General features: G+C 41.3%; 1 long non-coding RNA gene across 2 annotated transcripts; it reads left to right on the top strand.

The window, feature by feature from the left end:
• The first annotated feature begins 31,004 nt into the window (after nt 1–31,004).
• Nucleotides 31,005–68,885, top strand: LOC136358173 (uncharacterized). Of its 2 annotated transcripts, none has more exons than XR_010743023.1 (3): nt 31,005–31,095; nt 33,042–33,147; nt 68,313–68,885. It is a non-coding gene; the product is annotated as an uncharacterized lncRNA (long non-coding RNA). The 2 variants fall into 2 exon arrangements; XR_010743022.1 differs by lacking the exon at nt 31,005–31,095 and adding an exon at nt 31,454–31,529.
• Nucleotides 68,886–72,089: the final 3,204 nt, after the last annotated feature.

The following is a 72,089-nucleotide window of genomic DNA, read 5'->3' as shown; positions in this document are numbered from 1 at the left end:
AGAGTTCACCAGAGAGGAAAAATTTGGCTGGAAAATCCTAAACCCATTTCTAAAAGAGCTCATCTATGGGATTTCTGTGCTGTGAAAAGCATCACTCTGCTTTTATTCCAAACACAGTTTGGAGCGCTCCTTTATTTTTTTTTTTTTTTCAGAACTGACTCATAAAGACTACAGGAGGGCAATTAGTGAAATAAACCTCTAATCCTCGGTGCAGTGCCTGCTAGAGGACTGCTGTTTAACAGCCTCCTTGCTAATCAATTCTCTTCAGTCGGCTAAATGCCATAGATGCTATGTAAATAAATGCAAGTTTAAGAGTGTTCTACAGCGAGCAGTTACAGCTATGTTCCTTCTCCTTCACCATAAAATCAGCAGGCATGTTAACAGATATCTGCTCCACCTTGGAGAAACGACTTTCCTTGTTTGGTTGATTGCTGCAGCTTGGGGCGGGGGGGGAAAAAAAAAAAAAAAAAAAAAAAAAAAAAAAAAAAAAAAAAAAGCAAGGAGCAGCAATAAACCTGCCTATTTTTCTTGGGCAGCACCTCAAACATCTGATACCTCCATGGCAGCCGAGGCGTGGAACAAAGGTGCATATTTGAGAGTCAAAACAATGCCCGCAGTTTAGGTGGCTATTTTATTTGTTCTGTGATAAATTTAAAGCCAGACTCTCATAGTTAAATACTTCTGGATGAAATGGCTTCTCCTTGTCACATTCTTTATGCATAACATTACTCCAGAGCAGAGGTTTTCCTTCACAAGTTGAGATGTTTTTCCTTACGAATTGAAGGGAAACATGTAACAAGCATAGTTAGAAACGAGGCAGTGTGCAAAATCCCACCAAAGGCAAATGAAAACCAACCCTGTAGAGAATAGTGGCAAACTCACATCTTCAATGGAACTAAAATTTCCCCCCTAATATGTCAGTGAGCAACACCTTTTAACTAATTTTTTGTCTTCTAAGGGGAGGGTCAAAGAAACCTGAAAAACTGTGTGTATTTGTAATTTCTCTTCTGTGCTATTCTGAGATAAGAGCAATGATGCTCAGGAGATATCAAACTCTTACTATTTCCAGTATTACATCCCAGTATCCTCCAGTACAGAGAAGAATGTAAAAAAAAGGAAGATACAGGGAGATGAAATTACTTGCCCTGAATTATCCATCAGAACTTTAAACAAAGCACAGGCCTTGTATGCTCATGTCATTGAGCAGACATTTAAAACCAAGTAAATAAGATGATGCTGTGTCCTGTTTCACTGAGTTACTTACATAACATTCTTGCCGGTCTTCATACTTATGTTGAATAACAAATCTTAAATAAACAAAGCATTTTATTTGAGTTGAATAACAAATCTTGAATAAACAGAACATTTTAGATGAGTGTCTAGCATTTAAGAATTTCCAGAAGCTCCAAAGTTTCATTGCCTTTGCAGAGAACCCTTCCTGTTTTTTCAGTGTGGATTTTTTAATAATTTCTGATGATGTTGTGATACATATCATTGGCAACTTCAAACACTCACTTTTTTACAGATAAATGATCTTAATTATACAAATTCATTCTGCCTAGTGGGAACTTTTTAATAGAGCAGCATCTTATACATTAATAGTAACTAATTTCCACATATATTATTTATCAATATTTTAGCATCTAGCACAGGTGGTGAGCTTTTCACTGGCAAAAATGGTGAATGAACTCAGGTAAATTATACTGACAGACCATATGCACCATGTGCATGACTGCTGGAACCTAAGAATTTCACAAAGCAGAAAAAAAGATGCCATATTTCTTTCCTCTCCAAATGTTACCAGTTTTGGAGATAATTTCCTTCTATGCACACAGAGACACGAATTTTTCAGCAACTTTATTAGGTGTATTTATTATGGATAGAAAAGTGGATCTGTTGACATACTGCACATGCGAAGCCATCCTGAAGTTATTAGTATAACTAATAGGCAGTTAAATGATTTCAAAATGTGCTTAGAACAGGTAAGATTACCTAAAGAGGAATCTTCCTGAATTCAGTAACTGAAAAAGGTAGCAGCAAACCCTGTAAATTCAGATCAGTGCAAACTAGAGGACAAAGAGCTGGTTATGCAAAAAATGAGAATTGAAAAGAACACAGAGAGTCCTGGTGAAATTCCACAATAACAAAATAGAATCATTTCTTTGGAGAAAGTTTGAGAAGGTTTGTTTCTTTAACTTCATTTAAATTTTAATTTTAGTATGGGAGTTTCAGAAATTTTATCTTTGGTTTTTTTAAATTAGCAAGATTCTATCCATTTAGGAAAAATGGTGGGGGCTTTTCCTCTACCTTGCTCTAGACTGAAAATAAACACACTTAGTGTAAAATAGCTTTAAATTACATAGCATAATCTCCTGCCAAAAATTTGGATCTTACCAGGGCTAGTGGTTTGTCAGGATAAACCACGCATATTTAATGGAGAAAATGCAAGGTGAGCATCATGAACATGTAGTATAAATCATGGGTAATTTCATTTAAATACAAATATTCTTTATTTTTAAATACGCATAGATATTCTTTATTTTTAAATACACATATTGAAAAATAAATAAATAAACCCCAACAATTTTGTTAACTATTTGTCTTTGCTTCAGTGGTAGCAATAGCAGAGTGGTATTTTTGCCCCCTCTTCATTTCTGCTGCTGTGGCTGTGCAGAGGAAATTGAGTTCCTAGTTCTGTGGGGTCATGAGATTCTGAGTGCACAGATGACTTTTCTAGAGGTGCCAGGAGGTGAGGCAGCCAGCCCAGATCCTGGGCAGTGGGTCACCCTTCAGCCCTCTAACAGAGAACTCCAGGGATTTGTGATGGACAAGATGAAAATCATCACTGTTACAGATTTCCACAGAGCAGCCTTGTCCCTACAGGGTCTAATTACAGAATCATCAAGGTTGGAAGAGACCTGCAAGATCATCCAGTCCCACTGCCAACCCAGCACCACCATAATCACCCCTAAACCATGTCCCCAGGCGACACATCCAGATGGTTCTTGAACACTTCCAGAGACTCCACCCACTCTTTGAGCAATTTATTCCAATGCCTGAACACTGTGTCAATGAATTTCTTTACTAGCATCTAATCTGAACCTCCCCTGGTGCAACTCCAGGCCATCTCCTCTTGTCCTTTCTATCGGGACATGGCAGAGGAGACAGACCCCAGCTCACTACAGCCTCCTCTCAGGTAGTTGTAGATGTCTCTGGGCTCCTTCCGTGATCACAACTGAGATAAAGTAATCTGATATAACTGAGACAAGGTTATCTCCCAACTGAGAGAATTTAACCACCTGCCCAGAGAAGTCTATTTCTGTCCGCTAATTAATCAATCAACCTTCATGAATGAATCTACAGGAACTAAATTTTTTCTCTATGAATTTTATCACCCGTTAAGCCTCCTTCCATTCTAAGCACAGGTGCCACAGGACCAGAAGGGGTGGGTTTTTATTGACAGCAACCTTGACAACACCAGTCTTCCACTGCAAAGAAAGGTCCTGCTCCATCTCCCCTGCTCTTTCTCCCCAGCTGCAGGCATCCTTCTCCCTCCTCATATTGGCTTTGGAAATTGTGTGGCCTCAGGGCGAGCCCGCTCACTTGACAGGTTGACATATCTGGCAGTAAATTGTTCTTTTACTTGCATATTTATTTATGTGCGGTGTTGGATTTCCACCAGGTCAATTCCCAGAATTGATTTGCCCCAGGGCTACCTGATCACTAGAACCATCCCGAGGGAATGGGGCAGGAGAGAGGGTGAGGGGCAGGGTCTCCTCTCTCTTCCTTGCAGGACTCAGACAGATGTGAAACCATAAGCAGAAGATGAAGCTCACTGGCAGCTTGATGTCCTGCCTACTCCTGTCACACGCTGCTGCCCTGTCCTTACACCAGCCCCAGCAGCTGCAGGAGCTGTCTTTGACAAAAACCTGGCCCTTCCTCACATCCCCTGTTTCAGCTGCACTGCCAGAAAGGATTTCATTACAGGGCAGGCAGGCGAGAGCCCACCCACCCTGGTGAGAAGGAGCAGGCAGGGCAGGGGCACGGAACCACAGCAGATGGATAGGACACAGATGGCTTGAGATACTTTGCAAGGGTCTCTGAGATATCCAGAAGAAATAATGAGATCTGGCTGTGGGATTGGCATTCTTGAGAGCCCCTCTGGATGTGTTCATGGTGTCCCTCTTCCCACATCACTCAGCACATGTTTCTCCTCTTAAGGAACAAATGTGTCCTGATGGCAGGAGCTGTGGATTGATTTAAAAACACGCGAAGCCAGCTGAAAACAAAATTCATGTGACAGCTATGACAAAACTGCAGCTCTAACAGTGATGGCTGCCTGGGTGTCAAAGCAGTGCTGAAAGAGAGTCCGACTCAGTGCAGTGGCACTCGTCAAACCCTGACATGATGGGAGGTATCCTCACTCTTCTCACAGGCGTCCCAGAAGCCAGAACTGTCTTTCTGCATCTGCCTTATAAAAACTTGCTTCTTGAGCTACAAGGATCAATTCAGGGTTTTTTTTTTCCTTCTGGATGAAGAACAAATGCGAGCATTTGAGTTTATCAAGCCACAGCTGTGAGAAACCTTTGACAGGGGATCTGCAAACCCAAATCCCCCAGTCTGATGAATATTCTCAAAATTAAGCACATTCAGGCTTCTGTGCACTGGATATCACACGAGCTTCCACAAGATGTGAGGGACTGACAAAACACAGCAGTGAGCTTAATTATGAAACAAAAAGAAACTCTGAGAGCAACTGTTCAGTAACTAAGGGTACCCAAACCCCAGAGATTAACTCTGTCTTCCTGAGATATGAAGGACTGGCTGTTACAGGCCTGGTTTATCACTGCGTTAAACCAATTTTATGTTGGTGTAAAGCCAGGATGATAGAGCTGTGCTGAACAGACCTAAGTATGCATCCCCTCTGTTCTGTCATACGCTCTCACAGATATAAAACCAGCTAATGATTGAGAAAACCAAAGGAAAAACCTCTAAAAATGAAATGGTAGAAATGTCAGGTGCGGGGGAAGCGAATCATTACGCTCCCTGATCAATGCACTTCTACTGAAATGATTTGGCCTGAGGGGCAAGAGAAATTTATTGGGAAGATAATATGCAGCAAGATACAGACCTCTTGCAAAGCAGCATTAAAATATCTTCCATGAGTAATTAAACTAGGCTGAAAGTTTCTAAAAAGACTAGAATTAAACACACACCTTGTGTGTTTGACCGCCTCCATCTCATCACGTTATTTAGTGCTTGCAACCCTTTGATCCCTGTTCTGTTGTTACTGAGCTTGTTGTACACTGCTTTATTGGTTTAGGAGACACTTTGATTCACAATGACTTATTCACAGCATAATTCTATTCAAGAGAAACAAGCACGTGACTCTCCCTACAAAACCAGCGCATTCCGAGTGGATAGCATGGCACACATTGCAAAATCTATATTCATCACAGAGCATGTGTTCGTGCCATGAGAATTCATATTTCTTCTTTAAAACCACACAAGTCGTTCTCAAGCGCAAAAGGGATTAGGAAGTGCACTTGAAAACACTCTGAAGTTCAGGAAATGCCAAGGACCCTCATTTCTAAGCGTGTCTATTTGCACAGGAACGTCAATATGCAGAATGACTGCTGGGCTAGAACAATGCAGGAAAATAATTTGCAGAAACGGGGCCAGCGTGGCTGGGATGAGCCTATTGTGAGAAAAGTACACCTTGCATGCTAGCAGGGCTTTCAAATAATGGCTCAGTTTAATTCCATCTATGATCATTAACTTTAGCTGTTTAAAATATTGCAAATGTATTCCTTATGAGACTGTTTCAAAGAAGCACTTGGCTTGCAATAAGTCAGTAGTAATCAGTGGGAATGATTTTTTTACAGTAAATGTACATGAAGATTATGACTACAGAGTAGGACATAAAAATACCTATTTGGAATTTTCAAGTTTTATGGGTTTTCTCAAGAAAAAAACTTTCTGAGGAGCCTATTAACCCAAGTAGATATCTATATACACTCATTTACTCAAAGAGAAAGCCAACTTGTGTCCTCTGTAATGTTTACTTTGATTGACTATAGATGGTTTGCCCTTTGATTGCTGCTAATGTTCTGTGGAACCATTTGTTTTCCTGCAGAGTTAAGGGTGTTAAAGGAGGAGGTATTGCCTTCTTTTTTGTCATGAATTAATTTAAAAATATTTTTTTTAAAAAAAGGGATTTAAAAAGTCCTGAAGAAACAGAGATTTCCCCGTCTCTCACCAGTCAACTTTAGGAGTGCACATGAGCAGACAACTAGGACATGGACCTTACTAAGGAAGAAGGGAGAATACTTTTGTAAGGAGCTCTCTATTAAGTTATTGGCAACAAATCACTTGTCCCTCAGGACACACAGCACTTTCATTTCTACTGGCAAAACCTGGAGGGAGCCTGTTCTATGTTTACCTGCTATTTATTCTGAAAGGTTTTAATAAAGACTTAATTGTAGAAGGGTTTCCAAGGAATGACTTAAAAGTGAATGTATCCCTGTCCAGGGAAAATAATGGTTCTGCTCATAGTTCACAATCTTTGGGATTAAGGATGAGGCTGGTGGAATTTATGAGAAGCAGTGTAAATAAATACACCAAGATGTGATCATTTTGGAGGTTGTTTCTCATAACTGCTCTTTACCCTCCTTTTGTGTTATTTGTTCTTCTCTGTTGTGCAGCCCTGAGCAGTTTCCTTTGGGAAACCTGGGGTCTGGCTGCTGAGTCCCCACAGCTGGGATGGGCTGGTCCCACCTCGATGTGCTTAGAGGGCTTCAGCCTCCAAAAACAGTTTCCTCAGGAGAAAGCAAACAAGGGAAGGCTCAGATTTCCTTGTGGGTGTTCAGAGAGATACTGGACCTGCTGTGGGTAGGGGCTTCATCACCCTACAGTGGTCTGATGATCTTTCCTTTGCTTTCTCTGGAGGAGATTGTTGACAATGGACTATTTTCCATGTGAAAAATGGAAGCAGTTCTGCTGTTCATCTTCCCTGCTGGAGGTTTTCAATGGCAGGTGTGCTGCAGCAGCCCTGGAGGGCTTGAGGAGCCTGCTGCTCTCACACCATGCAGTCAGAGAAAGGCACATGGGCTTGAAGGGCCTTTTGAGAGACTCTTGAACCTGAACTTGGCTGCTTCTGTGCCTGTCGTGAATGAAAGCAAAGAGCCAATCGCCCTAACCAAGCTCATGTTGCAGAAAAGGGAGTTTAAATCCTGACCATTTTGCTTCAAGGCCATACAGACATCTCCATTTGGTCATGTCTTTTTATTCCAGCACCCTTGTAGGAATGTAAATTAGGACCAATAAGGAACAAAATGGTTTCTGTTCCTAAGTAGATGCTTCAGTTAAGGCCATCAGATGCTAGTTTTAATTATTGTTGAGGTAATTGAATGCTAACATTTTTTGCCTTTGTTTCAGGCTGTAATTATCTCATTTTACACCTTCATGGTCACTGCTTGTTTTCATGGGGAGATTTTTTGCAGTCCCTCACACTGACTTAAATAAAATCTGAAATTACTGGTACCATAATTAGGACTGAACCTACGAACAGCTCTCCCTAATAACTGCAGATACGATGAGTAACTGTAATTTATGATGGCTTTTTATCACCACGAGTTTTGCAAAAAGCAAACAAACAGAAACAGGTCAGCATCCCCACACTTGCTTTTTGTCCAACCTGTCCCCTCCCCTCCTGGTTTCTCTGAGCTGTGACCACAGAATGGGAAAGGTGAGGTCTGAGCATGTCTATCTGCCCATTGCTGCATCTCTCCAGTGTAACATGGGGATGAGCTACACTGGATCTCATCCACCTCATCCCCTCCTCCCCTGTGCCACATCCTCAAGCACTGTCCTGACAGCAGCTCACAAGGGTGTGAAAACTGAGCTGACAAAGCCAGAGGACCCAGTGGATGGGAACCCACAACACTGAGCGTGTTGTGAAGCTACAATGAGCCAACACTGAAAAGTTTGGCCCCAAATCTTCCTCCCGAGTGTGTCTGCTGGGCAAAGGTCCATATCAACCTCTCTCATTTCAAGAAGATGCAGAAGTACTTTAAGAATTAAAATCTATTATTCTTTTTTAAAATAACTATATTTGGGGGAGTTGCAGCTTTTTTTTTTTAGATACAATTATCTAAAACCCCAAGTGTTTCATGTTTAAATCACTTACCATGAACTTAGAGGTCAGATGCTGCACTCAGGCCAGTCCCAAGGTTTAGAGGCTTGGGACCATCTAATTAGACCATCCACGTGTTGTCATCCTGTCCTTTCAGTGATGATTCAGACATTCAAACTCTCATTTTCATGATTTGTCTTTCAGTGTGCTTTTCATTAATATTAACATAAAAATAAACCCCAGAGAGTTATTAGGTGTATGAATGTATCACTAATACAAGTGTTGAATGATTAGGTAAGAGAAGAGTGTTTTTTCTCTTCCCTTGCATTTCCATGGAATAAGAAACTGTAATATGCCTGAAAACCCTCCTTTAAAATGTTTTTTTCACAATCACTGACGAGAAAGACCAGAACATTTCCTGAAATGATGTGGTTTGCATAAGGTCACAATTGAGATCAGAGAGAAGAATTGCACCATGTCCCAGTTAAAATATGCTTTTTAACTACTGAATTTGTTCTTTTGTAATGTTGAATATTCCCCCCAAAGGAGCATAATCAAGATACCTCCACATACATCACTGTGCCGATATCTGTATTTATATACATACCCATATATATAGGAGATGCAAAGAGTTTGGTTGTACCACATGCAAAAGCAAAGTTACTTCAGAAAATTAACCAGTAATAAAATGCTGTCATTTTTCTTAGAAAGGTGAGAAAATATGGATAAAGATCAGATTTATAAAACCAAAAAAATTCATCTGGAAAACTCTTTTACAGTCAGCAGAACTGTTGTTCTTTATCACAGTGTGGTCGTACAGTCACCTGCAGTGTGGCAGCTGAGCACCATTGAGTTCTGCATGCCCGTGGCTCTATACTCCTCTCATAATTTCTAACTGAGAGTTACAGGAAGGTAAATTAAATAAAATCCAGAAAATATCCAAGAATCAGTCATAAGAGAGCACTGGAAACCATAGAGCCACAATGTGTTGTCTGGCTGATGGTGTATCCAAAGTTCATCTGGAAGTTGAAAGGGGCCGCAGGAAGACATCAAATACACCTGAGAGATAACAATGTAAATCAGGCTTTGTGGTAATTAAGGTATGTGTGGTGAAAACAGAGGCAGATGCATGTTTAGATTAGTGAGTTGTGCCAGACATGATTGGTGCTGAAACTTCAAGAATTGATTGCCAAATTTGTTGTTATTCCCGTTCTGGGCAGAGAGTTTGGAGTAGGGGAAGAGTCATTAGCAGCATGTCTCTCAACAAGTACCAATGTAAAACTTGATTAGTAAAACACCTGAAAACACGCTGTGCAGCCCTTTGGCTGCTTTACATGGCCCTATAATTTTCTCTTACATTTTGTCTTTTACCTCCAGATGTCCTAAAATGATATTTTTTCCACCTACTTTTGTCCTAACCCCTGATTTTGGAGTCTGAAATGAAACATATGACACAGCCTTCAGCTCTCAGGGTCAAGTAGGAATATTCACTTGCTGAGAGTTAATCACACAGCAGAAGCATTTTGAATGGCCATTTTAACCCTGCAGCACATGTACCAAAAAAACCCGTCGTGACAAGGATCAGTGATATTCCCAGTGTCGTCTCCCCAGCTTTGTTTATGGCAGGAACCTGTGCTTTGAATTTACCATAGTTCCCTCCTGAAGTCTGGTGTTGTCATGTAAAGCCAAAGAGAGCAGATGTTGTTATGACGATGATTATTAACATTATTATTGATGTTTATAAATTAAAGCCTGTTTAGGGGAGCAGTCACCTGCCTGTTTTAGTTCCATGGAACTGGCAGGACCACTGAGGTCCCCACACTTGTTTAAAGGCTGTTTTAAATAGGGATGAACCTGAACAGACGTTTAATTGCTTCACTAGAAGTACGCAAAGTCTCATTTTCTTCCGAGGATGAACCTTTGTTCCTTCCAGCCGGACCATGCAGGCATAAATCACTGAACAGCCAAAGGAGCCTCTCTCCCTGCAAAAATTCCTGGATTGATCAAACCGAACACCTAATTACAGAGCTGCTGAACCTCCTTACACTGAAGGCGGTTTGAAAGGCTGCCTGAAACATCATGGGCTGAGATGCCTTTGTCGGGAGCATTGTGCTCTGATGTGTAACGTGGGTAGATTCCTGTGGGATGTTGACAGTTTGTGGGAAAAGCACGTAGGAGGAACTGGGTTACGAAGACCAGGGGGTTTAAATTTCTCTCTCTCTCTCTTTCTCGCTCTCACTGCACTGCATGTGGGCTTGGAGAGTTTTTGAGGTTTGGTTTTGTTTTGTTGGCTTTTTGAAGGTATGGGGAAGGAAGAGCTTCTGGTTTTGGGAAAATCTGGGCGCTACATGCAGTGTGTCATGAGCCACTCATTCCTCAAGGTTTGATACTGCACTGCTCCTACCTTCCCAAAAGGATGCTGGTTGATGCTCCTGAAAGCTCTAATGTTCCTTTTTTTTTTTTTTTTTTTTTTTTTTTTCTGCTCATGGCATTTCTATTGAGTGCTAATCACTTGTTAAACTATGGATTTATGTAATAAATTAATTAGCTCTACAACATTTCCTCCACTCTCTGCCTGCCAGTCTGCCTCTGCTGGGACTTGTTCATCTTTTCCCAAACAGTTACAAATAGCACTCACTTATTATTTGCTTTTAAATAATTTGTCAGGCTAATTTTTTTTTCTCTTTCACACCAAGAGTGGATTTTCTCCTATGTGTTATCCCAGCCTGAGGCACAGGGCAGGCATGATGTGGGTCTGCACTGGCAGTGGCTTTTCCACATGCAAAAACACAAAGTTTGAAGTTCATTGGCTTACAGCAATGCAAGGATAGAGCCAGAGGCTTTGCCATTGGAAAAGGACGAATCTTACCTTCCTGAACAACTTAGGCCTGGTGACAACAGGGCCCAAAGTCATAATGCCATTAGTTATAGAAAAAACATTTTCATGACATTCCCCCATGCCTTCTGTTTCCTCTCCTGAATGAATGCTGGAATTGGCATGATATCAGAGCAGGATCTGTTTAATTGAGAGATGGTGTCTACAGCTTCTTGAAAAAAATATTTCTTGAACTTTATGAATTTGCATATTCTCATTTTCTTCATATGCATTCAGTCCATTTTAATTCTGCTAGAACAAAGAATTCCAGCGAAAAGTTTTGTGTTGGTGTTGTGAGAAAAAATGCAGCCTTTTATCACTCCTTATGGATTTTTATCACGTAATGTTTCCACCTTTTTGAATGAGAGAAACGTTGAATAGGAGCACAGGATATTTCATTTGTATTAGAGTCATCATATTGAAACCTCTAATATATTCCTTCATATTTTGTCTTTAAATTAAATGGACCTAATCCTTTTTATCTTTTCACATAGAAAATTCTTCATTCCTCTATTTATTTTATTATTTTTTTTATCTGAATCCCTCCTGTTGCTGTATTATCTCCTCCAAAAGCACTGACCAAAACTGAACACAGTGTCCCTGTTGGCAGTGCATTATTCATTTACCTATCACATTATGCTGTTTGTAATATTTTCCACCTTGTCTTACGCCTCATAATACATAATTTGTCATTTTTTTCCCCCCAGATTCCACACTCTACAGAAGCTTTCCTGCAGAGCTGTCATCAGGAGTGAATCAAGCCTTTTCCAGAGTGTAGCAGTTTATACGTCAGTGAAGTGCCTGTGACTTTCCAAATTCTTCTTACTAATTGTAAATGCTCCTCACTTATCAGCATGTACTGGGGCTGCCATTCACCTGGCCTTGTTGGGGTTGTCACCATGTTTTTCCTAGATTTTAGCCAATAATGTGTTCAGTTCTGGGCCTCTCACAACAGTAAAGACATTGAGGGTCTGGAGTGTGTCCAGAGAAGGGCAATGGAGCTGGAGAAGGGGATGGATCACAAATCTCATGGTCCGCAGCTGAGGGAGCTGGGGGTGTTTAGCCTGGATAAAAGGAGGCTCAGGGGGGACCTTATCACTCTCTAAAACTCCCTGACAGGAGGTTTGGACCAAGTAGGCAATGATCCCAAGCAAAAATTATAGGACAAGAGAAGAAAGTCTCCCTCAAGGGGAGGTTTAGATTGGATATTAGGAAAAATGTCTTCATTGAAACAGACTGCCCAGGGAAGTGGTGGAGTCACCAACCCTGAAGGTATTTAAAAGACAAAAAAATTGTCTTCTATATAATACATGAATTATTATAGATTAAAGTGTAAGCATGTCACTGAGGGACGTGGTTTAGTGGTGGATCAGGCAGTGCTGGGGGAACAGTTGAAACTGATGCCTTTTCCAACACAAACAGCTCCATGATTCTGCCTGGGTGTGTTCTGCAGATGCTCCCACATGAGCACACATCCCTTTCTCAGGCTCATTTCCATCAGTAGCCCTGCTGGAAGACAGGAGACACCCCAGCTCAGTTTCTGCCAGGCTGTCTGAGGTCTCTGCTCTGACTCCCCATCTCTTGTTTCTGCACTGCCAGCGCAGAGCTGGCACTGGGGCTCCTGCAGACACACCTGAGCTCCTCTGACCTGGCTGGCCCAGGTGGAGCTGGCAGCAGTGTGGGAGGCTGAGAGCCTCCCTGAGATAACTGTGATGATCTCTGTGCTGATACACCTCCCTTCCTGCAGCACGGGAGCTACACCAGCAGAGAGACTCATGTAAAGCTCCTCATCCTCCAGCTGCACCCCTGAGTGCAACTCCTGCATGGGCTTCATGTTCCAGCCTTGAGAAGGGGTTCTCCAGCACCCTGGGCTTCCATGTGTTGAACAGCCTTTCCAGGGGAAAAAACTCAAAAGCTTTATCAGAGGCTTTTGGATAGCTCCATTGTATAATATCCACTGAGGTAACTCCACTGATTCCAGATTCTTTCAGGCCTCCATCTAGCAAAACTCATAATCTTTTCCTTAATATTAAAGCTACCACCAGTGGGATTTTTCCTGTGCTCACATGCAAATGCCTGCTCCTTTTAAACTCAGTGACATCTTTCAGTATAAGTACTTGGCTGAAGAGACAAGCTATTTGATAGGATGCAATCTTTGCACTTTAATTTCTAAAAAGTTCATTTCTGTAGCCTGCAGAGCAGGTTCTGTGGTGCTGTGCTAGAAAAGCTGCTCACTGATAGCGGGAAATGTTGGCTGCACTACCTTTCTAAACTCTGGCCAAAAGAGCATGCAGATTAAGCAATAATTTAAGCAACATCATGAGGAATGGGGAGAGCACATGGCCAGTTAGTCACCAGAGGTACAGACGCACGCAGAAAGTAAATCCCCAACCTGTTATAGTAATGCACTTAGTTACTGGAAATGCAATATGAGCCTACTTTCATGAGCAAGGATGAAAGAACTCATTTAACCTTTGTACAGCATTTTCCACCCACACACAGGAGTGACATCAGATGCTTCGTATAGGTAAAAAAACAAGTCAGCATTTGGGAGACTCCCAAGCAAGAGACAGAGATAATCCTTTACCTCCAAGTCTGTGCATTCAACAGGACTGTGGTGGGTCATTTGAAATTTCTTGCTACTTATTCCTGGATCCTAGTGACTGATAGAAAAAAATCCAAACCCTTCAGCCCTATGCATAAAGGACTGGATTCGAAGTTCTTACTGGAAGATATTTTGTGTTTGTGCATGCAGTATAAAGCAGGGCTTTTGCATTTAAATCGGGGGATATTTTACTGTTGAATATCCTGAAGATCAAATCATTAGCACTGAAGAGGGATTTTCACAAGGCCAGTCTTTGGCTGGCCTTTTAGTAAGATCATAAAGCCTGGGAATGGGAGTTTGAGGGAGCATCACTGAGCCAGATAAGCAGGACAGGGCTGGAAGCATCTGGCTCTGTGCAGCACCTGGGTGGGTTTCAGTCCACTTCAATGCCACCTGAAAGGTCCTGCAGGATTTCTCAAGTTCAAGATTTCCTGAGCGACTCCATGCTAACCTTTGTGCTGCTTTCAAAACATGCTGAGGCTTAGTTCCTGTGTGTCCCAACATGCAACAAGAAAGGATTTGGCTATAATTGATGGTTTTGATTTTTGGAACAATCTGATTCCTCTTTCCTCCCTCCTGCTCACTTCCCACCCCCCAAAAAATGCTTGATAAATAAACTTTGAAGTCCTGGGAGAAGCAGCATGTGTTGGTGAAGGGAGAAGGTGGGGGTGGCAGAGGTGGTGGAAGGAGCTCAGTTTGTCAACACAACAGCCAGGAAACAAGTTATTTATGAGGCTTGTGGTGGAGAGGGGGCCAGCCCACACGTTTTTTAAAAAGGGCTTAACTAATCACACGGCACAGCTAATTCTGGTATTTGTAAATACATTTCACTCTGTCTTGGTGGATGAAAGGAGACCTAAAAGAGGAACACAGTTCAGAGCATGACAAGCCCAGCTCTACACCCAGGTGCTGCCCTGTGCAGGTGCTCAGATTTCTCTGGCCTGCAGTGATTCTCCTGGAAAGGGCTTTGCTGTCCCTAGGCAAAGTATGAATGGAGTACATGGGAACCGATGCTTTCTCAGAATTCAAAAATCCTAAATAATGGCTCTGACAGTGCTCAGCTTAAATTCTGAATGCATTCTTGAAACCACAGAATATCTCATTTTCAGCAGGGTTTCATGACTCCCTCAAGGAGGAAGTTGACTCTGAGAGACATATGACCATGAGACTATACTTGGCTGGACTGACATCAAAAGAAGTGAATTTTTTGACACACAAAGATTTTTAAATCCACTGATCCAGTACAGTCACATTTATATTTATTTTTTTTTTCTGTGTAAAACATATAATGAGCTATTCTTGTGGGTTGAATGATGCTCAAAGTCCCATGATGGAGGCATGACACAGACCTGACACTGCTGCTACATTCCTCAATTCAGCAGCCATGGGAAGGCTGTATCCTCCTCAGCTAAAAACGGTCCAGAAAAATAGCTTTATCTCCAGAGGGATAGTCTGCAATTTAATGTTTGGCCAGGCAAATTCAAATCACGTGTGTATTTCTTTATATCTATATATACATATGTATACACACACATATATGCATAGATAGAAATGTACATATATGTACATAAACAACAGTATTGCACTCTTAAGTGCAATTATATTTAATTTCACTTTCTTATCGTAAAAATTTAAATCACACAAGTCTATCCCCATTTTTTTCCTTAAAGAGCAGTAAAAGACATGAGCATGTGACATAGTAGTGTTTGCAAGTGTTTGTACTTTATTGTTTTACTTGGAAAAGCATATTATAAGCAGCTACATGTTTATTAATAATAAAAATAATAAAAAAATAATTAATAACAAATTAAAAGCCATACTTACTTCTTGTTAAAGAAAAGGAAAGCAGAGAGAAGCTGCAATAGGTATTGCTGTAGAAACCCCCCGAGTTATGTCCATTTACTGGTTAGAAAACTAAAATCTCTTCAGGGCATGCCCTGGCCTTCAGCCTCTGGGTGTGATCCCAGTGGGACTCTGCAGAGCTCTGGAAGTGCAGCACAGCTCCAGCTGGGGACGTGCCATCACCATCAGGAGCCTCACAGTTGGCATGGAATGAAATTTCTGGGTGAAATTCTGGCCCCGTTGACGATGGCAGGCGTTTTGGAACAGGATGAAAGGGAAAGAGAATTTAATCCTCTTTGTCCAGATGAGAAGTTGGGAATCAAAATCAGTACCCAGGTACAAAACTGAAGGAATTTTATATTTTTGGGTATTGGGGAACCTGCTCTTGGTCTGGAAGGTCACTGGATGAATCAGGAAAGGAAGTAATAGGGAAAAAAAAAAATCAGTGGAAATTTCACTGTTTTCCTGGTGTTCCAGAAAGGTAGGAAATTTGGATTAGTTATAATTTAAATGTACCTTGCTGACAAGATTTACCAGAACTTTCCCACACCTGATACTGAGAATATGTATCTGAAAACTTTTATCCTCCTTAAAACAAAACAAAACAAAACAAAAGACATCCAAGAGCAAACTTGCAAAGCTACATATTGAAAACAAAAGGTTTTAAGAGAAACAAACAACTGGAAAAGGTCTTTTAGAGGGCACTTTGGTACCCTAAAATGCAGGACACTGTGTCCCCTTCCAATGTTGCATAAATTGATGGAATTTTCTGCACCCCAACATCATAATGAAGGGTGTTCCTTCCTAGCCAGCAGAACATGACATTGGAAGGACACCAAAAGAGGCATTTGCTTAAAAGTTACAATTCCTATTTAGCCTGCAAAGTCTTACAAATAGGGAAAGACTAAACAGAATTTCTATTCTCTCCCTCTATATATATATATGAAAATAGATATTTTAGCAATCTACTCTGTGTCACTTCTCAGGCCAATTAGAACAGAATGTATTTAGGGATGCACAAAGAAATTATATTTCCCTTAAGTATAAAAATGCACTGTACAAACTTCCACTTCAGTCCTTGATTATATTTTTAGTCTAATATTTATATTATTTCACACAGACAATGTATCAGCAAAAGCTGTCCTGGCCCTACAAAATACAGAAATTGTCTCTAGTAATTTGCAAAGGTGTCTGAGCCCAGCATTCCTCACTGGATGGTTTGCTGAATGTAACCTAGTGCTGCTCCTCCCAGAGGATCATAAATAATGTTTTCACTGGAATTACAGGAGGCTTCTTGACTTTAAGACTGTCCCACATTCATATCAGGCTAATCTCTGTCCTGTGTTCCTGTGATACATAAAATAAGTGAAAGCAAGCAACATGTGAGTTCCCAGCTATGCTTTCTGGTGGATATTTTCCCCAGGAATAAATTCAGGCAGTCAAATCTCAGCACTCCCCTCCAGTTCAATTTGTAAAAATACAATTTTATGCTTTCAATGCTGGATTGCAATTTCTTGGTGTTTTACATATGTTTTGAACAATGACCAAGAAATGATAAATTGATCTCATCTGCAGATACCATCAGAGTAAAATGTTATAATAACTTCGGCTAATTATTTAAATTGATTGCAAACAATTCTAATGAGACCTTTTTATGTGAATTTATTTTTAAATGATACGTAATTATCTTAAATTGGGACAAGTGTTTAAACTGGCAAGCAAACTAATTGAGACAAATGTCTCAAAGCCATGATCTCTTGTCTAGGAGAGGAAATGGTAAAGTAAGACTGACAGTGGATAAAACTATAGGATTTGTAGAATTTACTTACACAGAGAGTCTGTAACATCTTAATGTCAAATCAGTCAATCCATTTCAAGCAAACATGTTCTTTCTAGGCTGAGTATGGATCCAAATCAGAAGTCTGTGCTTCAGAAATGCTTGGTTTAAAAATTCTGATTCTCTATGCATTTTATGGACTTTGAGCAGAACTGGATCATAATTTCAATGCAGAGCAGTTCCAGCACCAGTGATCCATCCATGAAGCTGTGTGCTAGCATTGATCAGGCTGTGTTGCAAGTGTTGTGAAACTGCAATATTTGTTTTGAAAAAGCCTGAGGCTCAAAAGCCTCAGCCACTTTATTTTTGATTAACAAACTCCTTCCAGCACTGAAGCACTACCTTTTTTTTTTTTTTTCTGTACAAAACATGGCCTTGACTTATTAATGGAAAATTATAATTAGGCTCAATTTTGTGTTTTGTCTTTTAGATATTTGCAGGGCAGAGGTGGCATTTAATTAGAGAAGAAAGAGACCAGAGTTTTTCACTCTCAACCTAGCAAGCCGTGGTGCTGCCCTGTAGAAATCTCTCACGTCTCCCATGTACCAGACAACTGCAAATGAGCCCATGTTCTTCCTGCTCAGATGACCAGCTGGGTAACAGTTAATCCTGACATTTTCAATAGAACTGACAATTCAACAATAGTTGCTACAGCTGTGAGGGAGTTCATTATGCCAAGGGACTGCATCTGCAATGCACAATGGAAGTGAATCTGGGGAGGATTTGAATAAAAAGGAGCTGAGCTGTTGGAGGGGAAATGTGGAAGATTAAATGGAGTCAGGAGCATGAAGGCTGCCTTTGTGTAAATATGAACATATGAAAAGGGCTTGTGGATGGAACTGAGTCTCACCAGGGAGGTGGGATCCCCATGCACAGCCTCTGTGGGCTGAGTTTCCCTTATCACACCCAAATTTTGCCAAAGTGCAGCACAGCGTGTGGAAGCTTCAGGCAGAGCTGTGGCACAGAGGAGAAGCTCAGGACGCCAAATAAACCAGCCAAATAAATAAAGACAGTATTAGACACCTAGGAAGAGCACATGTTATAGTTCTTTTCTCTTCATTTAATGGATCCTAGAAGACAAACTCTGTTCAGGATGATCTGTCAAGGTAGATTTCAACCATGCTGTATCCACATCCTCAGAAACCCCTTGCCCAGATGTTGGTTGGTTACTAATATTAAGAGAGGTGGGCAGACAGTAATGGACTGCAGCCTAAAAAGCAAAATTCAAAACTACATAAAAATGTGCATTAGGCTGCTGGGTGAGCTGTGCAGTTGGTGTTGCACGACTGAGCCTAAAGAGAGATGTATGAAACAAACCTGCACGCAGAGTCCTTAGAAGGCAAGGAGCACATTAAACCACATCAAGGCCTCCGTGAGCTCCTTCTCAAATGTTAACAGGCAGCCTTCTTAAAGAGCAGGGATGATAAGAGAGGCAGAGATAGAGAATGTGATTGGCTAAATGTAATTTGACTGCCAGAATGCTCTTTTGAACTGCTTACTGTAGCTTCCCAGCAAGTTATTTGCGATTTCAGTCTGTGTTTAGCGAAGTTTCATTTGAAACAAATGAACAAACAAAAGGGGCAGCCATAATCCTGTGTATCTGCTGAGAAAATAGTACTAGCTGACAGGAGGAAAATATGACTTGGCCAGCAGTCTTAGCAGCTTTTGGTCTTTTGGAAAAACTCAGACTGGATGAAAAGTGCGGGTGTGTGTGAAAGGTGTCTGATGGTGGGTTGCTGAAGGGAGGAGAGATGAGTGGGTGGTTGTTTTGAAATTGTGTTATTAAAACGAAATTGTATTAATAAAATATTAGCAAAAAAGGACTCGTGTGTCAGTGATATCCTTCCTGAGCTAAAAGGAAGACAGGAGAGGAGCCAGCCCCACCTGCAGCCCATCGGCTCCCATCACTGCTGTTGGGATTAGAGGGATGCAGGGCTGTAGCCCCAGGTGAGATGCTGAAGATGAGATCCTTGGAAGCATCCCAGTGGCCTGGCTTCAAATCTGGTGGTGCACCACAAGCCCTGGAATCGTTTCAGCCCTCTGGCATGGGATGTGCTCCCACAAAGCAGGAGAAAAAATCATGGAATGATGAGAGTTGGATGGGACCTTAAAGATCCTCCAGTTCCAGCCTCCCTGCCACGGGCAGAGATTGAGTGGACGTGGTGCCCTGTGGCTCCTGAGAAATAATCTCAGAAACAGTTTTCTCAGAAATAACCCGAGAAATAATTTTGGATCAGCCAGGGCTGTGTTTTAATTAGGCACAGTAGGATTGCTTGAAAAACCTGGCAACACAACTGGCCATGGCTGATATTAAGAAAATCTCAAAAATTATGAGAGAGGCCCTTGTACATGGCTTTTTTTTTCATTGTTCTTTACACAACCCAGTGCCTTCAGAGAGTTGCTGTGCTGTTTGTTTATTATTGTCATTAGCTTTTATTAGCTTCAATGCAACTTACCTCAGAGTCCCTCTGTGTTTCAGTTTCTGTTTTGATACCATTATTTGTACTGAGGAAAATTTCAATATATTGCAGAAATTATTATAAAGTAAATCATTATAGGATAAATTATTAAAATTTCTCATACCATATTTAAATAAATAATGACCAATTGTTGAAAACATATTAAATGTAGATACTTCTGCAGCTGGCTGAGGGGAGACCAAGCAATTTTAGCAGCTATGAAATGTTTATTTTAGTGGTATCTACAGGAAAATTGAGGATTTTTTTAATACAAACTAAGCCATACCTTGATTCAGACATGGTTTTGAGGTGAAGATCTGTAGCAGTTCTAGCAATTGGTTGAGTCTGCATCTATCTACCACGGTAGCTCAAACAACTCCTTTTAATAAATGCTGCAGAGCTGAATGATATTTGTTTGCTGTGCAATTAAACTGTTAAGGTCGACATTTCAATTACCATCATTAACCCTCAGCCTGAGCACCCCACGGAGAGGGATGGAATCAGTTTACAACCACACAGAGCCTGCTGGCTTCAGGCTCTCTGAAGAGCTGGGCATAGCTCCCCGTGCCAGTCTCTGTGCACCCAGAGTCTGGAAGGTTGCTTCCATCCCCAAACTGGAAATGATGGTTTAGTTCCCAGCACGTCCCCGCTTTTCCCCACTGCCAGCCAATTTCAACAGCTTCAGGTGCTGAGAGCTGTGATGGCTGTGTGCACTCACTGCATCTCTTCAAGTGAGACCCACATCCTCCTGTTGTCAACTTCTGCCTCACACTCACTGGAAGCTTTCTCACTATTCCTCTCCTGTACTTTCTCTTCCCAAGCTTTCTTTGCTTCCACATCTTGTTCCACGTGTGCCACACCAGAGCCCTCTCCCATTTCAGAGCCCTGTGGGGCAGCTGGCTCTGGCACAGGACCTGCTGCATCTGCTGAGGGTGTGACAGACACACAGCCAGGAATTTTTGTCTCTTTTTTGCCCTAAGCCACTGCCCCTCCCCAGGTCCACGCTGGCATTTCTGTGACTTCCCCAGGCCCACGCTGGCATTTCTGTGACCACCTCCCCTGGCCCAGCAAGGCACCAGTGATGAGGATGATACTGAAGGTGGAGGAAGAACAGCCAGCTGAGAAAGGGGAAAGTGGCACATTCAAAATGATGCCTTGGGAAGACTGACCTGAAACAGAGACTGGACAGAGCTGGAGAATAAAGTAGGTATTTATTGAAAGGTCCTTAAGGATACACCTTTGGCAGGACAAGAGCCTGACCAGGGCTACACCCAAAGTGGACCCAAAATGGTCACAAAATGAACGACCCATCACAAGGTCTTACATTCTTATTTTGATTTTGGTCTATTTGCATATTGGGGTTTAATTGTCCAGTCACAGCCTCAGGTTGTGAGGTCTCATCCTTTTTGTTTCTCTCTTCATTGCTTTCGTTGTTTGTGCTTTTCGGCCCAAAAGTTGTACCTGTTGTCCTTGGTCTCAAGCTGGAAAAGGATTTGTTTTGTCTCTCTACTCTGCGAACAGAGCTCACTGGCACTTAATACAAGGCTCAGAACTACAGACCTAGGCAGCACAGAATCTGAAAAACTAAAGTTAAGTTATAAAAACTAAAAGTTAAGGCATCAAAAGCAGAGCTGGCAGTTTTGTAAAGCTGACACCAACAGTGCCAATGCCCAGATTACCCAATACACCTCAAAGGTTTCATCAGGAGAAGGCAAGAAATTCTGGTTTCAAGAATGGAAAATTTGGAGCTGTCCTCTATGGGGAGATAGTTCAACCTTAAACACAGATTTTTGTAGGGTACCTCACTTTTGTGCATTATCTCTGAAGTTCCTCCCTGACTAACATCAAGTTTAAATGCTCTAAATGCAGTTATGAAGGTGTCATGCACACAGGAGCCAGAGGATGGATGGATCTTCCCAAACTTGCAGGCAGAACTGTGCAAGAGGTCTCAGGGGGCTACAAAACCTCTTCATTCAGGATGCCTGATACGGTTCTTTTTTCGTAGCTTCTCTTTTGTAGTTCCCCTTTTGCAGGGGTGGGAAGAGAACAGACTGCCTAGATTTTGTGTGTGTTTGACCAGCACTGCATTGGGCCTTTTGGGAAGTTTCACCACATCATCACTGCAGCCAGTTCTTTATTGTCTAAGATCAACAGTCCAGATTGTGGGGTGAAGAGATGCCCAGCATGAACCCCTGGGGTTCTGCCTGGTCTCCTCACTCCAGCTCAAAGCTGACCATGGATGAACAGTGTGGGTGTCTCCACTCTGTGCTTCCAACCCCTGTATCACCCCAGCCCCTGATCCCAGGGAAGAGGGAATTGATTGAAGCCCAGAATTACACTGCAAGTGTTGCATTGGCAGTCCTGATACTGTGGAGTATCAAATTAAAAGTGACAATAACATTTTTTTTCTTTCTCTCTTTACTTTATGAGCATTTTTCTCATTTTCAAGTCTGGCAAAACTGATGCAGAGATAAGGTGACGTATATAATGTCACTCATCCAGCAAGTATCAGTCAAAATAGAGACTAAGTAGCCTGAATCCCTTTTTAAGCAGCTTTTGTCTCATATTTTGGCCTGACTTAGCATCATCGCACATCCCAAGGACTTTTAAGCATATGCTGTCTTCAGCAATGCATGACAGTGACTGCATGACATTTCCCAGACTCCTGAAATCTTAATGCAGGAATCCAGTAGCGATTCTGATTTGCTTTTATGTGCACATGAAATCAAACCTCACCTTAGTACACAAGCACATTACAATGCCAGCTTTATACCCCATCATAACTCTGTTGGCTTTAGTGGAGCAGCACAAGAAACAAGGCTTGGCTGGGAAATGTTGAAGCAAGTTTCAGGAACAGGCTTTTCAGCCCATGTGCAACTATTTTCCACAGTGGCAAGAAGTACATTATTCAGCCAGTGAATGAAATAGAAACACCGACAGCCTGAGTGTGATGTTGAAGAAAGGAGTTTTTTTCTTCATGTGTTGAAGGAAAATGAGCTGGCTGTGTTTAAATATGTGGCCAAGCGCACGTGATGAGTAACGTATAAAATTACTCAAGAAAAAAACCAGGACATTTTCAGAGTTGCTGGGAGCCATGCTTTCAGACCAGAATTCACACTAAATCCAGGTGGTGGGACTTTTTTGGTTTGGTTTAAAAAAAAAAAAAAAATTAAATCCAACTCAGGTTTATTATCAGAATGTGGCAGAAAAAAAAAATCCTGTCCACAGCATTTTTCCCTGTGGGGAAGGTCACGGTGGCAGAAATTTCACAAGGACAACTGGCATCATCCTGTCCACAGCATTTTTCCCTGAGGTGGAGGTCATGATGGCAGAAATTTCACAAGGAAAACTGGCACCAACAGATTTCCACCTTTCAATTGGTTTGGGGCCAAAATAGAAATCGATTCTTCACTTTCTGGTGGAGATTGTAAATAGTCATAGTGTCTTTTTCCCTGTAAGTTTTTTTCATTAGCATGGCACTAATTAGCTACAACAGAACTACTTCTGATCAAATTTTAATTTCTTCATCTTATTGTTAAAAGTGATAATTTCTACTTGGCATATTCAATCAAATTTGAACTCAGACAAGCTATTTTTAAGGAAATGTAAAATAAATTACAAATAAGATTGGAGTCTTTCTTGAGTACTACTGTGAGTAGTAAAACCACAGCAAATTGGTATATGAGTATTCAATTCCTTTATTTAAATGCCTACAGAGAAAAAGGTAAACAGAAATATGTTTGACAGTGAGTATGTCCATTGGGAACATTTCCTCGTATTTTCCTTTACAGTGGCTAAACATTAAGTCAAGCCTTTAAGTTGAATTTAATGTATTAAAGCAATAACAATCAAGGCACGAGGCATTTCCTGGGAATTAATGAGTGACTGGGAGGGTTGATGGGCCAACGTGAAGCTGAGGGCCATTAACCTTGGCTAGTCATTAATTTTCCTGAAAATTCCCTGTGCTGAAGCTGTTAGTGCTTTTCATAATCTTCTTATCTGTTAAGTGTAAATACAAACATTTTCCCTCATGTGCAAGAAATCTTTAAATATAATCCATAGGGCTGGAGCTACCAGCAGCAGTGTGACTCCAGACGTCCCTTCCAACCCCAACCACTCCGTGGCTCTGGGAATACTGAGAGTTTTGGCCACAGGACAAATTCTCTCAGGAAATCCTCATGAGTAAATGCTGAACTTCCAACATTTTCTAAAGGGTCTTCGTGGCAAGAGGCTCATGAAATCAGATCCCAAAATGTCTCATGGAGTATAAAACAAAAAGAGCAGTTGTGGTCCTTTCTTCTGATGACATTAAATTCCTTTACACATCTCCCTTACCAGGTCATCTTTGTGCATTATTAGCTGTTATTAATAAAGTTCACTGCAGTAATATCTCAAGAGCCTTGGGGAATGGTTTCTTTTTGTGTCAAGGGAACAGAACAGACCCCCAGACCTTCCTATGGCATCCACAACCTCACTTCTCCTACACTGCTTGGAACAATAAAAAGATGATCCACAGCAGCTCTGAGGAACAGAAATGGTGATGGCATTCTTTGTCTGGCTTTCATGTTTTTCCCTTGATGGTGTTGATTTAACCTTTATGAAAATTAGTCTCAGGAGCGGGAGAGAGCCTGAAGATTTTATTTTTAAGACTTGTAATTTGCAAAAGCAATTGCAAGTTCTTGCTCTTCCTGTTTGTTTGTGGTTTGGGTGGTTTTTTGTGGTTTTTTTGGGGTTTTTTTTGTTTTTTTTGGGGGGTGCGTTTTTTATTTTTCAGGGTTTTTTTGGTTGGTTTTTGTTTTTTGGGGTTTTTTTTGGTGTTTTTTTATTTTGTGGGGGCTTTTTTGAGTTTGTTTTGTTTGGGTTTTTTTTTTTTTTGCTGGGCTTATTTTTTTTTTTTTGTGGATTAATTTTCTTATTTGATGAAAAGGTAATTAGATGGTGCCTTCTAACTTTGCCAGCCTGCTTTCAGGAATCATTAATGTATCTTATAATTGGCAATAAAATGTTCCATCTCATACTGTAGCCTGCTTAAAAATCAGTCATTGCTAACAACAAATGAAAACTCAGCATGTGGAAGTGTTGAAAAAAGATGCTGAACCATGTGTAGGGAATTTTATTCATCCTGATATTTTTGTGCACCTGTGAAGTAATTGGGGAATGTGAGCCCATGATTAAATGTAGGTAGGAAAGTAACTCCAACCCTGTATTACACCTCGGGGTGAAATTACTCGCTACACATGAGGAACAACCTCTGTATTAACAGATTTGAGATACACCCCTTCAGCATGGAGAAGTAAAGACAAATTCCATGATTGGCAAAGGGCCACTCCTCTTAAATCTGAAGCCCAGCTTCTGGTTAGGTAGCATTGCTACACAGTTTTCCATGGCTCTGTCGATTTTCTTCATGGATGCAGCTTTCAAAGTAAGCAGGGAATTGGAATGTAACCCTGGCCCCATCTGATCAGAAGCAAAATAGGCGATATCACCTCCCTCTGTGCCCTGTCCTGACTGTGAATAGGAGAAAGGAAGTCTACAGAGGATCCTAAACCCAAAGTACTTCATTCAGCAGACTCTGGGGAAAGTGTGACCCAAGTCACAGCCTGAACTTTGTGGCTGACACTTCCTTCTTGAACGGGCTAAATTAAAACTTAACACCCAATAAATGAATTCACAGAGGGGAAAAGACAATTCAAATATATACTGTGTTGCCTTAAACAATGGCAAATTATCCAGTAGGAAAATATAGAAAGCCGTATCATTCTTTTCGGCAAAACACCATATATTCGACAAAACTGTTTCCACCAACTGAAACAATTGCCGGTGAGGAGGCTGTATTTTATCATTTGAAATGCAGCCCCAGCTGCAAGAGTACTATTAGATTGTCTAGCTCAATGTTTTAAATTTATTCTTATCATTTAGGAGCATGAGATACTCATATCTTGGAAGGTGTCTCTTCAATGAGCATTTAGTACTCACACAGGTGATAACACTGCATTGGAGTTAACTCAATTTCACAACCTGTGAGTTCAGACCATTTCCATGGAAAGATCTGGGAGTTTATTTACATCAAATTGACCCATAATTAAGTTTGGCAGTTGCATATAAAAAATATGTGATTTCTGCAGTGTTTTCTCTCCAAGATGTTCTACAATTCTTCCTTAGGCAGTCATTCATCTGATTATCCTATTCATTGCTGTTATAAACCTCTCACCTTAGAAATGTATATATTGCATGGGTAGTTAGAGACAGAGCCCTTAGAAATAAAATTTAAGAATATATCCTAAAGAGATCCAAACTGTTGGAAGAGGACCAGTCCACATGTTGCTGTGTTATGAGCTGAAATGACTTTAGGGAGCAGAAAGAGGGACACTGGAACTCTTCCTCCTGTGGAGCTCTGCAGTGGTTGAAGAACTGCAACCAGGCAGAAAGAGATGTTTGCAGAGAATTGCAGTGACTCATTAGAGTGGCAGCTATTTGGTTAACCAATTAAGAAATTATATTGATTTACACAGCAGTTTTTAGAAATGCATGTCAGTTTTATTGCAAATGCTTTTAATAACCAGTGGTGTCTGTAAATAGGTTTGGTGCAGAGAAATGGTTGCATTAGAAAAGAGATTAATGAATGGCTTAAATGGTTGATGTGGACAAAAAGGGATGTATTTAACAGGGAATTATGTGATCATGGGCATCTAATTTGTAGACCCATATTAGCTACAATCCATTTAAAAGTAGATAAAAAATTGTAATGATTTCCCAGTCCATTGGAACAGAGCCCTTCTATTTTAGATGAAAAATACAAGGTTTGTTTAACCTCTGTTGGAATCTAAATGCAAACTGTACTGCTTTTTGGCTTCTCCTTGAAGAGGGTTTCAGCAAACCCATGTATATTTTTGGAAGTTGAGGGCGGGGGGAGGAAATGTGACTTGAGCTCCACTGAAATCCACTTGGAGAAGAATATGGTGAGGGTTTGGGCAGACCTGTGGTGAAGAACATTCTAAGAAATAAGGCTGATTCTACTACATGTGTTTGGTTTACAAGCAGCACTGATGATGAAGCTGCTAGAGAGATAGCAAGGGAAAATACTTAACAGCACAGTAGATTAAGTAAGAGAGTTTTATTAAATGATTGTGTTTCTATGGAATTGACACTCAAACCTTACTTTGCTCATGCTAGATGGTTGCTGGTATTGTCATATTCATTGAGCAGAGACCAGAAATAGTTGGTAATGAATAAATTGATGTGAAGGAAAATCTCGTTTTCTTGTCCTGATGATTGGAGATTTTGTAACTCCAAAACAAGGAGTTTGGAATGACCCAACCATCAAATTGAAACAGCCTATTTCCTTAAAATGTTATCCAGGTTTAGTTAACATTTTATGACTGAACATAACTCTCAGCTATTCTTTTCCAAAGAAGGAGAAAAAGGCTCTTGATGCTCCTATTATTAGAAGGATGATAATTTAACCTGGGAGGATAGACGTAACGTGAGGAAATTGGTTGTTGTTATAGGCAACTGTTATTCATTCCCAAGGATTTCAGCTAAAGCAGATTCTTTGAGGGAGAACTTGTTCTAGGAGAGGTGATCAACTGCCTCCTGGATTTTCTGGCTTGGCTGGAGGCAGAGCCTTTGTAGTTCCATTTGCTTAGATGTCGTGTGCAGGATTATCACATTTCCTTACCCTTGCAGAGGTCTGGTCACACTTCTCCCACTACTACCATCAGCAGTTCCTTCCCACTGCCAGCTCATTTCCTTTGCTCTTCTGAATCCCATGTCAGGGCATTTAATCTCCTCTCCAATTCTGGAGTTCTCTGGTGTAAATTTCAGAGCTCACTGGCTGATGAACCTCTAAGCAGGTGTTAAAACTAAATTAATAGTTTTAACTAGAACTGTATATTACTCCATAGCTCTGCCTGTTTTTGTCTCTGGTGTCCATTGGGGAATGTTGCAGAGCTTTGACAGAAGTTGAAGGTAGTAAAATACCCTCATTGCTCCAGGCTGATGTTCAGTGTACACAGCAAACTGAGGCAAGAGGACTCCCTGAAATTAGGATAACTTTCCAGCTGCTTGCACTACATTTTGCATAGTTCATAAGGGCTGTTTAACACAGATTTCTCATTAGCAGAATATTCTTACACGTAAAATGTTTTATAAAGTATTTTTTGCCACTATTATGGGCAATGGATGGTTTTCCTATAAGAAAATTAGTTCTTGATAAATGTGTTTATGAAACGGTTTTAACGCTTACTACTACTCAGAAACATCATGTGCAATCCTAACTCTGTCTTTGATTGTTTGTGTTCATCTGTGAATATCAAAGAGCTGTCATTCCTCAGCCAGCTATTGGCTTTATTATCCCAAATCCTGGTTTCTGTAGGGTAGACTGAAATCATTGTTTGGATTATAAATGGATCAAAATTCGTTTCGTCACCTCACTGACTATTAGAAGGGGTTTTGCATGTAGAGAAAAAAGTCATACTTTTCTGAGAAGTATTTTCTACAAACTCCCTTGACACAAGGTGAAAGATCTCTGTGCCCACCATTCAGATTTCCCTAGGCAATAAACAAGGGTGTAGTCCAGCCTGGAAAGTTTAAGATTATGACCTGCATGCTCTTAAGAGCAGTAAGAACATTTGGTGGCAGCTGAAATAAGGAGCTAGACCAGAAAAATACTGCAGTAGAAGAGCTTTTACCTGATCTGGTCTCAGATGGACAGGGCAGGACATAGTGTGGCAGATTAGACCTGCAGACACAGGAGGGTTCTTAGTAAGTTCTGGTGGAAGGAAAGGGAGAGATGATTTACCAGCACAGAAAATAAATGGATGGTGCATTGAGATGTATCAGTAGGAGTACTGAGTCACTGCTCATCATCTGGAAAACTGGAAATTTTCAGTGCTACAGCAACCCATTAGCTGCTGTATGTATTTTTGGGAATGAGGGGACAGTGATAAGTAATGCTTTCTGGAGCATATTATAAGAGAACTGGGTTTTATCTTCTGGGTGTTTCCATCCCATAAGTTTTCCTGTCAGATTTGGGAGAACGGTATTTCACTTGGCTTTCAGTTTGTCTCTGAATCATTGTTATAATGGAATTTATTCTTCCAAGCCTGAATTGCTGAAAAAAAAAAAAAAAAAAAAAAAAGGCAGAGCTGTTTGGGAGGTGGGTGGTATAGAGGAGAGGAGGTGAAAGAAAGGGTCTGTGCATGACTGATCCAATTTTCTTCATCTCACACACTCAAGGCGAGTATGATAGTGTCTGATTAATAGTCATAATTAAGTGACCAAATGATTATTTCCTTGGTCTGAAAATCAGAATCCAGACAGCATTTCTGCTGTGATGGGTTAGATTTAACAGCAGTGTTGTGTAAGACCTGAAAGGAACAATGACTTCCTTTGCAGAGGGAACAGTCTGTGCACTGGCCATGCTTCAGTGGAAAAGACAAGAACTTTCTGCTAGCATTCAATACATTTGCAACAGTTATAGGAAAGACACCTGTTGACAAAACATTATGTTTATGAAGGGCTTAGTGGAAAATTAATTCTTCTGCACTGGAGGCATGTCAGTGTGGTTTCTATTCCTCAGCTATTTTTTGAAGAGACACAATCCTTGAAGTCATGGGCAGACCTTTACTGTGGGTAACTATGGAATTTCATAAGATATTCACCAGTTGGCAACTCTTGGTACATTGATAGTTGCATTTAATCAAAAGTTAGGTGAGGTGGCAAAACCAAAAAACTCAACAACTTTTTTCTCAAGTACCATAAGCCCAAATAGAAAGAAGATAAACATACAGTCTAGAGATAAAATAAAATTCATTACTTATCAGCTGTAAAAGCTGGTTCTGTATGTTTAACAAATGTCTTTTTAAGCAGAGCTATGGCACAACCATTTTCAGTGTTCACGTTGTTTTCTGAACTATTGCACCAGTGTGCCACTAGGTTGTTAGGTTTTGGGAGAAAGACCAGGAATGTTTTCTTGGATGGAGTAGATTAAAAAAAACAATTTCTACATGCCTGTATCAATTCTTATCCTCATCTTTACTGGGTTAATTGATTCTTTTTTTTTATTGTAAGCTTTGTTTGATTTGGTATTTTTACATTAGGAATGGCTGCAGATATGATTAGATATAATTGCTGCTTATTAATCTAGTGGAATTAAATTGTACAAACTTTTCTCAGAAAAGTACCTGTCTATGTTGCCATCAAAATATGTGTGTTATATTTGCTACTTTTGCTGATTTCTGGTTTACTACTCATTAAATACTCAGGTACTCTGGCATCTCACTTTTGAGAGGTAAGAAGAGGAACCGAAAATAACCTTAATTCTGCAGAAGACTAGATGAAGAAAAGTGTTTTTATTTTTATACCTTACTTCTTAATATGGCTAAACTACAGTGTGATATCACAGCTTGTAACATGACTATATGGATATCTGGCTCACCTTGAAAAGGTTGGGTGCCAAAATACTAGGATTACAATAAAATATTTGGAACAGGTAAAGATTGTCTTAAACAAGGTGGAATCTACAGCTGCGGGAAGAATGAATGTAGTATATCTTTATTACAGAAATTTAAAAATGGTATTATCAGTTGGTGTGATGCTGCATCGATGCACTCAGCTCCTCCCAACACTCCTTTACTGGGTTGTGGTAGGGCACACTTTTTTAATGTCAACATCACCCATTCGAACAAAAAGATACAAACTCAAGAATTTAAAGACATCACATGTTCCCAAGATGCAAATACATCAGGCAAAAGACAGAGAATGAGAGAAGTCTTCATAAGGATGGGCTGTTCTTCCACCAGTGCGAGAGCTCAGACAGCATGTGCGCAACCTCAACTTCAGCTGCAGTTTTAGTTACAACACAGACATTTCCCTAACACTTTCCTATATTTACCTGCTGCTTTTCTCGAATTTTTTTAAGCACCGCAACCCAAATTTTTAAGAGCCGACCGCCTCCCACTAGGTCATCTCTCCACGCCAGCTGTCAGAGACCCATCAACAACTGGCCTTCCAGCACGTTCCTGAACATGTAAATCATTTGTAGCGGCCAAGACTCCTCGTTTGTTGGGGCGGCAGAGCGGGGAAGGCACTCGGAGCTCCTCCAGCGCCCGGCAAACGCCTGGGCGGCGTTCGCTCGGGGGCGGCGAACATCCATCGCAGGTGGGACGCGGCCCCGCTGGAGCGGCGCGGCCACCGCGGGAGCGTCACCGCCGCCTCCTCCCTTCCTCCGCAGAGCCCCGGGCCGAGCTCCGGCGGCGGCCGCAGAGCCCCGCGCCGGCGGAGGCCGCTGCGGTGAGCGGGGCCGGAGCGGGGGCGGCTCCGGCGGGGCCGGGGCGCGGACAGGTGGGTGGCGGGCGGTGCGAGCGCGGCGGCGGCGGCGGCGGGGGCGGGCCGGCCGTGGGCAGGCGGCGGCGCGGACGCCGAGCCCCCCGCACGGCGGCGGCGGCGGCGGCGGCGGGAGCCCCGGCCCCGCGATAAAAAGGGAAGGGGCCGGAGGTGCGCGCTGCGGGTCCGCCCGGGCGCCGTGCGGCAGAACGCGCCTGCCAGCGAGAGAGGCAGGATAAGCCGGCGGGGGAGCGGGAGGCTGTGCCCAGCGATGAGCCGCCTCCCTCGCTGCCGCCCGCCCGCCCTCCCGCAGGAATCCCGGGCGGCGCGGCGGCACCCGGGACGTGCGGCTCTCCCGGGCTGTGCTCGGCGGCGGCACGGGGCGAACCGGGAGCCGCGCTGGCGAGGAGGAGCCGCCGCCTCATCCTGCGGCACCGGCCCGGCCAGCGCAGGTGGGTGGGCAGCGCCCGCTCCCCGCCGCGGCCGGAGCGGGGACCCCTCGGTCCCGGCGGAGCCAGCGGCGCCGGTGTGCGGCCGGGGCGGGGGGCGGCTCGGGGACCCTGAGTGCCGGGGCTCGGGGGGCCGGGGGCGGCTCGGGGGGCAGCGGGGCGGTGCCCGGCTCACCTGAGCGGCCGCAGCCCCACCGGGATGGTGGCCGGGTCCCGGGGAGGCTCCCGGCGCCGGGGGAACATCTCCCGTCCGGGAGTGGCCGGCGCTGGTGGGAAGGCGAGAGGCTTCACCTGGACGTGCGCTTCGGCACGTGGGCAACCTCGCCGGCGCTTGGGAATTTTATCTCTTTTATTATATCATCTTCTTTGGGAGGTTTTTATTATTATTATTATTATTATTGTTATATTTTATTTTTTCTTTATTTTTTTTTTCTAAGACCAACTTGTTCTTGGAAATCGCGTTTGATTTCGGTTTCTGTTCCAGCGTGAGGTTTCTGGCGGCGGCTGCGGGTGTCGCTGCCGTAGGGCAGCGCAGGGTGCGGGTGCCCGGAGCCTCCCGTGGTGCGGGCAGCACGAGTTTGTTTCTGCCCGCTCCTGACTCCGGAGCGTTCTCCCGGGGGGATGCGGAGCGGGAGCGTTCGGGCATTCCAGGGACGGGGAGCACTTCTGAAGTGGGAGAAAGGAGAAGGCATTGTGCGTGCAAAAGGCAGGTTTCCCCCCAGAGCTTGTACTCCGAAACTTCGCTATTCGGTGAAACCCGTGTTCTGAGCACCAGGAAGCTTTGGTTTTTCTAGGAAGGCGTGCATTTGCTGGTTTTTTCACATTTTCAGGGAGAGATTAGCGTGAGGGCTCCGGGTACTGTGTTTAGGTCTTATTTTGTTGTAAATGGTTCGTTGGGCAGGTTCGGTGGCATATTGCTCGAAGTGCAGTACGCCTGGAATAAATCAGATGGTTTTCTTTGTATGAAAAGTTCAGGATCACCGCTAATTCTATGAGATAATCTTTCAAATATTAGCAATTTTTATTTGTATATACTTCATTATAACCTATACAAGGTAACTAACCTGAGCATGGATATTATGTTTCTGGCAAACCATGTTCATTTCTCAGATGGAAGAACAAATCCAATTAGGGTTTCTTCGGTATTTGCGAAGTAATGAGACGCAAATGTTTTTGCATTGTCGCTTCAGAAGTCACCTTGCTCTGTCAAGGTTATGATGTGTCCACCAAACAATGAGCATAAAATGAAAATCTGCAAAGAGTCTGAGAGTTTTGAATGTCCTCTTGGTTTAAAATGAGTTGAGATTTCTTGGTGGTGATTTTTTTCTTTTTTTTTTTTTTTGTCCTCAACTGTATTAAAGAAAAAATGCAAATATCTTGGTTTGACTATCTAAATGCACCTTTTACAAAAGGGGATGCTTCAGGATGTTTGTCTAGAAAAACAAGTGAGCTGAAACATTGTGCTAATAGGATTTGCAGCATAAAATATGGCTAATTTCTCTTTTATGACTACAGGTGGCAGTGTAGAAGCCAAGAAGAAAAATTGGCAGAAATTGTGTTCTGTGTACGAGAATATGAAGAGTGTACTCATGACTAAGCACAGGAACCTGGAAAACCACAGGTATGTGAAGTGATTCATACAGCTGCCTATGGTGCTCCTGGTATTTACTGTGTTCTGATATTCCTGGCTCAATAAGTATTTTTGGACCAATTATCACTTAATGTGCTCGCAGTAAGAGCCTAATCAAAATGTCATGGAAAAATCTATATTTGACTGCTAAAAAGAGTAGAAGTACTTTGAAGGCAATATGCAAGGAGAGGTGGGATTTTCCCACTTTTTATGGCTTATTGTAACTATTGAGAATTGGAGCACTAAGTAGCTTGCAGATTTTTTTTTTTTATCCCTGTAAATAAATAGATTTTATATTGATAAACCTAGCAGCAGTTACAGGACTGAATATCCTTGAAAAGGAGAAACTTTAGATGCAAGAGACAAGTTTGCATGTCTGGATGTTTTGAATGTCTTATCAGTAATGTTTTTTAATGAGCACTGAAGGATTGAAAGCATGAGGAAAATTGCAGAATTAAGGATTACATGTCATTTCAAATAAGTGTCCAGTGGAAATATGTATACCTTGTTCAGGGTTAAATCTTACAAAATTAAAAAAAAAAAAAGAAAACACTGTTTTCAATTAAGCAATAAAAGTAAAAATAAGCAGTATGTAATACGAGCTCAAGATTAGGTCTCCTATTTCAAAGCGCAGGGAAATACTAGATTATTTTAATAATTATTTGGTCATTAATTAGCAAAATTAGAGTAAGGCAAAGCTTTTCTTACATGTTTACCTTGGTGTGCACAGCCTATGGAAGTTAGTCCAGGGGTCTGCATTCCAGGATTCCTGGGAAGTCATGGAGGATGAGACAAACTCAGAGCTGAGGCTTGAGCATTTTTTAGAAGTGGTGAGTGGGAAGTTATCCTGGTAAGAAGCGTCAAAGTGGAATTATCACTGTGATCATGGATATATTTAAAGTCCTGCACTTCCTTTTCTGGTCTAGGAGAGCAGTTTGTCTAAACCTTTCAGTTGTTCCTGAGGGGATGTGGTTCTACTGCAAATGCCCACGGATGACCAAGTCCCCTTGTGTCAACCCCTCTGCAGGAGCTGGCCTTGGGCACAGTTTGGGTTACGCCCAGTTGCAAAGGAAGCTGCAGAGAGAATGATTTATTTTGCTGTTAAAATTGGCCAAGACTGTGCACCCCATAGGTATGACCAACCAGCTGCCACCACTAAACTGTTAAAATATAGTGACTGGGCATCTTGAGATTATGGAGTCCAAGTAGAAATGATTATTTCCACCCAATGCTTAAAGTACCGAGCAGGAAACCATAGTTCAGGTATGGCTTTGTGGGCACTCAAGCCCTGAAATTGTAAGGTTGCTGTAGAAAAGCTGCATCTCTGTTGGAGAATAGTAAGACCTTGACCTCTGATTTTGGGTACATCATAATGCTTTCAAAATACTGCGTGCCTTGGATGAATACCCTGCAAAGCTTTCAGAGCTCTTCAATTACAAAGGAAATGGTGGCTAAATCAAGTCTTCAGGCTGGGGTGCAGCAGAGAGCTCTTCTAAGCATCTGGCTGTCATGTTTTTCTTGTCACCTGTTACTTCTGAGTGAGCATCAGCACTAACTTTCATACAGACCAGTAGTTCTTTTATTATTGTATGTTATTGAACAACAGGGTTTAAATATCCATCAAAAACTTTCATTAATATCCTTGATAAAGTCAGTTGAACTGTTTATGTAGTACGGGTCAGCATATGCTTATGGCTTTGTGGAACATCATTGAGTTCATTAGCTTGTGCTAACACATTTAGAAGAGAAAATGAAAATGTAATTTGTCATTGGCACAAAATTTTAATGGGGTCTTCCATTACATCAAGAGCTGAAAATATTAAAAAAAAGATGGTAACTAAGCAGTGTGATGCTCAAGAGTTCAATTTACAGACACTTCTCTGTGTTAATTATGAAGTATTGACATAAATGAATGAAACCACTTGTTAAAGCGCCTTTTTTTGGGTATGGCAGTTATGTGTTCACAAGATGATTCATAACATTCAGCAATTTGTGATGAATTTCCCTGCCATTACAGGAGATTACTAAGTATCTGATGTATTTGCACTACAGTGGGTTACTTTAAATTAGATTTGATGGTGGGAAGGGAACTAGAACCATTTTCTATGAACTGAAAAATCAGGCCTATTTTGTGAATCAGTATTGAATTTCTCTGTAATGTATGGCACGATTTATCCTTTACAATAAAATGCAAATGTTTAAGCATCTTGCCTATAAATACAGCAGTGACAGAGTGTGTGTGTGTGGAAGCTCTCAAGCCTTCTTTTGTGTCGAAAGCTGTGTACATCAGAGCCAATAAAATGCAGCAGACTTGGTGTAATTGAAAGTAGAATTCATAGTAAGAAATCTAAATTTGGAATCTAAATGGGTGAGGTCCCACTTTGAATCAGCAAGTCTTGGTTATGTAGAATACTCTTTGATTTGGTGATGGGTGTGTTTGTAAGTATAGCTCCCATCAACAGTGCAGAAGAGTCTGCATCTTAAAAACAGTTCTGTGCTTCTGTTTTGAACTAAGAGTTGTGGCTGGTTATGTGTTCTGTTCTCTTAGGGAAACAGTGTTTAAGGGCTTGCACAATCAGTCCTTTCATGCTGTCATAAAGTGGCTGTGATCTGTTAGATTATAAAGCATGATTGCCCAGCAGTTATGGGAAATGTCTGTTAATGATACCGGAGTGTAACACAAGAAAAAATTAAACTTTTTTACTACTCTTTACTTTCGTAGGATTGTCTTGGAAATAGGTTGTGGGAACCTGAGGAATGAATTAAGGATGCTGAATAGAAGGTAGAGAAGCTATTAACATTTCACAAAATTAATAAATACTTCAAACTTTCACAAGCACCAACCAGTCCAATATTAAAGATGGATTTTCAGAAAACCACTAGAATTGTTTCAGATTTTTAGAAAACCACTAGAAAACTATTGTCTTCCAGGAGGATGAGGACAATCTGAATCAAATTCTTTGGAGGGAGAGACACAAAATCAAAATGTCAGTGGAATACAATGCCTAAAACAAAAGGAATGTGTTTGAGGCCTTTGAGCTTAGACTCTTTGGCTTCTCAGGCTAGAGGTTGATATCAGATCTCCAGGTAGAAAAAAACCAAAAAAACAAAAAAACATTTACTTGCCCTCAGCAGTATTAATGCAGCTGTTAAACTGAATGGATAGTTAGGACACTGCAAGATGCTCATTGCAGATTAATGCAACTGAGCTCTTGAGAAAGTCACAACACACAAAGTGTAAGGAACGTGCTCTCTATTAGCAAATGTGTAAAGCCAACCTCCAGGCAGGTATTCCCACCTCTGTCTCCAGGGAGGCTGCCACTGGGATTCCATGAGGAGTTGCAATGCAGTGAGACATCAATCCTGCGAAGGAGAAATGACCCTGAAATTATGACCAAAAAAAAATCTCATCCTGTGGATGAGACCTTGGCTGTCAGGTGATGGCCAAGTAGCCTTTTGCTCTAAGAATTCCATTGCATTGTGCTGGTTTCAGGTGATGGAGAGACATCTCCTGCTGTGGAGTGTAACCAGTGCTGGGAGGCAGCATTTGGTAACCTTCCAGCCACATGCCAAAGTGGCTTACAGCCACTCCAAAAGGAGTCTGGGCTGTCTTTTCCTGGTGGAGAAGTGCTGCTGACATAAAATCAACCAAAAAGTGCTGGAAGCGATGCACAAGTTGCTGGATAACTAAAATGTTGGTGAGGAAAACGTGTTGAGAAGGACAGATTTTTTTTTTTTTCCCCCTTGGGCCTGATAATTTCCCAAAGAAAAAGAAGTTCTGTTTTCTTTAAAAAATGTACCTGTCTTTACTATAGCACATTTTAGTGCTGTGGTTTAGTTGATATGGTGGTGACTGAGCAAAGGTTGGACTCTGTGATCTTGGAGGTGTTTTTCAGCCTTCATGATTGTGTGATATGCGGAATTTAATGCCTATACAAGGGAGTTAAGATTCTTTGTTCTGAAGTATTAAGAGCTATGCAGCATCAGTCTGCAGTGTAATCCCAAAGTTCTGCATGAGGGCAAGCAGGAAAGGCACACAGGTCAAGGTGACACTGTCTGTGGAACATGGGGCAGAAGTTGATGAAGGTCATCCAGAGAACAGTGAAAGAAAGACTGCTGGAAAAATTAGGTCCTATTTAGGCAGGAGACAGAAGGACAGGCAGACAGACCAAAATGGAAGCGTTTCTATGCAAATTTTGGAAGACTGAAATATAAAATGGAGGGATTGATGGCTCAGTTCTACACTGAGTTATTGACAGTCAACATCTGCCATAGAGAAGGTACCAAGGTGAACACTGATTAGGGTTCCTCTGGACAGCCTGGTAAGAGGGAATGTCAAAAGAATAAATGTTTGCAGCTGTTGTGGAGAGATTCAGGGAAAAAAAGAGTATATTCCCTAAAAACTGCTTCACTGACTCTTTGAAGACGTTTTAAGGAATGTTTAGCATGGTTGAGCAAGATGTAAGGAACAGAAAGATACTCTGCAAAAACACGTCAAGAAACACTAAAAAAGGTGAAATTCACACAAAATAAACATGAAATATACAGTAAAACAAGTTAAAGCCTGATGTGGAATTTGTAATAGGCAGAGAAGCTTGTCATAAGTTCTTTCAAACCGATCAGAAATGGGATGGCCAATGGTCCAATAGATAAATAAGGTCTAAAAGACCTCAAAGCATACTGCACCTGTAGCTCAAGGCATATGAGATAACAATGTTCACAGAGCTGTGAAGCTGAGGGAGCCAAAAGTGATGCCAGTTTTTTAAAAGGCTTCCAGAAAGCCTGTGGGAAAGAACAGAACAAGTTTGACTGGCATTCATACTGGCCAGTTTTCTGGTAAATACAATGGGGAAGAAAACTGCAGCATTCATGGACAATTTGATGTACCAGGAAGGAGTCAGAACAGTCTCACAGGTCCAGTGGAGTTCTTTGAAGGCACTGTTGAGGTGGTGAGTAAGTGTGATTTAGCTGATGCAGTACACTGGGGTTTCAGGGAGTCTTGTGAGAACGACTCACCAAAGGTGCTGAGCAAAATGAAACTGCTCTGACATAAGAGGAATTTTTTTTTTGTCCTAGATTGGTGGCCAAAAGATGAATAAATGTTAATAAATAACGTGGTTAACAGAAGAGATGGAGGTCACCAATAAAGTTACTCATGGGTCTGTGCTGAGTTTAACACCAGTATGTGTTGGTGATGTGGAAGGGAGAGTACACAGTAATTCTTAACTAATGAGAGTAGCATAAATGAAAGCCAATTATGAAGAACCCAAGAGAGACCTTGTGATGCTTAGTAACTGGGGTTGAAGCATGCTGCTGATGTCATGAAGTAATGCATGTGGAGGAGAACAATCCTGCCATTATTGAGATTATTAGCATGGAAGGAGGAAATGTTGTAGAGAGTTTATCATGCCAAATCCAAGCATTGATCAAGTGTTTGGGATTGGTTAAAAAAAAAAAAAAAAAAAAAAAAAAAAAAAAAAAAAAAAAACAAAAAACCCCAAAAACAACAACAACAACAACCTCCCCCCCCCAAAAAAAAAAAAAAAAAAAAAAGGGGGAAAAAGGGCTCACAGACCACAAGTCTGCTATGCCAGTTTGTAATTAGCCTGTGCTTTTGTCCTGACCTCTGGGTGCTGTTCTGATACCTGGATTTAAAGGAAGAATGAGGGGGAAAAAAGGGAGAGATAACAGAACTAGAAATGGGTGGCAGTGATGATAAAGAGCAATTAAATAGATTGAGAATCTTCAGCCTGGCAAAGAAATGTCTAAAGAGGAAAACATTAAAAATCTATATAGAAGTGTAATGGAAAAAAATGAACAGGGAATGTTCATTAAGTGTCTCTTGTAGTACAAGACCCAGAGGGGATCAAATAAAATTATCAAGTGACAGATTCAGAACAAGTAAGAGGTGGTATTTTTTTTTTTTTTCACAGTGCATAGTTTAGCTGTGAACCACTGCACACACTTCAGGGTTATCTGGGTGTGGACTGTCAGTGCAAAAGCATCAGCTCTTGCTTAGGAGAACTCAGAGCCCAGTCCTCAAAGCCTGCAGAGGGATCCCAAAGGGCATCCCTGCAAAGTTTTTGTGTCCTGGTGCTCTTCCCAGGCCTTTGCTACAGACACCATATGAGCATTGATGTATCTTTGGCCTGGCTGAATGTGGCAATTAATATGTAAAACCAAGAAAAATTGCAGTCTGGTACAGAAAGTGCTGACCAAATGCCACTCCAGATGCATAACAGAAATACTGGTGAGGAAAACATGTTGAGAAGGACAGATTTATTTTTTTTTTTTTCTTAACTTCCCGAAGAAAAAAAGTTCCGTTTTCTTTGAAGAATGTACCAGCCTTTACTATACCATGTTTTAGTGCTGTGGTGTTGATATGGTGATGATTGGCCAAAGGTTGGACTCTATAATCTTGGAAGTCTTTTTCAGCCTTTATGATTGTGTGGTATGTGGGGTTTAATGCCCATCCAAGGGAGTTAAGATTCTTTGTTCTGAAGCGTCAGTATTCAGCTTCACTTCTGTCTTTGTTTAAAGTGAGTTGGACACTTGTTATCCCTTACAGTTTAGCTTCAGAGGGGGCTGAATTAAAAACCTGCATGCAGAAATAAAATTTTTGGTTCAAGATGAAATGCTTATCAACGTAATAAAATGAAAATTACAGGATTTGAACATGGAAGATGAAATCTCTTTTCCTATAAATATGGTGAGGTTATACCAAGGCTTGTTCCTTATTCAAATGTAGAAGGACTAAAGCTAATTCAGACTTGGACTGAATGAGAACTTGGAGAGAATAGGTTGTTCAGAGTAAACAACAACTTGAGCATTAGACATGAGGATGGCATTTAAATATTATAAGTATTCAGAATTTATGAAACCAAGATTGAGAACTTCCAACCCAGTAAGAAATGAAATCAAAGAAGAGTTTCCCAGTGGTTGTGAACACAACCAACCACGAGGCACAAAATCAGGACAAACATTGTGCTGCACCCCACAAGGAGTCACAGGAATGGATGTTGCAGGGAACACAAAGGTTCATCTAACCCAGGAATATTTGTTTCCTTGGGTTCCTGGGCTTGGTGCAATAAATCAGCTTGGTACAGTAAATCACCAGTGGGTGATGAGGTGCACCCCAGGCTGGTTTCTGCTCTGAATTACCCATTGGAGGAGGTTTTCTCTGTCCACACTGGCTACAGACTGACAAGGGAAACAAAGCACAGTGGCCTCCCTAAGTCAAAGCTGGCCTTTGAACGTACACATTCTATATGTTACTGTCAGATCTGATTTTTCTAGAGGTTTTAGTAGGTCACTTTTTTTTTCCCCAGTGGTACTAAGATAAAAATACATGAAAAGACAATACCAGCTAAACCTATTTTTAAGAGTTTCATGGAGAAGTGTCTGTTTCCAACTGAAGTTCAGGTTGTCCCACAAAGTTTGCAACAGTTGTCAATTAAGCTAAGAGCCATATTAAAAGATGTGAATAAAATACTCTGTTTAAGGAAAAGAAGTAAAATATTTTTATTTTTCTGCAATAAAAAGAAGAATCATGCAAAAAGATTATATGGAGTTTCTGTAAATTACAGAATTTAGGCAATAGAGCCTCTTTGAAAGAAGGGATTAATTACTTACCCTACCCAAGACACTCATCTCTCTCAAGAATGGGAGAAAAATCTGTCCTGCCATTAGCTCAGGTATTTTGATGATTCTCTTGAATGGTCTTCAGTTTTCCTATTTGTTCAGCAACACTTAAACAGACTTCTCACAGTAATTTCTTGATTTTAATTTCCTATAATGGAATGTTATACTAAAGGAAATAAAAAGTGTAGGAAAAATCTTGCTTTTCTCTCTATCTGGTAATTAATATAGTGAGGTAATGAAGCTGAACCACTGGCAGTCAGACACTAAAGGAGATTTGGGTCAGCACAGATGACAGTAAAGTTTGATTTTTCTCTAAAAATAATTTGTTACCCACCACTGTGGAAGTGAACTTCACTAGTAACACAGAGGGTTAGACTTTCATGTCTATTTAAAATCATACTTTAAACTGAAGTGTGGTTTTAAGTAGCTAAGGAGATGCACCAGCCATAGCATATTTCCCAAACTATTTATTCCAGTATTATCTTAGGAAGTGGACACTGCTCTGTGTCTTTGTTTTTCTTTTTAGTTGAGTAGAATCAGTTACTTGGGAACTCTTTCAGTTATATTTTTCTCCTACAAGATCCCCTGAGAAAACAGGTTGTTTATTTCAGTATTATAAAGCCTATGTACACTTTTTAATATATATTCCTTTTTGTTATTGACTACACTTGTATTTTTCTTTTTTGGAGGGGCAGGATGTCAGGCACTGTAATTATTCTCTGATGCCTTACAAATAGTTGATTGTACTTGTTAGGTTTTTTTATCTGGATGGTTCTTAATGTTCCTGATAATTGAGGTGGTTGCGCACTATATAATGAAAATAATAATAATTCCGAAGTCAAAATGAAAGTCACATGCTGCCTTTGATTCAGATTCCAGGGGTATGAAGTCTGTGTTGCTCACAAAGAAAGTTGTAAACTCTTATGAAGCCTTTGATAAAATGGAAGCCAGGGCCCAAAGCAAACCAGAAATCTGATTATCAGTCCCTCCTGAGCGAGGCACAGACGCACTTCTGACATCACCTCCTACAGCCCTGCATCCTCCTCAGAATGCACAGAAATTCCAGCTCCTCTAATTTCAGACCCTGAAACTATTGCTAAGTTGCTAGTTCAACTTTTAGATATAGCCTTCTTTTCTTGTTTTGTCTTTCTGGGTTGTTTTTTTTTGCTTTGCTTCATGCCAGTTTTATCTCTAATCATCAGATTTATAGGTGGAGGTTTTTAAATTTTGATCCATCTTGGTGCTTCCTGACACATGTAAACATTATCTCTGTGCTTGCTTTACCCCATGCATAAATAATTTCTGATTGGAATGAATATTTACCAGCATACCAAACACATAGACATAACAGTGTCTCCATTGACCCAGACTGAGTTATTTTACAAAGTTTAAAGAAGTGTTTTTTGTTTGTTCAGTCAGAGCAAGGTGGACTACCCTAAGTGATGGTGTCCTGTGTCAGCTTGCTGGTGGCAAATGTCTTGAGAGGTTTATTGAATTTAATATAGTTTATCTCACCAGATGAACATATGATCTTTACAGAGACAAACCAGGTACTGACATCTTCTTAAACTCTGTTTTCCCAAATGCTTTCCCATGAGGGAATTTCCCAGTTAAAATTTTCAGCCTGTGAAAGTGTAAGATTTTGTTGACTATGGTGAAGATGCTTTTGAGCAGGGGGGTCTCTTGGATGGTTTGTGGAATTTCAAGAAACTGCAGCAGCTGCTCTGGGGGAATGTTTCCTTATCCTGTTTTGTCAACCCTGGGTTTCTTAATTTTAACTCCCAAAGGAAAGGAAGGTCAGGGGAAACTTAGTGCTTTTTCCTGACAGGAGGTTGTGGCCAGGTGAGGATGGTCTCTTCTCCCAGGCAGCAGTGACAGGACAAGAGGAAATGACCTCAACTTGCACCAGGAGAGGTTTAGATTGGATATTAGGGAAAAAATGTCATGGGAAGAGTGGTCAGACATTGGAACAGGCTGCCCAGGGACGTGGGGGAGTCACTGTCCCTGGAGACACTTGAGACATGTAGACACAGGGGATGTGTTTGAGTGGTGGGTTGGCAGTGTTGGGTCAATGGTAGTACTTGGTGACCTTAAAGGTTTTTCCAGCCTAAACAATTCTGTGATTCTATGAATTTCTTGCAAAAATATCTCGTAATCTTCTGTTTAGCAAAGTCTGTGAGAAGAAGCATTTCCCCCTCACCCCACTCCCCTGTAAACAGACCTGGAAATCTCAGCCTAAAAGAGAATTGCTTTTTATTTCTGAGGCGGGGGAATGGAGGAGAGTGGAAGTAGTGCTTGTAATGACTTTTGAAACCTTCAGAAGGTAGCAGTCCTTCCAAGAAGTCTGCTGTAGCTCATTTGATTTAGCAAAACTTAGAAAAGTCATAAGAATTTTGAAGCCAGGTGGATTAGTTATTTAAACAGATTGCTGATTTATGACTGGTTCAACAATTACTTTAGGTTTTATTCCATTTTAATGATTCAAGTTGGAAGAAAGTTTTGTTCCAGAGAAATTTCCTTGTGTTTTACTTCTCATTAATTATATGTCTTGGAACATAACGAGGAGCTGATCAAACCTAGGGATGATTAAAAGCTGGGAAGATGGAAAATTCTTAGGTGGTTAGAATTAAATCAAACTTAGCTGTGAGGTTTTTGGGGACTAGTATGGTGTAAAAAATGGTAGTTTTAGAAAAATATATACCTGTTCTAAAAAGCACAAACATTAAGTAACTTGGTGAGCAGTGGCACTCAGGCAAGAATTTTGTAATTAGCAGTAGAGTTGAAACTGTTCAGTGGAAAAGAGGAATGTGTGCCTAGATTTCGTGTCCTTCAGGCTCTTCACATTTAATGTAGTCAGAGGTTAGGACAAAAAATTATCAAAATGTTTGGGGAATAAAGAACCAAACAACAAGACCAGGCAAAAGATGTAATGGCTGAATAACTAAATGGATGTTATTTAAAAGGTCCATTTAAAAATCATTTTGTCAAATGTCTTATTGCATTATTTTAGTTTTTCGTCTGAATTTTGACTGCTACCTGCTTGCAAAAGATTATTTTCTTATTATTCCTCATGTGTTCAAAATATGCCCATCTAATTGTCCACGTTTGAACTGGGAAACATTTTATTCTGAAAATGCTACGGCTCTCCAACCCTTAAATTTGGTATTTTATGCAGAACATTAAAAGTTTCATCTGAACATTAAAAGTTTCATCTCTTCGACCAAAAGTTTCTGAAATAGCACAGGACTTTCCTTGAGTGGCAGCTGTGTGTTTTCTTGGTGATATGGGGAAAGAAATACTTCTGCCTTCCTGTTAGAGCTCATAGATGGTTTTGTTGCCTGCCCAAATTGTCTCAAATGTTCTCCTACTTTTGCCATCTCCACGATGTTTTAGTCTAGGGACCCTTATGAAGAAGCTCCTCTTATTTTACAAGCTGATTTCAGTTACCATTTAGTCACTTGGGTTTTCCACCAGCCCTGCTGATGAAGACATGTGGCCTCCTTGACACCTTGAAGATCCAGCACATTTTTCTCTCCCGATTCAGTCACTTTATTGTGATTTTTTTTTTTTTTTTTTTTTTTTTTTTTACACTGAATGTTAATCTCTCTCAAGCTGGTCTTCCTGAAGTGTTCTTCATTATCACCCTTTTCCTCCCACTCTGATAAATCCATTTTATGCTCCTGCTTTGTCAGGCCAGACTTTCCCTCTCTCTACCCCTCTTCTAGGCAGCATTATTTTCTGCTGGGGTATTTGGTTTAAGGGCATTAGCTTTGACTTTGGTGGGGCATTCACAAAGGCTGTCCTTAGTCTAGAGGGAGCACTGACTGTGTTTCCTCCCTGCCTAGTGGAAAATATTTGGGGTTTCCAGGGCAATTCTGAGTTTCCAAATTGGGGTTTTTATTCTGAATTGCCCTCCAGAGAACACCACTGACTCCTGCAGCTGGAGTAGGGCTGGTTTTATAGTCACTGGTGAGGACCTGCATCTCCCTGCCCAAGGTAGCTCAGTGTATCTGGAAAGGAAAAATAAGATGAATAATTGGGGAATTATGCCTTTTTCTTATGTTACAGGGTCTGGGTTGGCTTAAACTGCGTACACTTGATAGAGAATGTACCCTTCAAGTGTTTCAGTGTTTGAGTTGTGTCTCCACTGTTAGTGGCTGTTGGAAAGTGCAGAATCCAAACAGCTCAGCTGGAATTTTCTCATTTATTTGAGCTGCAAATAATTGGTGGCTGGTATCATTTGCTTCATAATATAGTCATTAATTTTCATCCCAGTTCTGTAGAACTTGTCCTGTTCTGCCATGTAGAAAACTGTGCTTTTTATCTTGCCTGTATTGAAGAGATTCTTGAAGCTGGTACATGGTTAAAGTATTACCTGGTGCTTTTACAAAGTTGTCACTAACGAATTAATTGCAACTCAAGAATTTCAGTTCTTGTAGTATGTACCTATCTCTGTTCTTGTTCTGGAAAAAAAATGGGATTTCTGTTGAAACCAAGCTGGCTTTGAGACCTTGGAGGCCTTACTCCTCAACCCTTTGTGTGGTTCCAGACTGTATTAAATCAAAAGTTAATGTTTGCTACTGAGGATATCCGTGATGCTTCACAATGCATGGTTTTTGGGACCTTTAGAAGTAAAATATCTGGACTCAGGTAGCTCTTTGTAGAATAAGAAAGACACTAGACAACAGATGAAACCTTTGCTGTGTGTTCTTTTGCTTTCTCTTTATTAATTTTTTTCTCTTTCCCGTCATATTCACTGTCTAATCTTATTCAGAAAGTTTGCATCAAATGCATAACTTGTGTATTTTAAAGCTGAATCCAAACTCAGATTTGTAATATTTACTTGCTTGTACCTCATGTAATTCAAGTAGAAACCCATTGATGAAACCTGAGTGATTGATTAACTTAATTGCATTTCTCAGTTTTTAATGTGAGTGGGTTTAATATTTGCACTTCTTGACCTTGTACTTCCTTGGCTTTTTTTTTTCTGCCACACTTCTGCATGTATTTTCATTTTCTTTTTTATGTTTTCGTTTTCTGCACCTGCTGGGAAGGGATTGAGGGTGCCAAAAGGATGTGAAGATGTTCAAAGAACCATGACCTTGTGAAACATAGGATTAAATTGTTTATTTAATATTAATAACGTGCTTGATGCTACACCTAAAACCTATGTTTGGGAGAAGAATGTGGGGAATTCCTTTAAAAAGTGGCACAAAAGCAGGAAAGTAAGTTAGCAGACAGTGATTAATTGCTTTATTGCAAAAGGGGAGCTTTTTGTATCTCCTCTTGGTTTGAAATGAGTTGCCATACGTCGAGAAGGTGGAGACTGGCCAGAAGACTTTCCTGTCTTACTAAGCTGTGACATCAGGAAATAACTAAATTTACCACGGGGAGTTTACCTAACTAACCACAGCCTTTTACTGATATGTTAACTTTGTCCTCACATACAAATTTTGAAATAAAAATGCCAGTACTTGGTGTGTCACTGATGGGAAGTAAAAGGCAATATTTTGGTCATAATTTGTAGGAGGCGAGACTGACATTCACATAAATTTTCCCCAATTTGAGAATGAGCAGAAAATATTTCATAGAAATCAAATTATTTCTTAAAATCTCTGTCAAGCTGACTTGGCATTTGTAGATGCTTGTGCTTTCCCCACTCGTAATGCTTAGTGTCTGAAAGTGGTTTTATTTGAATAAGCAGCACATTATTTTTTTTTAAAGCATTAAACATTTTCTTTAGATATCATTCTTCAGCTTTAGCATAGCCCTCAGAATTTTGTTTTCACGGCCAGAAAGATCCTCATGCTGTTTTTAAAAACATCCTGCATGCCAAAGGACACAGAAATATATTCTGCAATGATTCTGCTGTGTTCAGGATCTTGCAAAAATTTGAGGGGATGACAGAGAATCCATCACTTAACCTGATACTCTGTTCAAACAAATTATCCTTGCTGATAATTTATACAGACTTAAATCCTTAACTCTCACTCGAAGACACTTTGGTTTTATCCCTGAAATCACCTGGGGCTCCTTCCATTTCTTCTCCACTGTTATTTAGCACCTCCTGCACACAGTTCCAGTGTCTGTGCGTTCTCTTATGGATTTCATCATGCAGAGAAAGAGCAAGATTGGTGAGCTTGTATCTCTTGGGTGTCTGAGGACTGCCCTAATCCTTCTTTTCCACAGCACAGCCTGCCAGGCATGTGTGGAGTGATTTATTCAGTGATCCTACACCTCCACGAGAGCAGCCTCAGTCCAGGCTGTGGTCCCAGGTTTCAGACATGGATTGACTTTGCACATTTTCAGAGGAGCATGGCCTTGAATTAGCTTTAGAGTTTGCCTTCAGTGTGTGTAATTTGTGTCTTGGGATTTTGGGGAGATACCAGGCGTGACTGGGGATAAGTCTGCCTCTGTAGGGTGTCTGAGTCCTGTAACACTGCTGTAGACCTCATTCTTCTGTGTGAGTCTGAAGAGCAAGAAAGCAGCCCTAAATTGTGTCTTCTGTATCTTCCTTGCGTTTTGTGATTATTAGAAAATGAGTCATGTACGTATATGTTGGCTTATCATTAGGCTTTGCAATTAAGTCATACTGTACTTTCCTCTTGTGTAGGGAAAAACTAGAAAAAAATTTTTTTTTTCTTTTCAGCAAACTCTGACCTCTTGGGAACTCCCCTGTTCCCAGCTTGCCCTTCTGCAATCTGTTTCTGCCTTTCTGACAAGTTAGATTTTAATTTCTTGGCAGATCTTTCTGAAACCTGTGTCTGGTAGTTTGTAGCTAAAGACAAGCAGACTAAACCAGGCTTTCCAAAGCTGCTCCTCTTTTATAAATAGTTTAGTGTGATCCTCTGACTCAGTGTCATGGATGGTGGCAATGGCAGGTAAATAAGTCCTGAGGACTCCACTGTGCAATGTTGTAGAAGAGCTGCTTGAGAAATTTGGGAGGGGAGAAGCAAGCAGCATTTTTTTCCTGGCAATGTGAAGTGAAATGTTGGCTTTTCCATGAATAAAATTGGAACTATTGGTCTGTTTTGGGCAAATGACAAGTGAAGATGATCACAGAGCTGCTGGGCTGCCTTCACACGAGCCCTTTTTTTGTCCATTTTCATGTTTTGGTGATGGTCAGCTTTTCCAGCCACCAAGAATTCCTGGTGTCTGTGGTGGTTCCCTGTAACAAGGTGAGCTACCAGGAAAAGCACTGCAGAGCTTCAGCCCGAAGACTTTTTTCATACCAACACATACTCTCTATTCCTGTCCAATATAAACTAGACATGGGCTGCTCTGCTGCTGAAATCCACACGAGTCTTACCCAAAGGCTTCTTCAGTGCAGACCCTGGACTGGGAGGTATCACCCTGCTGACTGCTGCACTTTTCCCTGTTCCCCCTCTGTTGTCACTCTCTGTATTTCTCCTCTGGAAACGCTGTGGCAGCACATGGGTTGTCACCACCAGCATGATTCAGTTTGTGTGTGTCTCTTCCTTGTCTGAGTGTGAATTGTTGCTGGGGGGATAACTGAGGCTGCTTATGAGCAGAGTGAATTATCCAGGCAGCAATCACCTATTCCTGGCCACTGACTTCCCACCCCAAAGGGCAGGTGAGGATCTGTGTTGTGTAAAATAAGTTCAGGAAGTCTAAAGCTTTGAGAAAGCATCCAGGATTTGCACTGGCTGTGTTGTGCTCGTGGGAATTTGTGCTGCTGGGATGTGCAGAGCCCTCAGTGCAAATGAAGGGTGTTGTCCATCTCACAAGATGTACATAAGGCTGAGAAAGGAGGTACAACCTCGTGGTGTCTGGCATCTTTTTGGGTGTGGAGCTTTCAGGGGCTGGAGTTCTTGCTTCTCAGCTGGTCCAGTTTGTGAGGTGGCCGTGAATACTGGTTCTTGGAAACTGGAGAATTGAGTTATAGTGAGAAAACTCTGACTCCCTTCTCTGTACCCCTGTGATATCAAGTTGCCTACCCAGCAAACCATTTTTTGGATGGGTGGGGAAATTCAGAACCCCCACACTGGCTGCATTTGTGCTTTGCTTTCACCCTTTGGAGAAAGGCAGCTGAGTGGCAAAGCAAGAAACTGGTCTTGGGGTGGGTACCAATGCCCAGCAGAGCTGCTTCATGCAGGGATGCTCAGGTGAGACAGCCCAGAGTGACACTGAGCAGGGCACAAGGTCACCTGCTGTGGCTGGGGACCACAGCACTTCTGTCCTGGTGTACTGGATCTTCCTCTTGCTGTAAGGTTTATCTGGGTGTCTGCAGAAGGGCAGGTCATGTGGGCAAAAGAAAAGGAGAGATTACCTTTCTCAGCAGCTGTGAAGGATGTGTGGGTTACCCAGCTGAAGGAAAATTGAATTTCTGGAGGAGAGGGCAATGGAAAAGGATGATAACACACAACGGAGCGAGTGTACGTGAGCAACTCCTACAGTGTTAAATTGGCTTTGAAATCAAAGATATGCCCTTTGGGTTAAGTTACTTTGAGTTTCTGGGACTTCAGTGTACAGAATACTAGAACTCAAAACTAAAAATGGAGTGGGGATTGAAAGGTCCAGCATGGTTGTAACTGAGGTGAGCTCCAGGTACAGATAATTAAGGCCTCTGAAAGCAGAAAACCAGCTGCAGAGAGCTGAATGGGTTGCTTCAGGTACTATTCACTAGAATACACTTAAAAATAATAAACATGTTGATTTTTTTTTTTTTTTTTTTTGCAAAATGAACAGCATGTTTTTGGAGCTGTTTAAATTCATGGCGGGTGGGAGGGAATAATACTCTTGTAAACGTCATGAAAACAGGGGAACAATGTAGATCTGAACTCTTATTCCCAATAGGTTTTTTTCTTTTTTGTGTTCCCTGGTACATGCTAAAAATATTTTCAATATCTTAACATCTGCATTGTTATGAAATATGGCACGTCTTTGTTTTGTTTTCAGCTGTGTCATTCTTCCATTACATTTTGTTCCATTTGCTCTCTTCAGTTGGGATGTGAAGTCATTTTCTTTTGTCAGTTTTAGGCCTAATTGCCTTGACTCCAGAACTTCACTGTGCACCACTTGGAAGAAGTTATTTCTTTTGTTCTGCCTCAAAACAACCCCCAGGCTGTTTGTTGGGGAATATGGATTGTGAAAATGTCTGTTGATTGGCAGAGAGGGGCAGAAAACAGGGTAAAAAGAAGGCAGTTAAGCCTCTTTAGAGGTAGAAAAACATGAGGCTGAAGAAGGACTGGATATACCAATGTATTTTTGGATACTTCTTACCTCTTAGCACCTCTTACCTCAAGTGCAGCCTCATGTCCCATTGATTTGACTCAGATGGAGGATGGGATGATGGATAAGGAACACCAAATCTCCAAAGCTCCAGCAGAGAGGAAGATGGTGAATGAAGGTGGGAAGCAGCTCTGATTCATGTGCAAAAGAAGCTGCAAAACAGGCAAGAAACAGGGAAAGACTTGCTGTGAACACAGGAAAGGGAAACATTAAGTCAGACTGGTGATGAAGGGCAACCACAGGGAGTTTGGATGCTGCTGCTTCCCAGAACACCCAGAAACACAGGATTTCTGGGTTCTGCTTTCTCTGCTGGCCTGGGGCACTGCACATTGTGATAGACCCTGGTTTTGGCTTCTTGGCTGACTCAAGCAACAGCACTGGGTGTTCATACTTGTCTCTCAGGTGTGCAATTGTCAACAGGTTGACCCAAAATGAAAAAAAAACAGGAATTTGCCTAGTTTGATTACTTTTTTCTCTCCCCTGAGTTTGGGGAAACTTTGCATGTACATCCTGCACTTTTAAACACTCACTAAGGTGACAAAACCAAGCCACCGGAACTGGGGAATGCTGAAGTCAAGGTTGCATGTGTTACTTCAATTCTGTTTTCATGGACGTGTGTGCTGTAGCAAAAAACTAAATAAATGATAAGTATTGGAGATTTTGTTGGGTTTTTTGGGATTTCATTTGTTTGTTTTCTGGAAGAAGTGATAAAATGATGGTGTTTATGGGATGAATGAGGAATAGGCAGTTAATGCGATGTTCACAGGTATTTCTGAGATGAATTTTTTTCCACAAAGCTGTGACAGGTTTGCCCTTGGCAATCTTCTCTTCCCAGGGGTTCCTGCCACCTGCCTCTCTGTGCAACTCCTCTCTTACTCATGGCATCAGCAGCCTCTGGGATCTGCTGAAAACCCCTGGAGGGAGGAGGTTCCCTGCTTTGAAGCCTTGTCCAGAGGAGGTGCTGGGCTCTGCAGGCAGCCTCCCCTTCCAGTTTTGAAGTATCCAACATCCCACTAACGCCCTGCTCTGAGAACATCTCATCTCTGAATCTCTCCTTGTCACAGGAGCGGGAAAGTGTGACTGACAAGGCACAAGGACAGGGAAGGGTCTCCTGCCTGAGGCATCAGGTGGTGTGAGAGGGAGCTGGGCTCTGCCTCTGCTGCCACAGAGCTCCTGCCTGAGGCTGTCATTTTGTGGCCAGCTGCTCAAACGCTGGGACGTGTCTTGTTTTCTGGATTTCCAAATCAACTCCAGGAGCCACGTGGTCATTCAAAGCCAGTTTTAGATGGTTTGCTCTGAGGAATTCAATAAAAAGGCACAACCACTATTAAGGAGTAATAGGGAGTGAGGCTTAACTATTGAATAGATTACGTGAGACTGGAAGAATCAGACAGCCTGAGGTCTGGAATGGTCTAGTGTTTGAATTTTCAATTCCAGGTCAAACATAACTTGTTGAGCTTCCCCTCCTCCCCCCTCACCAAGTTTTTATGTTCCCCAGAGTGCAGTGCACTTCAACAGAAGTGATTGGAACAAAAAAGGCAATAGATGTTTCAGTTAATCTATAGCTCTTTTCTATATTAAGTTAGTTTTAAATAGCATTAAAGGCTCAGTTTAGTGCAGCACTTAGTAAGGCATCTAACTGCATATTTGAATTGAGGCCAGCATTGATAAACTTGGATACTGTGTGATAATATATTCTAATAGGAGCACTGCATCCACAGTGGTTAATGTGTATGTCCCAAACACGGCTGTGCTCTTCCTTCTGCTCAGATTCAGAGTTGCAATTTAAAGCTGGTTTATTTGTGGGTTTGGTTCACACTTTTCCAGTAAGAATGGGATAAAAATGAATTTATTTTTTTATAAGTGATGGATTTATAGGCAAAGGATATTCTTTACCTTCCCAAAATACTTGTTGTCTGTCACAGACCTCATTCCTACTTTGATCCCCTTAACTCTTCTTTACTTTTCCAGTGGATATTGGATCATTTGATGTCCCTGTACAAGATCCAGTTACAGAAACTTTTCCTAAAGAGGGTTCTGAGACTTTAGGAAACTGGAAGGGAAAAAACCAAACATTGTTTAAGTAGGCCAGCATTAAAACAATGCTCATTCTTAATTTATGGAAAAATATGTAAATTGTGTCTGGAGGGTCATTGTAATGAGACCTTTACAATTTAAAAAAAGACACTATTTGCTAGTTAAAAAAGCCCAAACACAAAACCCAACAAAACCACAAAACCATTAAGGCTAAGACTTTCTCAGCTTTCAGAAGTTAGATCTTTGGACAGTTTTCCTCTTTAAAAGAAGGGATGAATATTAAAAGTCTTCAAAACAGATGAAGTAAGAACAAGAAAAGTAAACTTCTTGCAAGGAATAATGAGTGCAATCAAGGACCTGTCTATGTAAGTGGGACAAGTTGTACCTAAAATATTAAGCAGATTTTTTGGTATCTTGTTAAAGTCGTGTCAACTTGAACCATTATAAACAGAAATGAAATTAAAAGACACATTCTTTTAACCTGAAGATCCACTGAAATAATATTGACTTTGTTTTGTATTTAATTCCTGAAGAAGTTTTCGAAGTTATTTCCTGTGACTTAGGGCAAAAGCACCTTGGCAAAATGTTATTTAAAATGTTGTTCCTTCAATAGTTTATAGGAAATAATAATAGATTTGTTTTATAAGTACATTTTCTTTAGCCTTGTGGAATGAGTTGTAATTTCAAATTTAAAATAGTTCTCAGTGACTCCATTTCCTTTAGGTCTCTCTGTAAACCTAATCAAGAGTCAGAAAATGCCGCAATTTTCTAAATGAGGATGCTGCCTTCTAGAAAATAGCATCTTTAGGATGAGCAGAAATTTAACCAAAGTGTTTACATCCAAAACAAAATAGCTGTTATGTGCAAGGAAGTGAATATTTGATTATTTTACAGTAAAATGTAATTGCATTTGTTGTTAAGAGACCAGTGAAGTGGATACATTGAGAAAACCTGTGATTGGAGAGAATGGCATTTCCCATTGTACCCTCATAAAACTAAATGAAGCAAGTAATGTTTGGTTTTCCTGATGCATTTGATCAACATGTTAAAACAACATTATTTGAATTAGAATTTAATAAGACAATTACCACCTTCGTTTGTGGAAAATGTTGTGTCCTTTTTTTTCTTATTTGTGATCATCAATTGCAAGATTCTGTCTGGAAATTGAGCATAACAGCTGATAAAATACAAAGTACTGTTTTAGTGTACAGTGGTAGAGCACTTTGCTAGTTTTATGTCTTAACTTTGAAGTGCTCTGGTGACAAAATTACTCCTGTTTTTTGTATTTATGCTAATCTTTCAGTAAACATAGCTAAATAATAGGAATCCTTAATTTCACATTTCTAACTATTTCTTTAAGAAGAAAACCTTAATAAATTTTATGTAAGTTACTCATAAATGTATGTCTCTGCTAGGCAAAATACAACTTTTTGTCCTTCTTGTTAGATCTTATTGGATAAGTTATGTGATACCTTTGTTTCCTTTTTATTTCCACGTCTGGGGTCTTGTTCTCTTTCTGCATGCGTAAGGGTCTAACTCCATTTTACAAAAAGACAAAAAAAAGAAAACCCAAACAAAAACACCACAGGCCACAGTGGTGTAAAGATTTAATTTCTTTTTCATCAGGAACGTGTTTCTATATTCCTATTTTTGCCCATCTGGGTAGTGTACATTTCTCTGGTGCATAGCCCCAGCTGGGTCATGGTTGTAGAGGAATTTTGTGTGTATGGGTGTCTGATGCATCCATAAACTAGAATATAAACAAGACTATGATTTAACCCAGCAACATTTAAATCAGTAATCTGTAATTTTTTCTCTGCCTCCTGGAATAATTGTTCTATAACAGCTTTTTTTCACCATAGTTTTCTTCTGTACCATTTTAGAGTCTAAAATAGAAAAAAATCCCAAACCAACCTAGCTAGCTGATACTGTCTTAGTGAGTTTCTTTTTTTATTTCTATTTTCTGTCAGCTCTCACAAATATATCAGGTCATTTGAATTTTTGTTTGATATGTATCCCTTCTGTTTTACTTGTGTGTCTACATACACATAAAAATATGGGAGAGGGTTGTATATCTATTAAAAAAAAATAGGCTGAACATATATATAAATAAAAATATGTGGGCATGTGCATATATGTGGGCATATATATATTTACACACACATATTTAATGCCTTTCCAGCTTCCTTTGGTTGTTTCTATCACTGTGACTGAGACAAATGGGGGTAGTTTTTTTGGTGGTTTTTTTCAAAGGGAGAAAATCACCTCTCTCAGAAGAGGATTTGTAAATGAAGTTGTCCTGCATCTCTAGTTCCACTTCTGGAACTCCCCCTACAGAGAACATATGAAGGGAATATCCCTGGGTGATTCATAGGAGCAAATTATGAGTGGGGGTAAGATATTGACAAAGAGAAGTTAATGACAAAAGCCCTGTTGACTCCAATGGGATAAGAAGACTCACAGTAAAACACTAATGTTTTAAATTACTCCTGTTCCCAAATATAATTTGTGCTGCTTCACCACAGTTCACTGACTTGACTTTACTATGCAGTACATGAAAACTAACTCAACTAGTAGCAAAATTCAGCTAAATCTCAAAATTTACTCGTGCTTTTGTTGTCCTTACTAGGCAGCAACTTCTTCAAGTACTGTTGAAGAGGTGTTAAACAAAATCAAGCTTGGTTATTTTTAAGTGGGGGATTTTTTTAGCACTTTTTTTTTTCTCTCATGTGCTTTTACTTCTGTAGAGGAAAAAAAAAATCGTTTCCCTTCAGTTCAAATCCACAGCAGAGTGGAGATCAAGAAGAGCATTGAGAGTCTGCTCAGACTTGAGAACCTTAATGGCATCACTTGATGAGTAGAGAAATAATATAAGGAATTTGTTAGACATTTATGCACGTGGCTGATACCTGCCCTCTGTTCTGTGACTCCTGAGTGCTCAGATGTTGGAGTCAAAGCATTTTTGTCTCAGGCTTTGTGGAGCTGGTGCTGCCTTTGTGAACCTGCTGCCCAGCTGGAGGGGTGTAGGTGGTACACCTGGTGTTCCCCTGTGTGAATTCACTGAAAAATGGGACAGGTTTGAAGCAGGAACCCAAAGTTTTGTTACAAGTTTGATGAATTATCATGAGAAATCACAATGCTGCCTGTTGCTTTTTGCCTAAGGAGGGATTGCTGCATTGCTCTGCAGAAAGTGATAAAACTAGCAGACAGCAGCTAGAATATCAAAACCTCACAGCTGTGACACTAAAAACTCCATACAAAGCAGAGTTACAATTTTAAATACCCCATTTATTCAGAACATAGACACCAATCTTGTTTTGAAAACGTGAAGCTGCGTATTTGGTAGTTTAGAGATCCACCAGCTTTGCAAAAGAGTTGCCAAGAAGGAGTTGACAGCTTGGACCAAGGATTGCTGTGGTTGCTATGTGCAAAAGCCTAGAACAAACCAGTGGGAAATAATACCAGGGTGGGAAAGTATTGCTATGGTTACAGAGTATTTTCTTTAAAGGAGAGGTGGATAACGCAGCAAGAATCACTGAAACTTAGGTAATAATGCATTATACAAAGGGAAAACGACTGAAAGATAATAACTGTCTTCTGCTCTTAATGGCATTTTGTTAGTTTCCAGCAAAGAGGGATTTAATTAAAGTAGGAATAATTCGTGAAAGCTTTGTTAGAAAAGTATCCTTAGCTTTTATTTTTTTAAAAGTGGAATGCCAGCACAATACCTTGCATATTTTGGCTCAGCGTCTTTGTTTTTTAAAACAAAAGAGATTGTGGGGTTTTTTAATCAAGGGGATTAAGAGTTCTTTTAAAAATAATAAAAGTGTAATTATACACAAATAATTTGGTTCGTATAAACTCTTAAGGCAGGCTTTCAGGACATTAAAAACTATAAAAGAACTGAGTTTTGCAAAAGATATATGTAATATTAAGTGAGTACAAAATAAAATAAAAATTACACTAAATTATAAAAGCCTGCTTCAAGTGGTGCTGTAAATCTGAACTAAAAAACTCATCTGGGAAGCATCCTGTTTCACTTGTAGATGTCCTGGAGGATTTGATTGTAATCACCTCTGTGGGTCTGAGCCTGAAAATCAGAATGCAGAGGACCTGACTGAGCAGCTCAGTTTTGTGTCTGATGGTGTGGGCTGGACCATGCTCACCTCCTGCTGCCCACAGGTGCTCTGCTGGGAAAGGTGGGGCTGGGGATGGGGTGGGTTGACCTGGCCTGGGTTCCAGGTGGCCACCAAAGCCACTCTGTCACTCCCCTCCTCAACTGGACAGGGGAGAGAGATTGTAATGAAAGGCTCATGGGTCAAGGACAGGGAGAAATCCCACACCAGTGACTTCATGGGCAGCCTGGTGGGAGGGACAGGACAGATCTGTGCTCTAGGACCAGGAAAAGGGAAAATGTGAGAAGTGGACTCTCTTTTCTTGTTTCCTGTGACTTCTGTGCTGTGTTTATCCCTCACTCTGACTCCATGCCTTGGAATGCTGCTTTGGTCAGCTGCTCTTTGAGGCCAGCACTGCAGTTCACTGGGGTGTGGCTGACGGATCCAGATGCAGCTCCTGAGCTGTGTAACTGTGCTGAAGGTCTGCACCCGACCTTGGGTGATGTGTCAGCTTCATTCTTTGTCCAGGGACATGGAGGAGAATTGATCGTGCTGGGGAGTAAAGGATGGAAACAGAATAAATGGACAATTTCTCTGTGCTCAAGAGCCTGCTCTCCTTCAGAGCATGACTCCACCACACCACATCAATTGTTCATCACATCTCTGCCTTGGGCACAATTTGTTGAAGTTGAGGAGGAGGAATTGAATTGTCAGCTGAAATATGTTCGGCTGCTTGTGACTGTTTTCTGTTTTCTGTAGTTTTAGTGCCATTTTGTCTGTACTGTGGATAGAGATTTGAGACTTGGAGGTGAGGAAACATCCTTTTACTTTGTTCTTGACAAGTTAGTCATGGAAATAACCTACTGTACACAGCAGTGCAGGCTCTGGCTATTAAAACTGACATCAGAGACATTCGTTGAGTTAATCTTGTAGCTTTTCCAGCAAGTTCCTGATTTTTATGCAGTGGATGCATAAGACAGACTGTGGAGTACACAGTGGGGAAGGAATGGTCCTGATGGGCACGGATTATACCAGAGCTGGACTTCCTCTGTATAAAACACACTGAGACAAGGGTCCTGACAAGTCCAGACCAAAGATCTGAGATGAGGGAGAAGCAAGAGAAATGAGGTCAACTGGGGAGATGAGGAATGGTGATTTTGTCAGGAAAACAGGGAAATTAAGAAAGAAGTCTTAAGAGAGAAAGGAGAACTAGACCAGAAGCTGGAACAAAATGAGGAGCTGGAGGCAGTGGGAAAGCAGGATAATGATGAGGGCTGCTGCTTGGAAGCTTAAGAGTGGATGAAGAACAAGTCCTGGAAGGTAAAAATTGAAGAATATAGAAGCAGAAAATGTTAAGGCTGAGGAAAGGGATCAAAAGTTGTGTGCAAGTCAGGTGCACTGCTCCCTGCAGTGAACAGCCAAAGATTTCTGAGCAGAGCCTCCTGCCTTTTCCTAGATGTCTTGTGTAGCTGACCCACTGTCAAAATGATGGCTTGCATGGTTGAGAGCATCCCACTGCTGCAATTATTCCCTCCATTAGTACAAATGACAGAGACGAATATAGTGTGAATTCAGCTGTTCCACACTGGGCCATTTCCCTATGAGCATTTTTGTTCTACATTTTTTTTTCCCCTGGGGTTTTAAAAAAATATGCTGCATAAAAACACACTGCATAATAAGGTAGTAAAATAATAAGGTAGGTGCTGAAGATTACCCAAAGTTGGAATTAATTTTTCCTATGTTGTCTTAGCTCACTGTAGTTCTGATTATATAGCCACATTAGATATCATGTTCACATGATATTTATTCCACAGGACTTCCTTCTTGCACTCACTAGCTCAGGTGAATTTGCATGGGGGTGCATCAGAATCTGACAGCTGCAGATTCTGAAAGATGGGCTGTGAAAGAGAGAAGTTTGCAAAGGAAGAACAACTCCCTTAAGGACAGCTGAGGGCTGCCCAGGGACTCTCCTCCTGCCTGTCTCCCTGAGGTCTGTGGGACACTCCAGTCCCTCATCAGTGCTGGAAAGCTGTTTTCCCCACCCCTTTATCCCATTTTCAGAGCATCTGACTGTTTGATTTTTGGCATTGCTCAGCAGCCTCTTCTCCTGCAGGGAGGTCAGTGACAGCTGCATTTTGAAGGTCTCTGGCTCCTGGTTGGAGACACTTTACTCATCCATGGTTGCCCCCAGCCAAGATCTGTGGCAGGGTCTTGCTGTGAGCATGGCTGGGGTGGTTTGGAAGCAGCTGAACCATTTCAGGACAGCTCAGCCTCATGTGACCACACCTGGCACCATTTCTCATTTTCTCTGCTATAACTTAAGCTGGATGACCACAGTTTTTCAAGCCTTGCTCTCTTTGCACCTCAATTCCCGAGGTGTGAAATTAAAAGAGTTCTTCTCCCTTTTTTCATAGGGAGCTGATGCTTATAAATATTGTGGAACTCGTTTTCCCAGTATCCATATGGTGGTGATAAACCCATGAAGAACTTTGCAGTCTCAAAGCTGGAGTTAAGTAGGAGATGGCAGGAAAGTCTGTGGCCATCTGCTGAATGGCAGAGTAAACTGGAATATCCCTTTGCTCGTTGAGCAAACACCCAATGATCTTGTGCATTGACTGGGATGGACCTGTTCAGAAAAATAAATTAAAGAAAAAAAAGAAAAAAAAGAAAAAAAAATGCAGTTTTTGAATAGTAACTGATGAATTTTATCATGGTATATGCACACAAAGCAAGATGGAATTACAGGTGCTCAAGGGTCCTTCAGTCTGGCCCCATCTGCTTTTTGAGTGCTCATCTTCCCACTGTTTAAGACACCTTTTTGTGCATCATACATTTTTAGAAGCACTAATGCATTACAGACCTGTGTGCCTTTTTACCTCCTTAATGATTCTGTAAAAGCATTAAGGAGCAGGGAATACTAATTCAGCTGTAAAGTTTTCCTGAGATAAGTAGTGAAGAACAGTTAGTTCTAAAAAGCTGGTCACTTGGCAAGCCCACACGTGCCTCCATCTGGCTCACAACCCAAAGGACAGATTCAGAAAGTAATTGAGATAATTTCTTTCAAAATCATGGCTCTCAGTCCTATTGTTTAGGTGCAATGGATGTTATATTTAAGAACTTGCATAATCAAATTAAACATTCCTTAGAATTTGAAAACTCTTTTCTCTCTGTCCTGTTCTTGCTCTCCAGTCTTCCTCGAAATCTGACATTCATTCAGTTTTCCAAAGTCCTCTCCTTTCGTTTTCCCGTGGTTCTCAAATTAAATAAGACTTGATTTAAATAACGACATGCTTTAGAAAAGAATTAAGCTTCTAGCCATAAAAACTGCGAACAGGCTATTTGAATTTTAATTAATACCTCACATTTGTACAGGATAAACTTTTGAAATAGGCTGTTGTAACTTTTTAAACTGGAGCAAAATAATGATAGTTTCTCAAAGACCAGGGAGTTTCAACTCTCATTTCTTCTCTATTTATTTAAAAAAAAGATAATCTTTTTTTGATATTATGTAGCATACTTAAAATTTTTGATGCATCATCAGTGAAAGCTAGTGCAGTTCTTGTTGATGAATGTCAGCACTTATTAATTATAGCATTGATTGTTTATAAGACAGCTTGTTAGAACAAAACAGAGACCAAGGTGCTGATCACTGATCATCAGTCTTGTTTATGCTCATAAATTTTTGATGTCCTGAATAATCCCAGTGAGACAGAACTGGAAAAGAACAATAAATGGGAGACCCCAAAATCTTCCTCTTTTCCTTTCTACTGGGAATCACTGCAGGACTTTTCATTTTGGGTGTAATCATTGCTTGAGATGATGTAACAAGATGCAAGTGTGCTGAAAAATACTGAGCAGATGTTTCTATAGACACATGCAATAAATATTCTTCCTGGTTTTGTGTGCATGGGACAAAAATTCCCTTGTACAGGAGCAGTGCAGGTATGAGAGAGCTGTTACAGTCCTGTTTGTGTGCCTACATCGAGCACAGCAAGATTATTCTCAGCATATCACATTGTAGCCACTGAGCCCCAAAAGGAGGCTTTAAGGGTGTCCATTCACAGCAAAATCCCCAAAATTAATATTGTGTACCAAACAGAAGATGTCAACACCAAAGCCTGAAAGTGCAGCACCTGAAAATGCTGCAGTAGAAATGAGAGTTATTATTGGTGCTGGGCTCCTTGTTTGGTTTTATTTGCCTCTCTAAGGAAGCTGAATAATGTCAAAATACTTAAACTGGTGCTGGTTCCTGAGGAGCCAGTTCAGAGCTACAAGATCCCTGCACCTTTCTGAGCCAAGTGACTGAGTTCATATTTTTCTTAGAAATATTGGTCTGGAGAAGCTGTTAATTGTTTTCAGAAGCGTATTAATAGCAAAGGAGAAATATTTGAAGATATCTTTCATATTTTTTTCTTTTTTTTTTTCTTAATTAGAAGGATCGTGGGTCTGTAAATATTTCAGAGTATAAAACCAGATTTGAAAATATGGAGATCACTGGGAAAGGTGTGAGGAAAATTCAGTCCATGGCAATATAATTTTTTTGTGGGACAGATTGTATGAAATTTCATTGGGAATATGAGGCACAAATGCACAACTCTGTTCTGTTTTGGCTGATTTTTTTTTTATGCTGATAATGTCTGAGGGGGTCTCAGTGAACTTTTTGCTGTAAAAAAAATCACTTTCTCTCCTGTTTTGGAAACAAACCAGTTTGTTTCCCTTTTTATGCTGTGGTGAGGTGGCCTAGATTTACCTCTGTGTCTTGTTGAACTATAAGTAGTTTCTAGTTTATGGCTGAGCATAATTGCTCTTTCTTTAAGATAGACAACATATACATTTATGTGATAAAGAAATTTAGGGTCTTGGGCACACGTCTTGTCCAAATGATTCAAATCTGAGCATGAGAAGGAGTCCCATTGTAATTTGGAGTGCTTAGGGTGGGTTTTGGTGCCTACACATCACTGTTTAGTGCTCTTTGGGGTGCTGCAGTGTGTCCCATACCTCTGCATGCTGTGTGCAGCTCTGGGGCAGATCCTGAGCCCTCTGGAGTTTGGAGGACTGGCTGCAGGAGGCCAGGGGAGAGATGGCATCACAAAACTGGACTGGAGGAACTGAATTGCACCTACAAGATCTGAAGAGAATTTGTGGTTACTGTATTTGTGTCAGAGTAGCTGTTTGTTTGGTAGCTAGCTAACCCTTTGGCAGTAGATTGTCTGATAAGGGCAGCCAAAAGAAAACATTTTCTGCTCTCCTTCCTATGACAGTTTGACATTTCAGAGACTGCAGTGGGACTCTACCAGTTCATCAAACTCAGAGAGCTTTTGCTGCTTCACTTCTGTTGGAAAACACCATGAAAACATCCTACAAGCAAACACCTGAGTGACTTTACTATTTATAATTATGGAAATGTTTCATACATATTTCCCCTCAAAGTTCTCTGTTCTAAGCCCACTCTCTCAAAATGCTGGAAAACTGTGGAAGAGGCAGAAAATGTCAAGGTAACAGAAATTAATTGTCACTAAAATCTTACCTTTTCTGCTCCAGGGAATAACTGGTATTTGAGAGAGAGAGGAAGAGAATAGATAGGCTGAGGGATTCCTTGTCAGGAAGGGAAGGAAGAAAAACCTCCTTCAGGAAGTCCAGCCTATATCTGAAAGTAAGAAACAATGGTGTCAATGAAAGCAGTATGCACTTTAGTCCAAGTATGCAATTTTTCCTTTCTTCAAAGACCTCTGCACCTGGAGGACCTGCAGAGGCAAGCACAGAATCCTGCCCCTGGGGTGGAGCAGTCCATGGACCATCCAGGGATGAGCAGCTGGACAGCAGCTCTCCAGAAAACGCCCAGGGGTGATGGTGGGCACCAGGCTGAGCAGAAGCCAACAATGTGCCATTTCCTTGGAAAGGACTAATTGCACCCTGGGCTATGTTAGGAGGAGTGCTGTTCAGCAGGGGAAGGAAGGGATGAACCTTAGATGATCCTGAGGTGATCCTTCCTCTCTGCTCAGCCCTGATGAGGCCACATCTGGAGTGTTGGGTCCTGTTTTGGACTTCCCAGTAAAAGACAAATGGAGCTACAGGAGACTTCCCTTCAGGTGAAGGGACACAAAAATGATGAAGGGTCTGGAGCATCTCACCCGTGAGCAAAAGGCTGAGAGAGCTTTTCTGGGACTTTTCTGGGACTTTTCTGGGACTGTTCTGCCTGGAGAAAAGGCAGCTTTGAGGGAGGAGCACAAATGTGTTCAAATGCCTGAAGGAGTTTTGCAAAGCAGACAGAGCCAGGCTCTTCTCGGTGGTGCTCAGTGACAGAAGCAGAGACAGTGGCCCCAAACTGAAGCACAGGAGGCTCCTTTTGAATGTTAGGAGTAATTTTTTTCACTGTGAGGGTGACAGAGCACTGGCACAGGTTGCCCAGAGGTTGTAGTCTCTGTCCTTGGAGGTGTTCAGAAGCTCTCTGAAGGTGGTCCTGGGTCTGCAGGTGCCCCTGTTTGAGCACAGGGGCTGGACCAGATGACCCTCAGAGGTTTTTTCCAACCTGAACTATTTTGTGATCTTGTAGATGCGCTGACATGCCTCCTCTGAGGTATTTCTTTACAATAAAAAAGGTGGAAATTACCTTCACTACTCTTGCGTCTGCATCTGTTTATTTAGCCCTCAAAATGTCTTCTGAAAGTTCTTTTTTTCATTTGGAAAATAATTTATATTAATGTCTAAAAGCTGGGTTTTTTATTTTAAGAGGCTTAGGCAATAGTTCTGTTCCTCTGTAGCACTGAAAGTCTTTGAGTAGTTCAGTGCACAGTCTACACAACTCTGGTGTTTGCTGATACAAGTAAACAACAGTGTGGCAAACAGCACTGCTCTGTGGAGCGTAAATTCACTCACTGGAGGTAAAACAAATACCAAAACTCTCTAAACATATCTAAGCTCCTAGATATAAATTTGTGTAGATTATCTGACCACACTTTTGGCATGCTGAGATCAGATGGGTTATTCTTGGATAGCTGAACACCTTTTTCACCTCTGATTTCTAATTATTTTATCTTTTGCCCTTGATGGTCACCTTATCATTACCCCAGTGTATATAATTCCATTCATTCTTGCTTGCAGCCATAATGTAGTTTTGAGACAGTTGTGCATACTGAGCAATGTTCCAATCTGATTGTTACTACTCTACAAGTCTCTCCCGTCTCTTTCCATCCCCTTTCTTTCTTGTCCAAGTAGCAAAATGCTGATTAAGTTCCTTTCACTTGGAAATTTTGGTCTGATTACAGACATGTTGACTTTTTGTTTTCTTTCATTTTCTTTCTTTGTTTTTTTTCTTTTTTTTTTCTTTTGTTTTTTTTCTTTTTTTTTTTTTTTTTCTACCAAGTAGAACTAGTGGTGATCCTATTGTTTTCTCTGAAGTGATTTATTTGGTGCTATTTGTTCTCTGGAACACTTGTGTTTAGGTAGTGACTCAGGAGTCTGGATGCCCTGGTGGAGGTTGCTGGTTTGGTGGACACACTCATACTGGTTTATGTCAACACAGAATTTCTCCTGTGATGCCGACTCAAGATAAATATTTTGAAGGAGATAAACTTGAAGTGTTCATAGCATTTCTTTCTTTAACTGGGTTTTTTGGGGGGGTTGTTAGGGGTTTTTTGTGCAATTTGAAAAAACAAGAACTTATTCCATCTTTGGAAGAGTTATCTTAAGTATTTCTTGGGTTTTCATCCTCTTTTTTCCTGCCACAGGTTATCAAACCATTAATGGTCATTTGTACTGAAATAGTCTATCAGTTACAATAAACCTGCCTGCTGTGAGATATATTAATTATATCTGACAGCAAATTATGGGGGGTTTTAATATTTGTTTTGCAGTTCAGTTCTACTCATAGTTCCTTGGGGACTGAAGACTAAAAATATGTTTAACTGTACAGATTGTTCTAGCTGTTAAAGAGCATTTCCTTATTCCTGTAAGGACTTGCTGTGGGAGCAGCTCTGAGTTGACTGAAGGGCAAATTTTTTTGGCAGAATGAAACTCATCCATCTAATACCAGATCAAAAGAGCATCTCTCTCAAATAGGTGCTATTGAAATTTTTTTTAAAACTGAACTGAACCTAGAAATTGGAAAGTCACAATCAAAAATGTGCTTGTCTGCAAAGAAGCCAACTGGTTTAAAAATAAAGAACACAGCAGCATCAGTAAGTTGACCAGTGACAGTGTCTGATCTTGCAAAGTTACACCTCGTGTTTTCATTCCATCCACGGTGCCTTGGGGCATGTTTTTGCATCTCAGTATTAATGGGCTTGCTACCACATAATTGGTGAACTTGTTGCAATGAGAGCTTTGGAATGAGAATTGTTTGAGTTCTTCCCAATAGTGTGAGAGGGCAGGAGACCTAAAAGTGACCCACGTAAGTAAAGATATTTAGGATAGCTTTTGCTCAACGTTATGGAATGCTGTCCCATTGGCAAAATGTCTTAGAGATACGGTTTTCAATTTTAAGAGTCTTCAATTTTAAGAACTGGATGTTGGCTCAGATGAAATCTGAGAAGTTTATTAATGTTAGTGTACCAGTTTTGAATGTCTTGAGAAATTTGAAAGTGTATGTTAGAAATAAATCTCTTTCCAGGCACTGTATGTGTGTTTCGTGCAGCAGGTAAAAGAAACATGAGCAGATGCGCTCTGCTATTCTGGGACCAAATTCCTTTAAATATATTATTTAAAACTTAATTTTGCACATAATTCTGGTGTAATATGGGGTTAATGGTTTGGAGTGTCCCTCTATTCCTGCAGAAAATGCCCTGAGCACCACTGTTCATTTTATTAGGTTAAAACCTGTGGGACTTTTTGATGCTTGTTAGCAAAAAGCAAGGAAGTCACACTTTCTGTTGGGCATAGGACTGGTAACCGGGATATGAAGCTCTATTCTTGCCTCAGTCTCCAAGCCTTCCTGTGTGACCTGGGGAGAACAATTTCGTTTTCTTGAGGCCTTATGTTGGGCACCTATAAACAGGAGGAAAGTTCTTAAAGTCCTCAGAAATGGGGCTTCTTAATTCCTGGGCATTTTCATGATGCCTTGGGATCCTGAAAAAGAGGGTACCAGATAAAGGCAAAGAACTGATTGCCTTTATTTTTGCGAAGAATATTCTTCCTTTCTGAGATTCAAAAGCACAATCTGGAAAAGCCCCTTCAAGTCTCAAGTCTCATTTCCTTAATATATCCTTCATCAGTGAACACTTTTTTCCCCTCCCTCTCTCTGGCTCACTTTTTAGATTTCATTTCTTACTCCTTGGGAAAGTCTCATATGAGTGGTCCGTGCGTTTCTGCTGATTACTACTTGATGCCATTTTAGAAAAAATGAAGCATAATTAAGTAGTAAGGGGAACTGGGCAGCAAAAGGGGTAGCTTTTGGACAAGTCATGAAATAGTCGGTGCCTTTTAATGGTAGGGTACTTCCTCTGCTCATGAATTATTCATTTTAATGCTTTTGTTATAATGGCGACAGTGTTCGGTGTCTGAGGCAGTTCTGGACAGCCTTCCTCTGCTGAAATACTGCACAGCAGCAGCTACCAGATATTTTATAAACTAATGCATCTAAGTCGGTAACGCAGTGAGTAAATGTATTTTCAAAATCGAGGAAATGAGAGGACAGATAACAATATTGTAACTAAGGGGCATCTGTTTGCTTAAGGGTTCAGTTTGTTTACTTTTTTTGGGAACTATTTAGGGATGTAATTTAAAGTAAATATTTTACAGATTATTGTGTTTAGTATTAGATTCATATTATGTCTATAATGAAAACAGACATTAGTGTCTCTGCTTTATACAGCATTGTGCCATAAAAGGCAGTTTAAAAACACTCACTGTACATAAACACATCGAGTTTTTTCTTAAAACTAATGTTTAAAGGTCTCTTTGAAACAGTTTTTTAAGATGAAACATAACACAACCACATAACCCACACAGAAAATGCATCTGAGTCATGTGCAGACAGAAATAAAAGTTTCTTTGTGGTATCTAGTATCAGTCTTTCATTAAAGCATGGACTTCCCTGAAGAGAAATTCCAGTGCCGGCTCTTGAGGGTTCTCCCCATCTTCCCCCACCTCGCCTCCCTACACTTCCCTGACTCTGGGCTGAGCCCCTGGGTCTTGGCTGGGTGTGTTAGGGACAGTCCCTTGAGGAGCAGGGAATTTGGGGCTAGGAGCAGGGAATTTGGGGCTGGGAGCAGAGAACTTAGGGCTGGGAGCAGGGAATTTGGGGCTAGGAACAGGGAATTTGGGGCTAGGAGCAGGGAATTTAGGGCTGGGAGCAGGGAATTTGGGGCTAGGAGCAGGGAATTTGGGGCCAGGAGCAGAGAATTTCGGGCTGAGAACAGGAATTTGGGGCTAGGAGCAGGGAATTTGGGGCTAGGAGCAGGGAATTTGGGGCTATGAGCAGAGAATTTGGGGCTGGGAGCAGGGAATTTGGGGCCGGGAGCAGAGAATTTCGGGCTAGGAGCAGAGAATTTGTGGCCGGGAGCAGGGAATTTGGGGCTGAGAACAGGGAATTGGGGGCTGGGAGCAGGGAATTTGGGGCTGGGAGCAGAGAATTTGGGGCTGGGGGCTGGGAATTTGGGGCCGGGAGCAGGGAATTTGGGGCTGAGAACAGGGAATTTGGGGCTGAGAACAGGGAATTTGGGGCTGGGAGCAGAGAATTTGGGGCTGGGGGCTGGGAATTTGGAACTGGGAACAGAATTTGGGGCTGGGAACAGGGAATTTGGAGCTGGGAACAGGGAATTTGGGGCTGGGGGCTCCCTTGTGCTGTTCCCAGCGGCCACAGACGCGTGCTCCTGGCAGCGCTGCCCCTCTCTGATGTGATTTTAGGAGCGGTGTTCCCTCCCAAGCCCTGTCCTCACTCCTAAAATGCCTTCAAGCAAGAGATAAGTGCGTGTGGGGGACGGAAGCAGTGAGCAGATAGATGAGTGATTAGGTCATTGGGATGAGGACGGAGGGGTGGTGTGGTTTTTTTTTTTGGTTTTTTTTTTGGTTTTTTTCTTTTTACGCCGAGCTCCCTTCTCGTTTGTGGCTGATCAGATTCCCTGCCAACACGGAGGGCTCAAACTGCGTAAGTAGAGGAAACAAAAGTCCCTAGATGGATAAAGCTTGCAAAGCCGTAAGGAGCGGCGGAGAAGAGAGAAGTCTGAACTGAAAGTATATGTGGTTTCGGGGAATCTGAATCACGCGGCATTACTTTCACTTTTTCTAGGCTCGTGTTTCCTACGAACAAAACCATCGGGGAGATCGAAGTTCTGATTTCGATAATGTCTTGCAGCCTTTGGATAAGGCATTGTGCAGGAGGGGGGAATCCTTTGGGCAAAGGTGGCGCTCCGGGAGCGGGGAGCTCTCCCCGCTGCCCACGTCCGCATTGTTCCCGCTGGGAATGTCAGCCCCGGGCCTTTGCCTGCGGGGGTTTTTTCATATATTTAGGTGACCACCCCGTGTAAAATGGAAGCACCGATAGGAACCCCTCCTTTCCTTTTTCCTGTGGCTCTGCTCAGACCATTCTCTGTTCGCATGGTAGTGGTACAAAGTGTGTGGTCTCTCGGCTCTGACTAATGCATTTTGTGCTGTGTGTGACTGAAAATGTCTCGTAGTCTGCCAGGGCTGACTGAGGGCTGTGGAATGTGGTGCTTTTCTCTGATTTATTTTTTTTTTCTCTTCCCTTGTATTTTCCCCCCAATCCTCTTTTTTATTTCTTTTATTATTATTATTTTTTTTCTTTTTCCCCGGTACAAATGTGTCGGCAGCTCGCTGAGAAGCCTCGGGATGCAGGGGAAATGCTTGTGCGTTGTGGAATGCGGCTTCCCCTGGGAGACCCCAGCCGGGCGGGCAGTGAATGAGCGAAGTGGAAGAATGAGAAAGGGAGGAGGTCTGGAGGCTGGGACAGATAGGAAAGAGTGAGCGAGGAGGAAGGAAGGAGGTGGAAACGGAGGGGCCCATTTCCCTTTTTTTTTTTTTTTTTTTGTCTTTTTCTGAAGCAATGACAGCTGGTCCTGTCCCGCCTCACATGACAAAGTGCTGTGGAGAGGAGTATTAAAGCTGGAAGGCAGTGAGCAAGAGTGGTCAGCTGATTATATTTTAATTTCTTTCCAGGCTTTTAGTCAGGTGATCCCTGGATGAGTAGTCAGCCCACCAAGAAGGGAGTTCAGCACACAGGTAAGAGACAAGCTGAGTACTCTTAAATACAACTGGGGGGTCCGGGCAAGAAGGTAAACAGCTCTAACATTGTTTAAATAGTTAAAGAAAAATCCTGACTTGCTTGGGTGTGTAATACTGTGATTGTTTCTTTCAATGCTGCTACTTCTGCTATTCTGTCTTGTTCTTGATTTTTTTTTTTCGAATCTGTCTTAATTAGAAGCTTTATTGAGAAAAAAAAGAGAGAAAAAACCCAATTGTGTGGTGTTAAATATAGACCTGGGTGTCGCATGAATATTGCATTTTGTTACTTTTTGAATAAAATAACTTTCCATAATGCAAGTGTCTCAAACTCATATTTAGAGGGGAATTCCCAAATACTTGAACTATGAGTCATAAAAGTTAAAGGACCAGTACAACAGTTCAGGATAAAAACTCCGTTCAGCCTTGGGTGGCTGCTGTTGTACACGTTGGTAGTAAAATATGCCTTTAAAAAAAAAAACCCCAAACATTCACAAAGCTGAAGCTCTTTAAACTGCTGACCACAACCTAAAAGATAGGTGGCAGAGAGGAAACAGATGACTGGGGAGGAGGACTGTGCAAGTGCTCTTGGTTTCATGCATCTCTTCTTTCATTGTATCTAACAACCTGGTGAATAAGTCTTCTTATGGCTGAGGGTGCTTCAAAGGGCTCTGACTCCTTAATTCCTGTTGTATAATGTCTTAGCAAGAAAACAGACTGAAAAACAGCAATAAGTGCACTTACTCTAAATGAAAGAGTACAGGATAAGAACACCCGATGAGTGTGACAGATAAAAGTGGGGTCTAACTGGTTTTATGGCTGGATATTGTGCCATGTTCTCTTCTCTTTAAACATAACTACGCAAAATTTTCTTCCTTACTGTTGTTTGTCCTTAGTTTCCTTCAGAACTCTCTGAAGTTCTGAATTACTCCTGTTTAAAGATGTGTTCAGAGTATTTTGAGATGAAAAAGGCAGGCAAGTGTTCCCAGCTCCCACTTGCAGCTCTGAAAGACTCCTCGTGGTCTAGGGTTGAAAACTTTATTTTGAAAACCTGTCACAAAAATTTCCATGTTTTACTGGTAACATTGCTCCTGCTCACTAATTTGCAGTATTTAAATAAAAACCACTTGAGCCATACTTTTTCTGAGAGGCTTGTGCTATACACAAGAGTAATAAAGATGCGTGACTTTCCAACTTCTTTGTTTAATTTCACGATGTTTCTCTTTTTCTCATTGTTAAAAAGTCTCTGCTTGTGACAAGCTGGCTGTGGGATGTTGGTATTGTCTTATAACAACAACTTCTTCTTAGATGCTCAGATATCCTGAGGTTTGATCTGTGGGAAAACCCTGGAATGGGGCTGTGGGGTAGGTGGAGGAGCGTTTCTGTTGGCTTTGGTGGATCTTTATCATGTGCAAGCTTGAGGAAACACCCAGGTTTGAGTGGAAATCTGGGAAGGGCGACTGCAAAAGCATGGGAAGCATCGGAGAGGTTGAGGGTAAAAGTGGATTTACAGCAAGGGATAGGAGCTGTGAAGTTGGGTTTTGCACTAGATCGTGGCACAGAGACCTCTCTTCAGTTTCAAACAATCCTTGGCAGCAGTTCTCCACTGAAGGTTTTCAAGACTTGCTTTTGCCTTTTTGTGGGATGGGAGGAGGAGAGGTTTCATGAGGTGAGGAAAGCTTGGTGGAGTGAACAATGTCAGGCAATAATGGTTCTGGATAGCTGGGATTGCTCTGAAGTTGCTCCTCTGCTTGCCATGAGTGGCATTTGGTGTTCAGTGCCCCCCTTCCCAGTAAGAACTGGGAATTGCATGGGCTTGGGGCTCTGGAAAATTAGGCAACAGCCCTGAAAGTACCCCAAGTTCCTGCACGCCGTTCCACATCGGCTTCATCTTAAGCAAAGCCATCTTTTATGAATGGATGCAAATCTTGTTAAGCTCCCTGCAGTTGTCTCAGGGGAATTCCTGGCAGGTGGGCTTGTCCGGGCTGCACGCTGCAGAAATGCTGCCAGGGCACACGTGGGATCCCGGCGTTCCTGTCCTCACACAGGGAGGCTGCTGAGGAGTGAGAGAGGGTCAGACGTGTGCAACTGGAATGGGTAAAAACTTTCAGGGAGTATAAGAGTGTTCATTTATTTCTTCTCTTGTTTTTGGTCTTTTTTTCTTCTATTTGCTTGTTGTTGGGGTTTTTTTTTTTTTGTTTGGTTTTGTCTTGTTGCTATTTGGTTCTTGGGTTTTGTTTCATTTATTTTATGGAGTTTAACCTATTGATTATCTGCGACCACTAGCATCTTTAATATGTAGACTGTCTAGTTCAAATATATCTCAGAGACAGGAAGTGTTTTAGTTTCAGATCTATTTCTGCCTTTTCACTTGTGTTCTGACTGTGTTTTTGTCTGAAGGGAAGGATTTGTTTGAAATATTTCAGGTGCAGTTCCTAGATTTCCACTTATTGACATGAGAATATCTCTTTCACATAACTTTTGACTTGTGATCACTTTAGGTCATGTTTATTTAACCCTGGCAATGCCCAGTGATCGTGATTGCCTTGAAGATCAGTAGGAAAAAAAAAATAATTTGCCCTTCAAATGAGGAACTGATTCTGTGTATAAGGCATTATAAAGGGTAACATCTGCAGCATTTAATTTTCCTTAGAGCAGTGGAAGAAATATTAAGAATTTAGCAGCTGTACTGAGTAAACGTGCAAGAACATGAGTTCTTAACACCTTTAAATAGAGAGATGCTTACTTTCATAAATAAAATTGGTCTAAGAATGTCAAAAAACTCTCAAGAAAGTTGCATGGCAGTATTTTAATGGAATATTTATTATAATGAACTGCTTACTATACCATTTTATCATAGATCGTTATTATTAACTTCGGAAAATGATTTTTTGTTTTGTTTTGCTTTTTATTACTAGATAGAGGACAGACCCTGCTGTTACTCATTTATTAAGATCTCTGTACATTTTAGGGCTTAACTTGACACCAAAACAGTCATTACTGGAGTGCGACATCGCACTTGTCTTGCAGTTGGACAGCGCTTTAGCCACTTAAAACCAAAACCCTTCTTTCCTAGTTATGAGCACAAACCTCTGAAATGGGATTTTCCACTCTTGCCGCACTAAGAGGCTTAGAGCCTTTTGGTGTTATTCACACGAATGTCTCAAGGCTCCCCTTGCATACTAACGCCCGGAGGGCCCCGCGAGGTTTCACCATCGCCGTGCGGAATCCTCCTGGTGCCTTTGGGGCGCTCACAGAGGGGTTTGGGGATGGTTTCTGGGGCTGGTTTGGCTCTGAAGTGGCGCAGAGGTGTGGTATTTTGGGAAGGAGTTGGAGAAGGTGAAAGCACCAGGTGATGGTTTGCGCTGGCAGCCTGGAATGGGCGGGGCAGTGCCGCTGTCGCCCTCCCGTGGCGGGATGCGGTACTGCACCGCCCACGCCGCTCCGCTGCCTCGGGGGAATCACACCTGGAGAAGCAAATAGTGAACTCCATCACTTGTGTGCCTTTTTTATTTTTGCACCCTCGGAAAATGAAGAAAGAGACTGTTGGAACTCCAGCAAGTTCAACGTTTCTCACTCCATAGTTTCTCGCTTTTCCTTGATATGATGGAGAGGGACTTTTTACAAGGGCGTGTAAAGATGGAACAAAGGGGAATGGATTCAGACTGAAAGAGAGTTTGGATTAGGTATTAGGAAGAAATTCTTCACTGTGAG

The sequence above is a fragment of the Sylvia atricapilla genome, chromosome 2 (genome assembly GCF_009819655.1).
Source record: "Sylvia atricapilla isolate bSylAtr1 chromosome 2, bSylAtr1.pri, whole genome shotgun sequence".
Taxonomy (NCBI): Eukaryota; Metazoa; Chordata; class Aves; order Passeriformes; family Sylviidae; genus Sylvia; species Sylvia atricapilla.
This window is presented reverse-complemented; position numbering and strand designations above follow the sequence as displayed.